Consider the following 64,037-nt stretch of genomic DNA (forward strand, 5'->3'; position numbering starts at 1 on the left):
TTAAGATTACAAACATCTACATGCCACATTGTCTCCCCTAAAAACAACCAAAACCGTTTGGCAAGATGTGCTATGTTACAACAAAACAAACATTTCGACAATTCCTACATTAGAAAATATATTGCGTCCTGTGCATTTAATCTGGATTCAAACCACCTCAAGAAACAAATGAGCCAAATAAATCTGTTTTTTTTTCAGCTACAAAAAAAAAAAAAAAGAAAAACATTGGGTAACTAAATACTTTTTAAAAATAAGACATTTTCAAGTCATAGCTTTCAACTCCAGCTGGGACTATATATGTTGTAAGCGCGATCAGGTGCTGACTTCCTCTGCCTTTAAAAAAAAGTGATAAAAAGGCCAAAAAAATAAATCTGTCCTGAAATAATGCACAGAAAATATGTAGAACATGGTTGTAGACTGGATGTGGGAAAACATGTCGGGTAGAAGAATGTGTTTTGCAAGACCTAATGATTGTCGAAAATAAATGCAAACTTGAGTACAATGTAAAGGGTACATGAAAGTCCAGAAAGACATACTTCATTTTAGCACGTCTTCATTCATGAGACAAGAAAAAAAAAAAAGAAAAGTGTGACAAAAGTAGATCGCTTGGTGAATGACTACAGGTACGAAGAATCATACTAACTACTGGGGAATGATGGGTATAAGTCCTCTGAGCATTTGAGCTTAGTGGCGCCCTCTTGTGTACTGTAGAGACAATCCTTCCGAGTCAATTTAAAAACACACTACAATGGGCTCACTTTGAGCCAGTGTTCATCCCCCTTTTTTTTTTTCTTTTTTTTTTTATACACCTCTGCCTGTTCAGAGTATGGAGCAGAGCAAGTCAGTGTAAGCTCTACACTTCGGTGGAGAAGAGGATGCTCTGTCGTTTACTGTCCGGGGTGGGGATGGTTTCCAGCTGCAGGAAATACAGCAAAACCTGGACCTGAAAGCACAGCAGATAATTAGGATTGTGAAAAAGTATTGCCCCTTCCAGTTTTCTCCTGCCTTTGCTTTTTTTTCTCTCCAACAAAGATTATGATCACCAAACAAGAAGTAAAAACAAGAAGCATTCAAAAAAAGAAATGTATTCATTTATAAGGGGGGGAAAAAAAACAATCCAAAGCAACTTGTAAAAAAAAATAAATTAATCGCCCTCTAGACGTAATAACTGGATGTTCCATCCTTTGGCGACAAAAACGGCCATCATGCATTCATGATAACTGGCATCCAGTCACTGTGGGGGAATTTTGGCCACCTCTCGTTTGCAGAATGGTTTTAATTTCAGCCATAACAAAGTTTTTTGTTTTTTAAACCACTCATCAGTAGACATACTGGTGTGCTTAGGATTAGTATCATGCAGCAAAATTAAAGTAGATCTAAGCTTAAGGACACTGACATTCTCCCTCAAGATTTTCTGGTAGAGGGCAGTATTTACAGCAAGTAGTCTAAGCCCCGAGGAAAGAAGCAGTCCTGGATGATCACTCTTCCATGGCGGTAGAGTTTGGCTGTCTTTATAATCTTTTTTTTTCTACATTGAATTGTTAGTTAAACAGCAGATGTAATGGGAAGCACACCTTTCAAAAAGTTTCGCTATTGTCTCGTCAGTCCACAGAATGCTTTCACTTGGTGATCATCAAGATGTTTTTTTTTTTAGGAAAACGAGAGACGTGCCTTTATGTTTTCACTTTCTTCAGATCAGGACACGATTTGCTGCTGTTTGAGATCGTTTAGCCTACTTCATGTTGTTCCACAGATTCTATGTAGGCAATTGTTTATTCTAACAACCTGTCAGTAATCAGGCCTGAGTGTGACTAGGGAAGCTGAACAAATTTCATCATTTAACAAGGGAGACTTTTATATTTTCCCCACAGGACCTAGCTGGTTGGTTAACTACTTTTTACTAAATCATAATAAAAAAGCTGCCCTTTATATTTTCTCAAGTCATCTGTGTCTGATATTTTATTTGCTTCAGAACTGAAATCTGTCAGCATGGCACAAGAAACGTAAAAAAAAAAAAAAACGGCAGAAATCTGTAGAGGGGCAAATTATTTTTCACAGCCCTGTTGTTCAAACTCGGCAATGGCTGCTTGTTTCTGAAAGCAAATTCAATGATAAAAAGGCAGAGAGAGCAGACAGAGTGGGTGCTGGGTTTAGCTCACTTGTGCCATAACTTCCAGAGACCAGCTGTCCCCCATGCTGATGGGCTGAGTGGGGTTGGCGGGGATCTTGCTGTCCTTCTCCGCCGGCCTGAGCAGAGTAGGGCCAAACACGGTCGCTAGATTGTGCAGAGACATCTTGTTGACACTTTCCTTATCTGCCACCCTGTGGAGAAGACAACAAACAAGTGCCATTGGTGCCAAGCATCTGAAACCGCGATACATTCTTGCCTATGGTGGTACTCAGAAAAAAAAAAGTGTTGTTCCCACCCTTTACAAGGTAAACACAAAACTATGCGACTGCCAAAAAGAAGACTTGTTCAAGCACATTGATGTTTGCTTCAAACAGAAATTACTCAAAGGAGAACACCAGCATGGTTTTGAGAACTCAAGGTTTTAACTGAAGCAGAAATCTTTAAACCAGGTCAATTGTAGGGGTGTCAAACTAAAATACACAGACACAAAATTAAAACAAAAACTTGCACAAGTTTGTTGGCAAGCCTTAATATTAATTGGAAAAAAGTTATCTTCTTTACAGATATTGGAAATAAACTTAAGTTTTGCTTAATTAAACATTAAATTTGGAACAAGCTAATCTTAACACTATAAGCATACGTGAAATCACTTGTCAAATAAAAGACATTTGGGGCACAAGAAGGGGAATTTTGGATTTTTAGTGCTAGCCGTACATGCAGAATCTCCTGGTGAACTAGCTCTAGGAGACATTTGTGATTATCTTCTGGGCCCAACATAATAACACAGCGTGACAAATGTGGCCCTCAGAACTGAGTTTACAACTTTAGTCGTGTACAAGGGTCTGCTACCTGCAGCTCTGGAAATGCAAGTGCCTCTTTAGACCCTCCACTGTGGCTCATAATAACTTTGGCCAACAATTATGCAGAACGGAGCAATCTTTAAACGTTTAAAGGTAATAAATAAAGTGCTAGCCTTACCAGTTTCTTACACTAATAGTGTATGGAATAATTTTTTGTAAAGTATTCTTTTCCTTTTTGGTTGCCAACTCAGTGCTTTAACGTTCAATTAGCTTTGGCATCCTTCAGCTACAGAGCTGCAAAATTGCTCAGAGAAATAAAAATGGCAGATTAGCGAGACTGGTAAGCTGGAAGTCCATGACTTTGTGTAGCAGTCCACAGCAAAAACAGTGACATAATTGTTGAAAAAAACTTTATAGAAAACTAAACAGCTTGAAAAATATAACCAAAAATGAATATAAAGTAGCTCCTGGACAGACTGCATTAGGTTTTTCTGCACTCCTAGACACAAATACACAGCAAAATGCATTTAAGGGCTAAAAAAGTGAACTTTGCATGATAGAACCACTTTTAATATCAGTAAATTAAAACAAAATCAATTGTTTCACTCTTATGAAGTGAACTGAGACTAATAAACCAGTGTTTTCAAATGCAATATTGTGTTTTACTGAAACACATCCATCTAAAATGCCGAAAAAGCCTCCTTAAAGTTAATACAAAATAAGGTTTTAAACATAATCACAGCAGAAAATAATTTAATACTATTAGAAATCTATGGACATAACTTGATTTTTATTAGTTTTATTTTTCTCTATGCAGTTTAACGTCGGAATATCATCAAGTTATGTGCCGTTTTATGTCATTTATACCTCTTGAGGTGATCCAAAAGGAAAAGGAACGTGACCAGGTTGGGTTCTGGCAGTGACAGCAGCAGGTTCAGCATACAGCTCTCTTTGGCAACACTATCAGTGAGGGCTGCACAGAAGCAAAGCCAGACAGTACAACAACTCATTCGATTGTCTCACATATTACGAAAGTCTTCCAAAGTGCAATTTTAAGACGAGCAGTGTGTGGCAACTGCCTTGAAACAACAGCTCCGCTTTAGATAGCGATCATGAAATGATTGAGAAGCTTTGTTATGTGGCTTACTGATGCCGCCTGCGAAATTAGGGTAGAGCTCATCAGTGAAGAGAGGCTCGGGCAGCTCTCTGAAATACAGCTTCAGGGTTCCAGCGATGGCATTTACGTCCATCTCGCTCATCATCACCGACACATCTTTGTTATCTGCAAGAGGAAGAAATGAGTAAAGGCTGGAGGAAAGGCATTTCAGCACCCAGCCTAGAATATAACTCAGGACTAAAACGGTAACAAGTAAATGTGAATACAATATTTGATTTATCATACTGTAAAGGGTTTGAGTACAGATTTAAAGCAAACTAATGGCACCCATTTGTGCTAAAGCCAATGCTACAGTAGAAAAATGCAAGGGCATTTAAACTTTTGCTAATCTACATAAGACATGGATAAATGCAGGACTTACTGGTGTCGAAGGCGGTCTTCAGGGCCTGAATATCTGTGGCCACCCCTGATACGCGGTATATTCCCACCTCCTCCATGCCTCTCCTCTCTATCTCTTCTAGGCACTGACGGACAATGTAGGGCACCTTGGAGCGTTCCCGTCTGGATCAGGACAAAAATTAGATTAGATTCAACTTTATTGTCATTACACAGGTACAAGGCAACGAAATGCCATTTAGGTCTAACCAGAAGTGCAATAGCAGCAAGTGCAGGATAAAAAATGGTTCCATAAGTACAGGACATGGGTTATTACTGAATAAATATAGAGATGGATACTATTATAAACAGAATTTTACTGATAGATTTGTCCTATGAGTATAATATATAGATAACTAGTATTGTGATAAAAAAAATAAACATTCTTGATTAAGAAAAATATGTGTACTAGTTTACTGGCTTGGTATTGTTTTTATAATACTATACAGTAACTCTTTATGCTTGAACCATATATTTAGTTTGTATTAAATAAGGTTAAGGCTTCTATACATATATTTTTAATTTCAAAATGCTGTACTTTTTCCCGATCCAAATATCTCTATTTATAGAGTGTTTTAATGTATAGAAATGTTTACTATCAATATTTGTGATGGATGTTTGAATGGACAATGGATTAATGGATAGATTGTTGAATTGATAGATGGAAGACTATGGAATAGGATTGGAAATAAAGTCAAGAAATAATAACATTTGTCCACACTCAATTCTAATTTGATCGTAGTTATAAAACAATGCTGTCAAACTCAGTTTATTATTCCAATTGGTAAAATGTTTTCTATTTCGGGAAATCCAGCCAATTACAGCCATTGTCACTGACTTTGCAGCAATCACTCCGTCCAATCTAGCATATACAGTGGATCGTCAATTGCATGGTGTCCTTAACTTTGAAGCTATTCCTCCTACTGAACAAGTATATAAGAGTGGAAAAAAAAAAAGATTTTCATACTTTTCCAGACTGTGAAGTGACATTGGACAATCTCTCATTTATTTTGTTATATGCATCAGTCAACTGACTGAATATGGATATTAACTTGCAATATTCAAAAACAGGCATCCGTTATTCCCTGAACACATTCTACAATGTTAAGTATTTTACCTTCCTTTTGAATTCACCATGAGAGCGCCATTTGTGATATACTAATACACCACCTTTTATTTTCTAATATCTTTAAAATGCAGATTTCTTGCTGAACACTATTGAAATAAAAATATAACTGACACTAATTCAGTTATGCTAGATTTAATGTGGCTTTTTTACTACGTGTTAGTGGTTGACATATTGTCCTATACAAGGGCAAACTGGCATCAATTTGTGGAGAAATAACAGTCCAAACGAAGGTGTTGGCCAGAAAACCGTAACCCAATCAGTGTGCAGTCAAATAAAAGGAGAAACGGTTAACCAGTAGGGTTACACAGTGAGAAATTGATAGTTAAAAACAACACTGGCAATTGGCTTGCACAGAAAAAGAGGAGGCCAAAAACACAGCCCTGTGGTTTACCAGGAAGAATGCTATAGTGTAGTACAAATGCTTGTCGCTTCACAGAACAATAACAGCTTAATGTCTTAACTCCACTTTTTAAATTATTTTTTTCCCAATGTAAACTCACTTGGTTACTGTTGAGATTTTAACGCCAAACACGCCCATGGGTTTCTCTGAGGGCATCCTCTTCAGGCTGAACTCTCTGCTGGTGAACTTCATAGACAGCTTAACTTCAATCTGACATGAGGGAAAAAAGGTAAAGAGTTCAAACAAGTTTATAAGGGAGAGGCTGCCATGAAGGTCGTAAAAAAAAATTATTTGTGAGAAATTTCCAGGATCTCAAGAAAGTATGGCACAGTTTGAATAAGTTAGATTTAAAAGAAAAGCCCAAACATAATCAAATTAAAGTAAATCAAAGTAAACAACCGGACACACTCACCCCGTTCATAGGAATGACTGTTCTCTGCCAGTCTTTGCCCTGAAGAGTCTGAGGGTCCAGCTATGAGGAATAATTAAAACAGGCAACATTTAATAACATTAACAGTTATGTTTATTTAGTAATAAATACATAACATATACACTAGAATACGTTTGGTATGGGACAAATATTAAAAGTCAAAATGCAGTTGATCCTTTTAAGATCATTTATTATAAAATTCCACTTAATTGTGCCCTCGGTTGTTAAGAATATTCCAAATACTATGCTTATATCCTTATTGTCTTTATATAAGAACAGTACTAATAATTTCTATAGGTTCACACACTCTTGTTCTTCTGTCCAGAACAGTGAGGAAACCATCAGTGCATAAGGCAATGGTTGCACATCAATTACAAAAATCTACCCTCTCCAGAAGACTAGTTTCAAAGCTGACGCTAATATGCTCCTTTTATCGTATTATCCAGGAAAAAAAAAGATTGCCAAATAAGATTTATTTGCAGGGACTAAACTCACAACCAGATACAAACAGATCTGAGCAGCCATCTGGGGACAGCACAAACTGGTGCAACAGACAGGATGAAAGCGGACGAAGAGAGACACAGAATACCGCTTGTTGATGTAGCCTAAACCCCTTCTGGTTGCACGCAAAGTCGCATCATGTTTCTCATAAATGAATCTGGTATGGCTGAGAGTGTCTTTTGGTTGAGCAATTTAATTATAAAGAATTACATTTCATATTAAAAGAGTGCTGCGTTTTCTGTTCGAAAAGGTTTGGGTTTCCGTTTCATCCAGTCAAAATGCACAACATTTTGTTCTGTAGCATTTAAGCAGGCCTGTGCTTTTTAATGACTACAATTTCCCCACACATTTTTGGCTTGCAAAACAAGAAATCTTTAAATTTATAACCTATAAACTGTAAAGAAAGACACATAATAGCGTATGGCTGGGATGGATGGATAATGAACAGATGGATAGAAACAACGTGTTGCATATTTATTTGCACTGTAGTGAACAAAGTGACGGGTTTTAATTTTATTTTTTTTTTCAGATTTTTTTTTTGTGGCAGACAAAGAAAACTGGGCATGCTCTGCAATCAAATAACTGCAGTTTTTACAGGTAAACAATTTGAACCACAAAAAGATGACAGCGACAAACAAAGCTCAATCTGTTTCGGTCAAATGAAAGGCACATCATTCACTCCTTTGTCGGATTTGTTAAAATCCTGCTAAGCATCCTTTCCATCTCTCTGGCTGCTGGTTTTCAATGACATCATCCCATCAAGAGGGGATCAGGTCTCGGAATTGCTGAAAGACACCACTAGGGGGAGCATTTGACCAAGCTTGTAAGTCGACAAGGAAGCAGACTCTTGTGCTGCAGTTTGACCAAATCAAACAGGATTCAGACAGCTCAGATTGAAACTGCCTGTTTCCTAACGAACAGAAACAATCCTGCTCTGCTCTGGGTGAGCCGTTGATTATTTATTTAATTTGCTGGCAGCACGAAAAGAGAATGATATTTGTATTTTTTTTTTCTTTCCATTTGCTAATTTACAGTGATGGCTCCAGGCTGGTGTTTGTTTTTTGCAACCTCAACACAGACACTTCAAATCTGTCTCCAATGTTCAGGATAACGTCAGCCGTCAGGATTTCTGACAACTAAACCTGCCAGCACAACAGTAGATAAGAGGTAGAAAACGTTCGTCTGTCAAAAAGAGATTCGCCCAAGAGCAAACGTTTGCTGAACTGACAGAAATCTATTGTTTGCTATTCAGGTTGGGCTACCAATCGCACTAAAAAAACCAACTAATAATCATATTTCTTCATGCAATGCTGTCAAATCAATGTGCATTTCATGCTTTGCGACAGTAGAGATGACATAACTGGCAATCGATACTGAGTCATGGTGCGTCTGCTGATAGTAATGGGGGGGGGGGGGGGGGGGGGGGGTGATGTCATGTCATACCAGGATCTGTCCTTTCCCAATGATGCGGTCTGTGCCGTCTCCGTCTTCTTTGTTCAGCTTGGTCCTGTTGTAGCTCTTCTCGTAGCAGAGCAACCTCAGGGTCTGAGAGCCCTCCAGCTCGATCTCAAACTCCTTTGGGGCCAAAGGACGGAACAAAAATAGATAGCGGAGACAATGAGACGACATTTACAAAGATGATTCCACGGCTTCACACGGCTGATCTACATTCATTGCCGTTATGTAAGGGGACGCTCTACACACACACGTTGCTGTGAGATACACACTTTGTCGGTTCATTTCGCTTTTGGACAGATGTTAGTCATCGCGTGCTGCAGATCCTCATTAGTTCGTATTATTTCCACTTTGTTCAGCTGAATTCTCTGAGAGTATGTCTTTTTTTTTTCTCTACACACTTTCTTCCCTCATTCAACTGCGGCATTATGAGTGCACTCATTACGGTGCACACACATGCTCTGCACAATCTCTCACTCCAAGGTCCTGTTTTAATCAATTCAGGAACGTATTCATTGCTAATTAAAATGGAGACATTTTGATTAACATTAAAAAGTAACTGCTACTGTAAAAATAATAGAGAGAGGAGTGATTTTGATAACATTTATAATGTGGGATTTTTTTTTTACTCATTGAATAACTGCACTCGAATAGATACAAAACACTGATTAATTTGCCTTTGTGTATTTTATTATGTGTTTGAGGACTGCAGATGCTCCCTCTCTTTAGGTTTCAATGGACACATTTTAACTACTCAGAAACAGACAGCTAACTGATTAAAAAAGCAGATGTCACACATTTGGCAAGCAGTATAAATCACTCAAGGAAGGGGAAAAAATACATTTTAAGTGGATATTGCTGCATAAAAGAAAAACAGATGGTATTTTAGTGTTGGTTATTTTTTTTCCCATTAAATTCTACTGTAGAAAAATGAGAATAGTACGGCTATTTTGTGGGGCTCATTTGTGCTGGAGTCTTTTACCTCGTTCCATTTGGGTTCGGTGGTGTACCGGTAGACTCTCGTCTTTGCTTTATTTAGAAAGAAGCCGAATGAGTCCACCTCCAATGTGCAATAGAGATCTGACAGAGAAAGAAATTGCATATGAAAACAACAACAGGGGAACTCTGCAAGTTCGGTGAACAAGGTCGCTTTGTTGTGACCACAAAATACAGCAAAAATAATTGGACTATTTGTTATCTTTTGTATGGTGACATTAAAGCTGTGATTTCTGAGTCATTAGTGTGGTCTTATATCCTGTTAACTGCATAAGGTTGAGTGACTCACTTAAACTCTGTTTGAGGCCAGAGGCAGAGTGGACGATTACATTCAGAAACCCGTAGAGACCGGAGGAGTCGTCCTCTGGTGGAAAAAAAAACAACAAAAAAAAACAGCAGAGAGAATGAAAAAGGACATCAGCAGGGGCAGATTAGAAAAGCATTAACGTCTCTGTTTGTTCTGGAGCTGATTCAGGCGGAAGTGAAGGGGAAAATGCAACACTGGATTGTGGAGAACATGACGTTTAAAGCTGTCTTTGTAATACTTTCATCGTTGATGCATTAACGACTACTTTCAGGTACAAACGGGAGATGCCTACCTTCTTTATTCAGACTAAGTGGAATGTTGTGGACGGTTTGGAGTTTGAGACAGGAGCTGGTCAACATTTGCAGCTCCATGGACGTCAGTGAGGGCGTTTTAACACCTAGAGGAACCAGAGCACATTTTTAGCCGGCCTTGGCTGAAAAGTCAGCATTCACTAAAAGCGTTTAATCAAACGTTCATTGCTCATTGTGGTGTGGGAAGCAGGAATGTTTTCTTTTAATTGGATCAGACAGGAGATGCCTGGAAGGACATCTCTCCAACACTCACATTTCTGCTGCTGCTCCCTGATTATCTCCCTCCACTCTGAACGTTCGTAGTCAGAGGAAATCAGGAAGCTGTAGCTCTGAAAACAAACACACCGATAAATGCTTAATGTTTACAGGGTCGGAATACAAAAGACGACAAAGAGGGCTGGAAAAAAGCGTGCGCTGACTTTTTTGCCCCTTTTGTCTCACTTAAATGGTTCAGATCAAATAAAACGTTAACAGCAACAAAGAATAGCTGTAGTAAAGAAGCAGTTTTCACATGTGGCCATGTCATATGAATGCATAACAGTGCATGTGTATGTGAGGCATGCATTTGTAAGATCTTGAGTGGATGCGTTTGTTTTATTACAATGCTTTTATTAGCGCTGAGTGGTTTCTGTACATTTCTGATTGCATTTATTGTAATTTTCATTTAAAGCTATAGTTGGTAATTCAGTTCAGAAAATCTTTTTATTATACTGGGTAAAATCGTCCTTCCATCCTGAAAGTAGTCCATACATTATGTATGCAGAAAGAGGAGGTTAAAAAAAATAAAGAAATCAATCACTGTGGGAGCTGCAGGCCTGTACAAACTCTGACCAATCACTACCCTTGGTCAAAGTTTTGTTCCTGCTCTCACCCTCCTCTGTCCCTCGAGTTCCAGGGGTATCACTTTATCTATTGGTTGTCCCAGATGCTAATCATTGTGACGCGCTCACGTAACGCCAGTGCACATTCCTTGTTAGTTTCCACTTACTGGCAGCGCATGCACACTTCTGGTGTTTAGGTATCCGGTTAGCTTAGCGGCTAGCTCCGTTGTTAGCCATTTATTGTAGCAACTTTTGTAGAAATCGTACAAACCTCCAGAAAAAAAAAAATCGCCAACCCTAGCTTTAACTGCTTTAAAAGCCCTTTAAGGGTCAGGTGTTACAAATTAACCATGGCGATAAGCAAGACTACACAGGTATCAGATAATTTTTTTTTATAATGAGCTGTGTTTGTTGTACCTAGCCCTACAAAATTAACATAATGGTCACATGCATTAAGTTAAAAAAAAATCCTATTCAAACAACCTTGCTCTGCGGGACTGTCTTAACTGATTATCTACAGCTGAATAAAATTTCACTTGCCACACTCAGGTTTTATAACTGTAGAACCATGAAATCGCTATATTAGGACCTGTCTGACAACATGAAGTAGGTTCAAAGATCTCAAAAATTAATATGTCAAGCCTCGGCCCGAAGACATTAAAAGACACAGACATCTACAGGCCAGTATCTACAAATGTAGAAAACACGCGCCAGTGGAGAACCTTTTCAGTACAGGCTGAACTACCAGAGCACATGGGCTGGACTCATCCAGGAGGTCATAAAAGAATAACAGAAACCCATCTAAAGAACTGCAGACCTCGCTCGCCTCAGTTAACGTCAGTGTTCACGATTCAACCATGATAAAGAGACATGGCAAAAATGGCCCCGAAGGGAGACTTCTCAGGGAAAAAACAGTCCTGAATAAAAAATAAAAAAACACACAGAAAACTTAAAAAAAAAAATTTCTTTCATCTGATGTAAAACTAGGAGCATTTAAAAACAGGCTTATAACGCTGCCAGTTAGATGTGCCATTATTGAAGTGGCCACAATTGAAGGAACCAAAAATTCTCTCTCTACCAGGAAATCTTGGAAGGAGAATCTCCGAGACTAAAGCTCAAGCACATTTGGGATATGTGGCAGGGCAACGATTTAAAGCAAAGCAGTAAGTCCACCTCTGAATTGCTCAACAAAATGAAGGTTTTTGAGTGGCCTAGTCAGAGTCCAAACTAAGATCCAATTGAGATCCTGTGGCATGACCAAGGGTGTTTGTTACAACTAGCTATTAGGTTCAGAAATGATTATTCCTTCAAATATTGTATAGCTTTGTTCTTTATTAAATAAAATCACTCAAACTATTAATAATAGTTTATATTATTGAATGGCCTGAGTGACTCAGGCAGAAAAGGGTTAAATAAGAAATATTGAGAGATGAAGCATGCAGAGAACAATGTAGGAGAGAAAGAAAAAAACTAAATATTGTTATAATGGTCATTTGATCACCTTTCCGTTCTTGTTGAATAATCTGAGGGGCATGCTGGGAGACGTTAGCAGCAGCAAAGACTCCTGTTCAGACAGTTTCTTCCGAAGTCGGTCGATGACTTTGGAACCCTTGTTGGCTCTCTAAAAATGTAAAAAGAGAGAGTAAAATTACTTAATAGAAAATCAGGTTTTAGTAGGAAAAAAACCCCCAACAACAACTCTCTATCATCTGTATCTGGGAATGTTGCCATCCTTTCGTACCTTCTCCCTCTGAATCTCACTGCGGAGGTGTGAGATCTTGACCTTGACGGCGTCCAGTTCTTCATCTGGGACTTGGGGAATGGTGAGGGGCTCCGTCTCTTCTGGGCCTTGGAAGGTCAGCTCCGTCAGGGGGATGTACCACTTGCAGTCGTACTGCTGGTTTTTACTGCATTGGGAACAGAGAGGGAAAGATGAGATAGTGCCAGTAAACACAGACAAAAAGGGACAAATAAAGCAGGATCATTAATTCAGATAACTACTAGGGAAATGCTTTGGTTGTGTTTTGGAGTCCAAATTGCACTTATTGGCCATCTGTATATGAATCCCCACTTGGCTCCGTCTTCATGTGCTGCAGATGGATTTTTTGCAACATCGTCTACAAAATAACTGCCATTGGATGCTAATGCCTGTTTTAACGTATCCTATACATTCTCTACGGAATATGCTGCTTTTACTCATTAGTTTGCACTGTTTTCTTCTCATTACCCAGCTTGATGTTTCAGTCTTAAAACATTTTTGACTTTGGAAAGTATTTTTTTTTGGCAGTTTAAATAGTTCTTTCTATCTCTGAACCCCATGAGATAGCCCTTGCTTGTAAACAGACTTTCCTCTGACTTGTGACAAGTTTTTATGTTTTTTCCCCCCTTTTGTAGCCTTTGACAGTGACAAACATCCAGCTGAGTGTTTTCTACTTAGCTGGATCTTGTAACAGAGAGAATCCAGCGAGCAGGCATTGCTGTCATCTGCCACTTTGCTCTTTCTTTTTTGTAAATATACTAAACTGTTGCGCTAGACTCATCCTTTCTGATCCTTTTTTTCAGCTGCAATGAAAACTATTTTGAGATGGTTTCCCAGCAGCAACTTCCAAATGCAAATACTATGCTTCAAATCCAGACTCTTGAAATGTTAAAATGTGAAAGAGTAACCTGTATTGGTCCATAAAAAAACCCCTCCTGAGTCAGCTTTCCAACTCCAGCAGTTATTCTATATCCTCTGTGTCAATATGACGGCGTATAGTTGTAAAATCTTTCTAATCTTTGCAAAGAAAAATACTTTTTTTTCTTTTTTTTTACCCTCCAATCTGTTTCTTCAGCTTGGCGCAGAGCAGCAGGTCAGTAAAGAGGAAGACGTGCCGCAGCTTCCTGGTTCCCTCCACCAGCTCCACCATGAAACTGTCCTTCAGCAGCTGCCGGTTCTACGGCAACGAGAGAGAAAGCAGCGTTTAGGTCAGCAGGGAAACAACACTATCCAATACTATGGCGGCACAGGAGACCGAGACATTTTCTAAGGGATTTATGGGGGAAAAAAGTCAAGTAGAGCCTCAAAAAAGTATTTATACACCTCTAAATGTTTTAAGTCATAACCAAAAAACGTCAATGTGTATTACTGGGCTTTTAAGTGATAAGCCATCAGAGTCACATATAACATGGTTATACATTTTATTACAAATAAAAATAAGCATTTATATTCATCCCTTCAAGTTAATAGTTTGTAGAATACCCTTTTGTTATCATTACCGCTGAAAGCGCTTCTTGGCCTGGTTTGCAAATCTAAAGACTGGATATTTTGTCTTTGCACAATAGTTAAGCTCAGTCAAATCGGATGGAGAGTGTCTCTAAACCTCAATTTTCAAGTCTTGTCACAGACTCGCAATTGGATTTAGGTCTGAACTTTGACTCGGCAACTCTAAGACATGAATAAACCATTGTGGATCTGTCTGCATGTTTGGGGTTGTTGTCCCGCTGGACTGTGGTCCTCCTCCCAGGTTTTAAGTCTTTTGTAGCCACCAACAGCGTTTCCTTTTGACTGCCGTGTACAATATTTAGTTCCTTCCATCTTTATATTAACTTTGACCAGCTTGTATGTCTCTGTTGAAGAAACGCATTCCAGCATCTTTTTTTTTTTCCAACATGGGTACGTTGTGCTCGGGGTGATCTGCTGTGTTAGTTTTCTGCCAAACATTCTCATTCATGGAGGCCAAAAAGGTTTGGTCTCATCTGAGCAGAGCACCTTCTGCCATGTGCTAGCTGTGTTCCCAATATGGCTTCAGGCAAAACTGCAATCAGGACTCAGAGTTTCTCTCAACAATAGATTCAATCTAATTTTTTTTTTTTTCATTGAGACTTAATTTGTGGAGTTGAAGACTAACCGTTGTGCTGTGGACACATTCTCACATCTGGACCACTTGGCTGCATCTTTGGTTAATGCTTTGTTTTGTCCCGTTTCCAGCTGCGCCATATTCTTTTTACTTTTGAATATTAATGTAATTAACGCCTTTTGTGATCTACACACAAGTGCACTGGTATTTACTAGTTAAGTGGCTTCTGAAGGCAGTCGATTATACTGGATATTTTAAGGATATGCACAGAAAGGGGACACGCCACACATTTCAGATTTCTTGATAAAAAAAAAATGTATAATATCTTCTGCTTTGTCATTTCTGCTGTATGTTCTTCCGTCACCTAAAATCCCAGTACAAACCACTGACGTTTGGTCGGAATGCGACACAATGTGGAAATAAATAAAAAAAACACTCTCCGATCAAACCAGCAGGGACAGAGAAACAAGAACAGTTACAGAGGGGAGAGGAAACAACTGAGGAAGGTCTCAGCTATAAACTAGAGCCTTTAACCTGGAAAGGATTTAGGATGAATTTGCATGAACGTGTTTATAAAAACAATCTTGATCTGGTGAATTCCTCATCTCAAGCATCTATTCTCAGACCGGCGGGAAATGCTGAGAAGTTTCTTACAAAGAGAAAGAATGATATTTGTCACTGACGTCAGACTACATAATGAGAAGTGCAATAGTGCCGTTTACCAAAGGGGGGCAGTAAAGTCATTTTCTAAGAAATAAAACAAAAAAAGACAAGGAAGGCAGGCAAATATAAAACCGCAGTTTGGTTCTAAATGGCTCAATTTTATTTGCTCTTAACCTCAGTTGTACTTGTGGGATGAAGAGTAAAAACAGTTAGTGGAGACGGTTTGTTCTCTTCCCTGCAGGACTTCAATCCTTTTAGGGGCTTCACGTTTCTCTCATTTGAATCTGAGAACTTATCTTGCCGGTGGCTCTTTATTAATAAGAAAATACTTTGTGCTTTTTCTAAGATATGAAAGAAAATAAAAATAAAAAATGACATGAACACAGCAAATGGATTTCCTTGTTAGCAAAAAGCAAGACAGGAGCCATGGTGGTGGATTTTCTGAAACTAAAAGGAAACTTTAAAGACTTTTAGGTTCCAAGAAAAGCAGAAAACATTTAACCAAAAAATGTGTATACTAGTTTGAATAGCTCAAGTTTTTGTATTTTATTTAATTACTGCTTAACCTGTTCCCGCTCGCATCAGACCCGTAGCAAACTTCCCCCGCAGCAAAGCCATGAAGCATGACATCATGTTAGTTCAGAACCAACCACATCCTTGTCATCGTGTTTGTGACCTCCCCTCTCTTTTTCCCCTTTGTTTTTCTTTGTCCCTCCTCCCACCTCCGCCGTATCACTCACCGACAGAGAACACTGGAGTATGGCTGAGGCTAATGAAAGAAAGAGAAAGTTTACGTGCTTGCAAAAGGCGTTCGGATTGCGCGTTCGAGGGTTCATTCAGTTGTGAGTCAGATCCGAGGAGCTTGTGAATGATCTAGAAGGAGGGGGCTGAGGAAGAAGATAGGGAGCAAAATATATGGAGCACAAAGAGAAGTTATGACTCAGAGAGGCCCTGTAACGATGTCAGAAAGAACAGGGAGGAGGAGGAGGCAACAGAGGAGACCCCAGAGGAACAAATATCACAGATGCTTCCTACTGTACTTAAATAATATCCCATGTAACATGGCAGCGACACTTCTCCATCTCTACAGAACTTATCGCAATCTTGACCGCAAAATAGGTAATCTAATTCCACTTATTGAACGCCACAAGACACAGTTATATAATAAAGACAGCAATAAAATGTGATGCATTACCTGCCTTCATAATGTGTCTAGTTGCAACCAACATTTTTACTAGCAAGGGGATGTTATTAGAGAGCACAGCATCACAAACTAATCGACGCACCTTGAGATTTGTACTAAAAATAAGAGTTCCTACACATATTTCGAGTAGAAGTTCCAGACTTTTCCAGACTTAATTGTTTCCAGCACTTCCAGGACTTTGTGTTCACTATAAGATACAAAACACTATAGTTCTCTATGTGTTTATGGTAAACATTACTACAGTGGGCGCACTTTAAATATGAAATCAATGAAAACATATGGCAAGGAGGGAGGATTAAGGATGGCAATAAAGGAGGAGAAAACAAAGGAAAAATGAAAGAAGAGAAGGATGGACACCATAAAGGAGAGCTAGAAGGGAAGGAGAAGGACACAATGCAGGTAGGAAAGACCACAAAGTACTGAGAATGAAAGGGGCGACACAAGGAAGGAAAAATGACACAAGGAGGGAAAGAATGAAGGAAACAAAGAAGGAAGGACAGTACAAAAGAAAGAAGAATGGACATAAGGAAGAAGGGAAGTATGTAAGGAAGGAGTATACAGTGAAGTAAGAAAAGCCATAAGGAAGGAAAGAAAGGACTAGAGAAAGACATAAGCAGTGAAGGAACGACAAAAAGCAGTAAGGAGAGTAAGGAGGGTACGTCACAAAGGAGGAAAGCCTGAAAAAACACTTGAAAAATGTTACAACGAAGGAAGGAAAGAATGGACTCTCGAGGAAGGACGGCACAAGCATGAAAGGGAGGCACAACACAATAAAGGAAGGAAGGAAGGAAGGAAGGAAGGAAGGAAGGAAGGAAGGAAGGAAGGAAGGAAGGAAGGAAGTAAAGAAAGAAAAGAAGGAATGACTTATGGAAAGAAATAAAGGAAGATGAATAATGGGAGGACAAAAAGAATAAAGAAAAAAAATCAGAGAAAAAATTAAGGGCACAAGAAATGAAGAAAAAAATAGGAAAGAATATTTAGACATAGGGTTTAGAATAAAAGTTGAAAGTAATAATATTTTCCCATAATCTTACTTATTTTTATAGATTATTATTCAGTCCGGGAAAACTCTTGAGATCAAATTCCTTACTCTCCCAGACTGTGGACGACTTCTGCCAGTAAACTGAAACTTAGTCACCACTAGGTCTTCCAATCCGCAAAGTCGTCATTACTGCACCATCGCTGTATCGTTTGTTTACTTATGAATCTACAGCATCGTGCTTTCATTAAAAACTAAAATGTAAATGTACCAAATATATCTAGACTGTTTGTTGTTTCAACTCAAGGCTGCGGTTTTCGGCATAACAATAAAATAATTTAAAATTGTAACTTAAAGACCTCTTACTGAAAGTCAGAACCCCAGCGGGAGGGAGGAGGCGAGGAAGGAAAGAAGATGGGAAGGAAGGAAGGCATGAAATAGGGACAAAGGGACACAATGATAAGAATAAAAGGAGGAAGAAAGGACACAACAAGGGAAAGAAAAGGACAAAAGGAAGGCCAGAAAGAATGTAGATAGAACACAAAAATGGATTGACAAAAGAGAAAGGAAAAGAGCAAGAGCATGAAAGACGAAGAGAGGGATGGGCGGATGGAGTAAATAATTAGACAAATATTTCAGAAACAGGATGCATGAAAGAAATGAAACAAGTAAAAAGATAAGGAGTTATTAATATAGGAGGGAGAAAAGATGGAATGAATGACACAAGGAAGGATGGATGATAGAAGGAAGGACACAAAGAATGAAAAAAACTCTGGGAGGAAAGGAAGGAAGGACAGGATTAGGATAGGGTAGGGATTATATAAGAATAGAGAACAAAGTCTGACAAAAGCTTTTTCCATACTTGTCCAGACCTGGAAAATATTGAAATTAAGCTCCATACTTTTCTAGACTGCATTGAAACCCTGATTGTTTGAAAAAAAAAAAAAAAAAAAAAAAGGCTACAATGAAAAAAATATTTGGAAACCTTAAATACCTGGAGTAAAAGGCATTGGCATATTGACTTATTCCAGTTCAAGATTTTTTATGGTCACCGCGTGTTACTGTGGTGAAATTCCTTTCACGACACACTATGGCTGAGAGTACACACAACAAACAACAGACAATAAACGCGTACAGCTTTTTTTCCCCACATTAGAGCGTGCAAAAGATAAAAAAGATGAAAGATAAAAAAGGTTTGCCTCAGCGTCCAAGGGCTTTGACATCAGTCCCTTCACAAGTGATATGAGCCATGTTACAGAGATTAGTGCGTGGTTATGACGAGGAGCCAGGAGCTAATTCTTAAACAACTGAAATTACAGCAAAGCATCAGGCTGGAATCATATCCAGAGAACAGGTTGGCAGTCGAACTATAAATAGTCGCTAGGACACAACAACTATCATTACTGTGAGCAGTGATGGGAAAACTAAAAGTGGAAAAACTGCACTGGCTCTGAAGCCTGCAACACTAAAAATTGTTGGGTTTATAAATGATAAAAGAAGCATTTGGATGAGTATAAATTAGAGTTAGGACCCCTGAATGTAGCAGCTTTCTTTAAACGCAGTGTCATTTAGAAGTTTTCACACCCTGTAAACATTTCCACATTTTGTCACGTCACAAACAAATGCTTTAATGCAGGGGTGTCAACCATACGGCCCGCGGTGGCTAAATGCATTATCATTATTCAACAATGATTTTTCTTTTTCTTTTTTTTTCTTTTTTACCCCAGTGTCCTGTCTGGCAATGTGGCAATAAGAATTGTTGTCTTAATGCCAAAAAGAGCTCATCATATCTGACTTTCACAAGTGGAGCAGTACAGCTTTTGCCATAGTGCTCCGCTTGATTTATGAATGTGAATAGTTTTATTATGATTCATGCGGGGGATATCTCAAATGATATGGACACTACAATGGGAAAGTAGGAGAGGAAAGGAAGAACAAGACGAAAAAAGAAAAGGTGACAGAAAGAGGAGATAAAAGAAAGAGAATGATAAAACAATTATTGAAAAAAACATGTACTTTGTTTAATTGAAAATCTGCAGTTCCTGTATTGTCCACGAGGGGTGCTGTGTTTTAATCAGCAGATGGTAGCGCTGAGCTTCAGATGTGGAAAATTGATTTTAAATAATTTCTTAATTTTTATCTGTTTGATGTATTTTGTCATGCAGGACAGTGTTTTTAAGTTCCAAAAAATGTGAATAAATGTTTTTCAACATTGTACAATCACTGTGATCAGTTCTTATGCATAATGCACTTAAGTAAATGTTTAATGGAGTAAAAGTACTGTTGAAATTGCACATACTTTTCTTAAAAACGCTGAGGTTATTCATAATATATTGTGTAAAAGTAAAATTCATTTAATATAAAAATCAACAACAAGTTTTATTAGTTCTATTTAATCTTGCAATGAGTTTACTCACGTGGCCCTCTTGAGATCAGATTAAGCTGTATGAAAACCAAAATGAGTTTGACACCCCTGCTTTAATGCATTTTTGGGGCAGATTTTCTGCAATAGACTGACAGGCCAAGCAAGGAAAGAATTAACTAGTCACCGACTCTACACATATGGCGGTTATGGCTAAAAATCCTGTCTTGAGCTTTACTCTGGGTCATCACAGTAAAAAGGGCCAGGATACATCTTAACCTTTCAGATATTAATGTGCAAAAGAATTGAAGGCCGTGCATTATTTTCTTTCCGCTTCGCAGTCACGTGCGACTTTCTGTTGATCTTTAACATCTCAATCAAATAATCTGAATGCTGTGGTTGTGACAGGACAAAACAGCAAAAGCTTTAAGGTGCACGAAGACTTTAGCGAGGTACTGTGGCTGTTTTCCTCAGCTACAGAGAAAAAGAATCTCTAAGATTAAACACCCAGGGAAATACATCTTCACCTGTCTTTTACCAGCATCTGACCATCACATGAAAAAAAAAAAAAAAAAAAAAACACTCAGGCGCAGATTAAATATTGACCAACCCTTGGAGGAGCCTCGCCAAGAGCATGATGCTCAAGTAAAGGGACGGTTTATTTTTAGAACATGTGCTTTAAAGGACACTTTTACACTTGTGTGAATGTGTGCGTGCCAGATTGGGGACATGTTCTTTGGGAGAATTGTGTAAATGAGAGTGTGCATTTCTAGTTCAACACTCAAACGTTTTTTTTTTTGTTTTTTTTTTCATCTGAAAGGCAAACAAAGCAGAGCGAGGACATGAGTGGCGTCATTTGCATTCTAATTAAGTGCTTCCTGTTTGTTACCACAAACCCCCCCCTCTCCATGGCGCAGGGCCAGGGCCTCTGGGGCCCACCTGTACAGATCGGATCCAGCATACCTTCACTGACCCCCGCTGGAAATGACTCAGTGTCTGCGCATCGGAGGGCAACAATGACCCTTTAGTGCTCCTCCAATTGTTTGGATTTCAGCCCACATTACGAATAAAGCTCTGCGCTTTCTGCCATGCTGTCTGGCTCGTTTACCGGCAACAAATCAGACAAATTCGTCTTGAAACTGCTATAAATAAAGGCTCGATCTCACAACAGAACTGTAAACTAAACCTAAGCCCTAAATTAAATGGAAATTAATATATTGAGTAATTATTCAAAAACAAAATCTAGGTCTAATTTCAAATCAACAGTTTTTTTTGTTTTTGTTTTTTTGCATGACCAGTAGCTTCTACTTAGTAAATTAATGAGGGAAAAAAAAGGCAACAACTCCAGCTTACTGTTTACTTTGTCAATTGTGAGGTTTAATATAATGAACCCCATTGATTTCAGAGAGCTCCTTTCATGTAGCCATGATAAATTTTTGATGACTGCTGTTGGGGCTCGAACTGACTGATATGGAAACTGAGGCCTGCAGGGATAATAAAAGAAATGTGTGCATGTGCGCTCCTATAACATATGGAACAGAGAGAAGGGAAGTGTGTGTGTGTGTGTGTGTGAATGGAAACGGCGCAGTAATGACCCCCCTGCGAGCGGTGGGAGGAGCCCCCTCGTCTCACCTCCTCCCATACACCATTAATAAATAATTAATCAGAAATCTGCCAGTCAGAGCGGACTGGTGGCATATTATAAGGCGCTGTGTATGGCAAAGGCTATCAATCAAGGGCATCCATTCATGTGCATCAACTCATCTCCAGGGATGGGGAGAAACTGGTGGGGGGAGCGGGTGGTTGCAGGGGTCTGTGTGCGCTGGTCCGAAAGGGGGGGGTCGGGGAGGGAGGCGTGATGGATCCAGAGCAAACAGACAGAATCAGTCTCTTGGAGGCAACCCTGCCATGACCATATAAGGACATGGGCTCTGCTTTAGGCTGCAGATTGGTGGCTCCTGTGCGCTTCATCTGGCGGTGACTTCAAAGTCATTTGGTGGCTGAGTTTGTGACGTCACCCTTCCCAAGATAGGCAGGTGCGAGTTAAGCTGACGTAGGCTTTTTTTTTTTTTTTTTGGGGGGGTGGGGGAAATAATGGGATGTGGAAGAAAATATCAAGAAATCTTTCACCAATAGGATAGAGGCAAAAAAATTATTACTTAAATCGAAGAAAGAAAATCTCCAGGTAAAAGTGCAAAAGAATATATATATATATATATATATATATATATATATATATGTCGGGAAAATTTTTATTAAATGGTTATATGTTGCCATATCGACAGTGTTTTTGCAAAAAAAAAACACCTCTTTTGCGTTACAACCACAAAGTTTAATGCTTTTATTGGGCTTTTATGTGACAGACATGAGGCAGTCTAAAATTTAAGGAAGTGCATAACTTACGTGAACAATATACAGGATTTTCAGATTTCTTCACAAATAAAAATCAGAGTAGTGAGACGCGCATTTATGTTTGCTTCCCTTGAGTTAATACTTTGCTCAACACCAATTTTGGAGCAATCTTCCGGGTACGTCCAGCTTTGTATTTTTTCTTTTTTTTTGTTTTGTTAATTCTTCTTTGCAAAGTGGCTCCTGTTCATTCAAACTGGATGAAGAGCATTTGTGAAATCAATGTTCAAGTCTTACCTAAGATTCCCAGTTGGGTTTAGGTCTGGAGTTTGACTGGGCCATTCTAAGACATGAAAATACTTTAAACCATTCCATTGTAGCTCTGCATGTACGTTTGGGGTTTTTGTCCTGCTGGAAGATGAATATTCACCCCAGTGCAAAGTCTTTCGCAGCTTCTAACAGGTTTTTCTCTCAGGATCACCCCTCAGTTTCATTTAGGGGTGTCAGAGGTAAAAGCTGGGTGAAGAAGAATGCTCGCCACCTGTTTTCAGATTTTCATTTGCAGAAAATTTCAAAAACACATGTATCTTTTTCTTCCACTTTACAACGACGTGCTACTTTCTGTTGGTCTGTCACAAAGCAATCCCGATGAAACACACTGAAGTTTGTGGTTGTAACACGACAAAATGTTAAAAAAATATGTTTAAGGGGTATGATGACTTTTGTAAGGAGAGGCTTAAAAATATTCAACGTAATGTTTTCTTTTAAGACACAATTGCTTACAGGGAATATAAATCTCATACAAACCTATCAAGAGTACCTGCAGAATGTAACAATTGAGCTAATTGACAAAGCAGCAAATAGCATCGCAGAAATATGAAGGCTAAAGGTTAATGAATTTGGAGATTTCATATATTACAGTAAGACATATGAATCGATTTAGAGAAGGCGCAGAAATCTGTACATCCTATCCTGAGTGGCTGGGAGCATCATGTCTGCAGGCACTACCAGACTGAAACAGACACAATCCTGTGTCCACCCAGAACCCGCCCCCCCATACGTTCAAGTGAAACCTCTGCAGTGCAAGGGGAAACAACTTTTAGTGTGACTAATTTCTACTGAGTATGAGCAGAAAACATCAAAGTAGTTTAGTTCTTTGCGGAGACACCATAAATCTTAAACAATATACACAGACTTTGAGGGAAAAGGTCCTTCAATAGCCACAAATTGTACATGTGAAGTCAAAGAGGATGAGTAAGAGTCCTGTAGTCCTGACTCCTCATCTACCAAAAGTATTTGGAGAATTTGGAGCAGCAAAGAAGGTAGAGCAGCCTCGGTTTAATCGGCAGGGTCTTGATTTGTGCCCCAACTTCCTCAGAACATGACACAAAGTATCCCTTGGCAAGATGGTCAACGTCATAATGCCCTCCAGGCTTGTTGCTTTGGATTTTTTTTAAAAAAAAAGCAGTACTAGTTTACTGCTTTAAATTCTGAGCACTCACCTCTCCCTTCTTCCCAGCTAGAGACTGGCGCCTCGGCGTCGTCTCCTCGTTGATGCTGGACAGAAAGTTCTGGGAGATCCGCAGGGCGTCCTGCAGGAGCGGGTGGTCCGGGTGGCTGGTGGGTGTGTGTTTGAGCAAGTCCTTGCAGTAAACGAAGGAGTGTTGCATCAGAAAACCAAAAATATCTCAGAGAAAATTATTTAAATACATAGAGAGCTGTGACTTCATCGAGGCACGTTTCAGGGCCTTTTACTTACATGTAACACCAATGTGCTGCGCGTCACTCGGTCCACTGGTTTATACAGCAAAGCTGCAAGCAAAGTGAAACAGAAGCCAGACTATATAAAGTCTATATAAAGAGACGGATTTATAATTTAGGTAACATTAATAAAACACAACACGACTGACCCTCCAGTGAGTTCTTGGCTGTATCCTTACAGTCTTTAGGGCTCCTCACCTTCAGGTTCTGTTTGGAGAGAAAAGCACCAATCCAAAATGAAGTTGGCACTAAAAAACACTGAGCAGTAAAATTATGGTGAGGTTATATCATACAGTTAGAATGCCTCGAGCACTGAAGGTCATTCACTTCCTGATTAATTATGCCATCCTCAGCAGCTTTTTTACCCCACCATGATCCTCAAATGGCTCAGAGTTATGCATCATTACTTAGACCATTAACAACTCATCCATGATGAATTTCCTGTCCAGTATATAGATGCCCGTTTCAGAGATGACTGGCAGGGCCTCATAAAACACAGATGAAGACTTACATATTGGAAAGATCCAGATGGGTTGGAAAAAAAGGGAAAGTAATGAATCAAGAGCACCAAAGATAGGTCACCAGACTGCTCATACATACACACACACACACACATATATACATATATATATATATATATATATATATATATATATATATATATATATATATATATATATATATGGTCTATAGTTCACCCCATGTTTCCATGTTGGTATATGATTTCTAGCTCATATCATGTCATAGAAGCCTCCAAGATTGGATTAAAAAATATTTACTATTTGGTCATATTCCTAAATATCAGGCCACAAATTAATAAGAATGAATCTGAAGCCATGCCAATGACAGCAATGTGTCATGCTTACATGGTAGGGAAGTTAAAATTTAGTAGGGCTCCTCAAGCTGTGACGTTTTAAGGAATTCAACCTCTGGAGGACTGGCTCAAGCTGAACTTTAAACTAGCCTTACAAGAAATCCATACATGCATACAGTTAAAGTGGGAAAAAATACAATTTACACGCTGGGGGTAGATTAATATTATCAAAATGATTGTGGTCCCTCAATGAAATTATGTTTTGATGATGCTACCAACCATTATAACGACTATAGATCTATGGACATTTTAGATGATGTATTGTCAAAGTATTACTTTAGCTTTCTCAAGCTAGGTAGGCTGGTGGTGGACCAGCATAATAAGGCTGACCTGAGAAACTTTAGTTGGGGGGAAATATATCAGATAGGAAACACAGGGGTGTCCATGACGTCATTGCTAAGTAAGTTAAGTTGGACATATTAATAAGACAGATATAAACCATGCAATACTGATTTACGGCACTTCAAACCTAATGAGTTTTCCAGCATTCGTTTTATAAATATTAACATGGCATCCCTTTGGGATTCCCCAATAAATATCTAACCCTAAACAACTGGTAGTGGTGTCAGGGTCTAAAATGAAAAGCCCTAATATTGACAAACAATAGGATGTACATTGAAACACATGCTAAAGAGCTTCTGATTGTATTCGATTAAAAACACCCACCATAATAACACGACAATTTAAATGGGTGGAATTTCCTAAAGCTGCATAAGTGAATGATTGAATGATGGCAGTGAGTTTTAAACGCACAGTTCATCAAGGAAAGCCTCAGAGAAGTTGTTTTCAAGAGACAAAAAAAAAAAAAAAAGATCAGTTCTGTTACACCTTGGATGACTCCTTAACTAAACTCTTCCTTTCTTATCTGGTCGTATGGAGACAACGAGGCTCTTCCCTCACAGTCATACCTCAGAGATTTCAGCAAACTGTGAGTTGGCCTGGCAGCACTTTTCCGCTGTCTCTACAGCAAGCTCATAGTTGTCCAAGAATGCCCGATACACTCCCAGCTGGCTGGCCTGAAGAAGACAGAAAATGTTTGCATTTTCAAAGAACATTTTAAAAATAAAGGAGGAAAAAAAAACAGGAAAGAAAAGGTATGGTGCATTTTTAAAACATATTTCAGAGGGCCAAACTGCAATAGCAACAGACATAATCAGTGTAATTTCATGTCTGAGATGCACGGTTTAGTCAAGTCAGTAGAGTCTAAAAGACTATTCAAGACATGGGGGGGGGGGGGGGGAAAGATAATCGAACAAAACAACCAGCAAAGAAGACAGACAGATCAAAACAACCCCATTTAACTATGGTGGTCCTTGACGCTGGCTGCTATAGCAACTAGCGAGACCTGTTCAGTGCTGAGTGGAATAATTAATGACTGCTGTAACAGAGGCTATGATAGCACATTTAGGAAGCTGGATGATGGAATTAAATTCTGGCAAACGCTGCCCGCCAGTGCCGAGATTCATCTCAGCGGAGAAAAAAAAAGGCAGATCACTTTATCTGAACAAAGGCTGAGAGAGGAGAATGTATAGCGGAGCTGAGGTGGATCCTGTGTGCGACCCCCCCCCCCCCACCACCTTTTAAAATGCTTATTACATACGTATCTCTTATGTGATTATGCTAAACAGGAATTTTTAAATGTTAAACTCCTCTCATGTGGAAACATTTGTGACCTTAAAGGCTCTTTCTGGGAATATCATTTAAAGCCTTATTCATGTTTTGCCTAATTATAAGAAATAGGAGCTCAGGTTCTTAAACAGATTGCAGCAAGAAGTATTTTTCACAAGCTTTTGTCAAAACATAAATCCAAAAGTAGGTTTACTAAAATAGACAGACAATAAAAGACAGAGAATCTAAAAATGCCTCACAGTATGAGCTAGCATTTCCCATTGTCAACAAAATGTATTGCATTGTGAGGAAGTGATGCATATCCATGCTTTTGTCTTAAAGAGACCAGATTTAAAAGCTGTAATTACTTTCTTCTATCTAAAATAATCTTTATGTCCAGCTACTGAATGAAAACGGCTTCTAAAAGTTTGTAAAACACTGAGTTCAGTTACTCTGAGTGCACAAGCATTTTTACTGTATAGAAATAGTTTGAAATCTCTAAGCAAAGGCTGTGCACAGTTCAAGTTAAACGTTCACATGCAATTACTAAGAATAAATGTAAAGTTATGCACCAAATTGTTGTTTTTAAAATCCTAATATGATTAATATTGTAAAAAAAAAACAACAGTTGAAATAAATAAACAATGGCCCAAAATTCATGCCCATAAGGAGTACATGTAAATTTGAACTGCGACTGTACAACTTTCAGGCTATAGGCCACACAGAGAAAACAAAACTGGAAGCTGTATTTCATACCCAAGTTAAATTAATCATTCCCAAAACATTTAAAACGCCGTTCAGCAAAAATGTTGTCATACCATAAAGCAGCAAGAAGCAGGAAGGTGCTGCTTTCCTAATCCTTCCCCAGGCAACACAATATGCTCTGCAGCAGGGGCAATTCAGAGCGTGACAGTTAGGCTGCAGAGCGAACGGGGAGCCCGAAAAATCCCGCAACCACATCGCCATATGACAGCGTGAAGCGTTATGGAATGCAGCCATATAGCGTTGGGGGCAGAAAATGGTTTTGAGAGATGGGGAAAAAAGGTTTAGGTGTTTGGATTTCTCAGAGCAGGATTTACAATTTGTTAGAGTATGTGTGTAATCCACAGCAGACAACATAAAACAAACTGGCAAATGACAAGCTACAGGCAAATATATTCCTTTACCACTGCCTGGTGTTAGAGGATGTATCTTACGCTAATAGATGTAGCTGTGGGCCAAGGTTGAAATAAAGCTGTTCTCCGTTTCTCAGTGGAATAAAGACAATTACGTTAAATTTAACAACTGCAGCGGTTAAATGCCGGCAACTCTGACACTAAAGCAATGTGAGATATTAAATTATTTAGCTTTTCCACCATTCTTTACATTGAAAACTGTAATTTCTATGAAGTGAGTTTAAATGCAGGGTTGTGAATGCTGAAAAGCTGAAATTGCAACCCATCCCCCTCGACTCAGTATGGGATTCTCTCTTTTGACAAAGATGGCTTCCTTCACCCCTCTTTCAAACCATCTGCCTTCGCTGTTTAAAATCTGAACGTCAAATCTGTCACCGAAAGGACATCGTTTGCTCTTTGGATCAGGCCCAGAGTGGCTGGCTATGCGTTTATGCAGTTGTTTGGTTTCTCTTATGTGGAAGGTAGAGTAATCCTTGTTGTACTGGACAGAAGATACCATGCCGCTCAGCTTTGGTTCGGGTGTTCTGTCCTTGGGATGAACCAGTCTTTGTCTGAGAGTTTTGTTAGGTTTGAAAATCACTGGTATGGACTATTTTGAAACGATTCTCCTGAGTGTCTCAGAAACTTCTGACACATTTGGAATGACACTGTTTCTGTCTCTACATCTTCTCCCCTGTGTTTGAAGCTGTGCCGTTTTCTCTGCCACTTTTGTTTATCTACTCTACAAAGGCCCAGTTTGGATAACCACATGATTGAAGGGATTTCCTGATGTGCTTGTGTTCTTTCTGCTTGTCCTCTGCCTTGGTCGGAATATTGTCCACCCGACAACTCAAGGTTTTGAAAACAGACACTTTAAATTCCACTGGGTTATATGAATCAAAATCCAGCTATTGGTCTGTGTGTAGGTTTCTGGTAAACCTCGGTGTTGAGACTCCCCTCCTCTTCAACGAGCACAGCAGAGTCTAGAAAGGCCAACTTGTTGTTCTTAGCATCCTCTCTGGTGAACTTGATGTTGCTGTGTGCTATAATTAGGTAGGTGTGTGCATCTCTTCAACCTCTTCCTTGCAGGGTGTGACTGGCAGGCGCGGCTCTGCAGCGGCAGCAGATCAGGACCAATCAGGAGGAGCTTAACGAGGAGCAGATCTCCTGAGGCAGATGACAGATTGTTTTTGCACCCAGGTAGGTCATCAGGTCAACCTTCCATTACTTTGCTCTTGTTCTCATCGATCCTTTACTAATCCAAGTTTGTCCTCCCTTTTTGCCGGAACTAGCCACATGTTTCGGTTCCTGTGTTCCTGGCTTTGTAGTTCTTTTGGATTCAGGACAAATCCTCTCAAGATCCCTTGCAAAATGACCTCATTGCTCCTCCGGCCATCTTCCTGATATCAGCTGACTGGATTCCCTGGTACCTACCTCATGCTCACCTACCTGTCCATCCCCTATCACTCTCCGGTACAGCAAATGCAATTCCTAGACAAAATTAAACAAAGAGATAACATTGCCACACCCTCCGCCTGCCACCACCTAACAAACTGTGGATATGCTCACCTCTTCCTGGACTTTCCTCAACTCTATTAAGAGTAAGGATTCATTATTCTCTGACCCATTGTTCTTACAATAATGCTTACCTCTTATTCTCAGTGCCAAACCATGATTCCCCAGTTTATGCAGGGAATCCCCATGTAAACAGATGCTTGGCACTAAACGTCTCAGGGCAGACAGTTTTGTTTCTTATGGTACTAAACAAGCAAAAGTCAAAAGTTACAGATTGGTTATTTAGTAAAGTGACTAGCGCCAGTTTAGTAACAGCTGAGACAGAGATCCAGAGATCAACGGGTATTGCTGAAACCAAAATCCAACATTTGGGGATGTTATCTCACATTAAGCAATTTCTTCATTGTCTCTAGGCCTTTCTGAAAAAGTTAGCAGAACTAAACAATGATCAGTTTCAGTTTTGACTTTTGGGACATGTCTTAATGTTCATGGCAAGAGCTGTGCATTAGAAATGTTGGAATTACCGGTATTAATCAATTTCATGATACTGTCAAGCTAATAACCAACTAATTTGACACTGAAAGCTAGTCACAGCCCCAGTTGAAAAGAGCAAATTTTCATGTTCTTTCAGCCATCTTTAAAGAAACAAATTCAAAGTTAGTTCCTATGTCTGAGGCTTGTGTTTAGGAGGATCAGGATCACAACTGTGAATTTGCCCCATTTTCAGTCTTCAAATGCTTCTCTCTGACACTTCGCTCTCGTAGCCTGTCAGCGATGCTTTTCCTTTTTCTCTTTTCACTCCCTCTCTCATCTTCCTCGTTCTGATGTCTCATGACAATCTGCAAAGGCTTTACTAAGCCTTTGCAGATTTCAGAGTCATGGTGAGACAGCTCTATCAGAGTTCCAGCCGCCTAAAAATCTACTTGGCTTGTCAGCTTCCATCCTTTCACAGATGTCGCTACCCCCCACTAAAATTCATGCATCACCTCCTTTACTCCCTTTTAATTTCTTATCCCTTGTCCTCAGAGCAGCAGAGCTCCAACTACTGTTACACTGTTACTATTTACTGTTTTATATACTTAACTTTTATATACTTATATTATTTACTTGATTTTTTTTTTTTTTGCAGTAGGGAAGAGCAATTATGGTATTGATTATCTTGATATGCATTTATACCTAATACAGCCATTATGTTATATGTATAATTGTTGCTTTATTGTTTTTAAATGAAATCAGTTAGATCATGTTATTCATATTGGTTTAAATACTGTGCCATTTTTTCCCATGGATCACCCGGCTTTTGAAACATATTCCATTTAAAAACTACATACATTTCCTGGCAGTTTTCCAAACACCAGGGACATTTCAGTAGAAAATATTTACCTTGATGTTTTCTTTTCACGCCTGTCAGATTTTCCTATCTGGATGCCTAAAATCACAAGTCAAGGACCAGCACAAAGCTGAAGATGGCTTCTAATTTGGCAGTGTGGTAAAGGACAAATGTACTGTTTTATTGCAGCATCTCGACTAACTTAAACTAGAACTTTCTTGAAGAATTTGAATTGGCCCTGCTGCTTGATGCATGCTTCTCAGACTAGAGCCAGTGGTACTGTGGCTGAGTGAGTCACGATGTGCACAAGGTTTGACCTTAAACGTTTGAAAAGCTTAAAATAACACAGAACAGATTTTGTGTTTCTCTGTGTCAGTTGATGAAAATGAACAAATAGGTACTATTGTGTCATGCAGGCTTTTGATGGAAGCCCTTCTGTCTTTCATGACATCTTGTGTGGGTCAAAGGTCACCTCTATATGAATGTCTGTGCTAATCTGATCAGCTGTTTCTAAAAAATAGACAGATGTCAATGGAAAGCCACCATCCCTCTGGATTACTGACAACTACTGTTTTTCTTGGGAACCCTAAAGAGAGAGTTGCCTTGGGTGGCGGTAAGAAGAATTTGTTTAACAAAAAAAATAAAAATCTATTAATTTAACTTTAACGACTACCCCAAAATTATTTAATTGTCCACTGTTGGTTTAAAATACAAATAGTAACTACAGAATGTTGATGCTTTTATTTTGAAAGGATTATGTAGACCCACTTCCATCACTGGTTGATTTCTAGCATTACTGTATCTCCTAATTATGCAATAAATTGCTTGAATATGAAGGCTTTTATTTTGAAGAGTATGTTTAGGTCTTAGTTTGAAAGTCCTACATATTTCTCTTTTCAATATTCATTAGGTCCATAAATCATGTGGAGCCTATTTTTTCCCAGGCCAAAAACACTGTGTACTATTTCATCAGCTAACAAGTTAGTTTTCATTTTGAAAATTTCGGTAAGCCTTATTCAAAAGGCCAACATAGTCCCATTTCCAACACTGATCCAAGCATTTGTGTTAAGCCCAATGCTGTAATTTTGTACAGTGGGAAATATAAAGCTTTTGTATGTTTAGGTCTTATTTTGAAAGCACAGTATAGCCCGATTGTGCAAGGATCTGCTATTTGAAATATGATGGCTTTTGTTCAAACCTTGAGTTCGACCTAGAGTCTTTCTGCAGGGAGTTTGGAGAGTTATTCCTGATCGTGTGCTCCGCCCGTGTGCCACAAAAACAATCAGAGATTCGATATTCTTTGACTTCTGTGTGATTGTGAAAGAAAAACATCACACCAGGCATTTTGTAAAGGCAGACATAAATCATACAATGATAACTACGGTGGGAAATTTCTGGCCATGAAAGTTAAAATGAAAAAAAAAGGTACAAAAACAGTTTCAGAAAGTTCCTTCCATAGAAACGTCTAAAAAATTGTGCATTTTGATGATTGATTTCTCCTATGGGCCTTTTGGACGTGGTCTTTGGCTAATTACGATGCCATGTCAGTTCAAAACGCCAATTGAAGCAATAGCACACATCTCGAGTTGATGCCATTTTGATATACTCTACACATTGTATGGGTGCACCCTATGGTTTGGGTTGCATTAATGTCGACAGGATAATTATAAAGAGTCCAGTTTAGAGGTGGAGAATAATAGCTGCCTCCAATGCATTGCACGGGGGAGTGAACTGCTTTGTGAAGCTCCAGTCATTCCTATGCTATGGCAGGCCCCAATTAAATCTGTGATCATTACTCTTTTTTTGGCTTCCAAAAATGAAAAACAAAAAAAAACCAAAAAAAAAAAACAGTGGTTTCCGTGTACTGCATCTAAACCAGACCTATAGATTCAAAACTAAGGTTCCAGGTTTCTGGAACCCATATAGGAAGTGAAATTACCATATATTTTTATTCTTGGGTGTGTATTTAGCTCTGGGTTCTCAATACGCATCTGGAAAAACCAAAACATCGATGGGTAAAATCTTAACCTTCATTTAAGAGGTGGCAAATTTAAGTGTTTGATCTCATTAAAGTGTCTACTGATCTAAAACACAGTGTTTTGAGGAATTTAAAATGTTACACTTTAGAAAATAGGAGTCTGGAAACAGAAACATTTTTCCATTATCAGTTTTCTATTTTCCATACTTACTAAAACCTGAATGATGAATATAAACTTTTAACCTTTTGAAACTAGGCACCCTTTATCATAACATAATATCATACTGCCCCAAAGACTGGTATTAACTTATCTTATTGGACCATTACTCATGGAGAATTGACTCCATGTTGCCTGTGTTTCTTAGACTGTTCACAGATAAAATGTGCACCATTCCCAACCATTTCTCACAGCCAACAGCAACTGTGCTGATAGCGTAATTCTTTACAATCAACATAAGAATCAATATGCGCCTATATTAAAAATAAATTTAGATTTACATATTCTAGACTGAAACGCATACACTGCAAGTGAAATGGGGGGGGGGGGATTTAATAAGCGCTGGCTTTTTCTGTCTCCCTTTCAAACTACAAATGAAGGTTTTATTTCATGTTTGAAAATTATTCAAATTTTTATTATTACATTTATTTCTGCCGACATTTGTTGCTTACAGGTTAGAAATAGAAGTTACATTCATCCACATAACCAAAAAGACCAAATAAATATGCAAAATAAAATGTATTTATTTGATCATTTTTATTGTTTTTTTTTCATGCATCTTTATCAGATAATAATACAAATTCAATTCTACTTTCTGATCTAAAGCCCAAAGGCAGCCTTCAGAGACACATTAATAAGATTGTGAGCAAGAGAGAGTGCGTGTGTGTATGTGTGTGTGTGTGTGTGTGTGTGTGTGTGTGTGTGTGTGGTAAACGCAGCTCCTATTTATAGCAGCTTCTTGAAGACACAAAGCACACAGCGTCGTGATGGCCTCAGCTGCCTGAGGCAGAAAGGGGGCATTGTGAGGCAGGCCTGCGCTCCCCTCTGTGTGCATGTGCACGTCAGACCATAAACCGGTCGAAAAGGGGGAGAGACAGACAAGGCGCACGAGGGAGAGATCAGTGGGAGAGGAGCTGTATTTCTCAGAGTATTAACAAATGATTCATTGTGAGTTAATTGACCCGCTGTGAAAATGATTAAGTAGAACCAGTGTACTGTACATTTGGCCCGCGACATCTTTGGAAGAAACTGCTGTGGGACAGAAAGAGAGCGAGCAGCTGTTTTGGGTGGAATAAGGGGAAGGAAAGGCCGTCCAGATTCAATTTGTGCAAATTCGTGATGAAAACGTGGCAGATCGCTAGAAAAACCCAATCTGCCATTGTTGTCGGTTCATGAAATCTAACTGACAGGTTCTGCTTCTGTTTGATAATCCGTTATAAGGAATATTGCGGCTCTACTGGTTTGTTTTTGGAGGGCCTCCAGAGAACATAAATGTCACTGCAGAACCCCGAATGTCCTTTTCCACTGCTGTCAACCTTTCGGGCTGCCCAATGTTGTCACTTTGATTAGGGGTAACGTCACGCAGCTACACCCAGGGACCCAGCTGCTGTCATGGCTGCACACAGACTACAACCACAAACAGACCAAGCCTTTGATTTTTTCCTTTGATAGGAGGTTAGACTGTACTGAGCCAAGAAAAGAAAAAAGAAAAACTCACTAGTTTCTGGAAGAGGTCCCCAACTCTCTGGTGGTGGCTCCACTGCTGGACGCGGGGCAAAAGTCCGTCGTAGAACTCCTTGTGGATCTCGTAGAGCTCAGGCACTTTGAAGAAGATGGTTTCTATCTGGGCCACTGTGAGAACAGGCTGCGACGTTGTGGCAGCAGCCTTTAATGGTTTCATTGGCTGAGAGCAACAAACAGATTTTTAGTTTAGCTGGTTTAAGAAAGGAAAGCACAGATTAATAAACCAGTTAGGTCAAAAGGACATTTTCTATCTGTTGTCCCTGGATGGATGCAAAATATTCCCCTTAAACACACAATAGTCAGCAGGTTTCAGAGACATGGGGGTGGGGAGGGGGGGGAGTTACACTCAGTGAAGAGCATCTTTCTCAATTAAACATATTTAGTTTCTGTACTGCAGAATTATTTAAAACTCTTACAGCACATGTGAGGTAAATATGCACATGCCTGACAAAAGTTAATACCTTTTGAGTGTGAATGCTTTGAAGAGCTCAGAATACACAAACCACTGCTCAATCCATCATTTCAAAATGGAAAGAGCATAACAAAACTTCAAATCTAGAATGATAACTATTTAGTTCAACTTTCTGGCCGAGCAAGGAGAACATTAATCAGAGAAGCAGCCAAGAAGCCCGTGGTACCTCTGGAGGAGCTGCAGAGGTCCACAGCTCTGGTGGGAGTACTTGATGACATGAAAACTATTAGTTGTGCACTTCAAAAATCTGACCTTTTTAGAAGACTGGCTTGAAGACCACTCTTGTTGAAAGAAAGACATAAAAAGGTCCATTTGCAGTTTGCTGCTAGCCAATCTATGGTGATGAACATAAATTAACTTTATGTAACAACATGTAAAACATTTTGTGTGGCAGAAAACATCATGCTGTGTGGAGGCTTTTCTTCAGTTGATTGGAAGCTAAAACCAGTATAATTTTGGATGAAAACCTGTTGCAAAAGACTTGAGACTGAGGCAGAGGTTCTAGGTAGAGCAAGACAAGGAGGCAAGACATACAGCCAGAAGACTACTTTAGATCAAAGCATCTCCATGTATTAGAAAGACCTAATTAAAGTTCAGATCTCATCGATTGAGTTATTTTGCCAGAACAACGGGCAAACATGTTGAAACAAATAAAACCTGTATCAATTCCTTCCACTTCAGAATTACACGCTGCTTTGTGCTGGTCGTTCACTTATACTCCCAATGAATCACATTAAAGTTTGTGGTTGTAAGGAGAAAAGATATTTAAAAGGTTCAAATAATGAAATAAATTCTCTTCTTATAGCCCCACTACGTATTATTTATAAAACCTTGAAAAATGTATCTCTTCAGCAACTTAATGCCCTCCAGCCGGCCAAAACTCATGAGTAAAGACGTCCTATCCGTAGTTTGCAGAAACCTGCTCTCTCTTCCTCCTACAATGGATGCTGATGAGTGGATTAAAGCAGAAATGTTGGAAGACAAAGAGCTGAAACTGAAACCGTCGAGTTAAAAGGTGCTAACAAAAGGAAAGCGAAAACTGACTTCCATCTCTGGTTTCAGACAGCGTTACCTGACGTTTACTTAATGACAGGACGGTATTGCGCAATGATGCTTGTCTCACCAGGAGCAGTGCCTCTAGGTGGCTGAGGTATGCTTCTTCTGTGGCCAAGATCCCGGACAGGACCCACTTCCTCATCTCCAAACCCTTTTCAAGGTCACACTCCGTCTGTGAAGAACATAAACATATCTGAAGTTTAAAAAATTGTCTAACAACTCTATGTCATGCAAAATAAACAATTGTGTCAATGTTTGCATTCTTTTGTACTTTTTTCTAAGAAGAAAAGGCAAATTAATTTCGCCTGACAAAATCTTGTTTATTCCTATAAGATGATTAAAAGATGGTGAATAAGACATTAAGGGTTTATAGTTACAGGCTGACCATAAAAGAGTTGCAGGAATGCTCAATGAAACAAAGACATCCTGCTAAAAAAAAAAAAAAAAGAAAAGAAACATCCCTGGCTGCTTCACCATTCCCCTCAGCTGAGTCAAAGCTCACCGAGGAACACAGACATGAGAGAAAACAGAACAACACAGAAACTCCTCGGGCTGTCTTGTTTAACCACAAACTCTGAAATAACTCAAACAGACAGGGTCTCCCATGGCAGGAAAAAAAAAAAAAGGTTGTGGTTTAAATATGTGCATGCAGGAGAAACACAAACACTGGCTCCAGTCTGGAGGTCCAGGGATTTCATCTCTGGAAGCTATGAAGAAGTGAAGAAATTAGAAAATTGGGGAAACAATAAAAACAGTTGGCAGAAAATAACAAAAGTAGTGATAACAAAACTTTAAAAAGACAAACCAAACCATGCATCTAAACAAGGAGCAGAAGGAATTTATCCAGCATGACAAAGATGAAACTAGTTTATGTATTTAACCAAGTACATATCAAAACTGCCAAATGCATATTATCAAATGTATTTGCACATTTGTCTTTGCATATATTGTATCTGATCTTGAGCGACATCCCATTCTTAATTCATAAAGTTTAGAGTCAGCCCACTCTTTGAGGCTATAAATAGCTTCAAATCTTCTGTCTGGGAAGAGTTTCCAAAGGGTGTAAGAATATATTTGGGGGTATTTATGACCATTATTCCAGAAGCACATTTGCAAGGTCAGACATCGATGTTGGATGAGAAGGCGCCTCCAGTCTAATTGACCCCAAAGGTTTTCAGTCGGGTTACAATCGGGCTGTGTGCAGGTCATTCAAGTTCTTCCACATAAAACGCACTCATTTACGTCTTTATGGCCCTTGTTTTGTGCATGGGTGCACCGTCATTTTGGAATGGGTCCCCCCCCCAAACTGTTCTCAAAAAGTTGGAAGCACAAGTCTTTTTATTTTTAAATGTCTTTATATGCTAAAGCGTTGAGAGGTGCTTTAACAGAAATTAACAGGTTGAGTCAATCTACCTAAAATATATATATATATATATATATATATATATATATATATATATATATATATATATATATATATATATATATATATATATTAGATAGCAAGACTGAGAACAACTGCTTGAGTCAAGTGATGATGTGCTTTACACTATTGCATCCAATGCTTTGCATTGCTCCTGGTGATATTAGGGCCAAAATGCAGCTGCTCGACCACATAAACCCATTCTATAAAGCTCTAATGCTATAAAGCATTTTCAGGCTGCCGGAGACAAGGGCCAAACGAGGGATGACAGCATTTCTCATCCTTATAGCAGTAATAACTTGAAAAATAAGTTCATCTGTCTATTACTTTCAATTGGAATATCATACAATAGCACTAGTCATTATTGTTTTACAAAGAAGGGTAACAATATGTTGCATCTTGTTATCTACACTGCTTTTGCACACACATACCGGGAGAGTGTCAATGTCTGTGGGCGTATATGCATTTATTACAATGATGGGGCAAATGGGTTTCAAACCAGTTTCCATGGCCACTGCATAAGTAGATGCTGATGCAGATTTCAGAGAACGGATGGGGCCCAGAAAATTACAAAACCCTCCAGGGTTATAATAGACTGCATTACATAGGTGTATGTTAACCAGCAGTGAAAATGCAAGGCTGAATATACTTTTTGACTGCAAAAAGTCTGAAGTTGCATCTCTGTAATAACTGATTTTGGATAATACAGGTGGGTTTCTATCCTTCTCGGGTCAATGTATTACATGAGATTTGACTTTGAGTGGTTGCCTCTCCAGCAACAATAGCTGTGTTATGTGCTGCAGAGAGATCAGTAGACTCAATAGTTTTTGGAGGTTTGTGGTATCAGCTAATAAATTTGTGTTACTCCACTGGACTATTACTTATTTCCTTATCTCAGAAACTTCTTTTACTTTCCCTTTGTTGAATTGCCAGGCCTGATAACACACTACGTATATTTCCATCTTGAAGAAAAATTAAAAAAAAATAAAATTAAATAAGAACACAATTGTTTATATGGCTGTAAATTCCTTTATTTTCCAGTGAAGTATTTTAAATTACATCTATTTAGGTGTTGCTGAATACAAAATTGTTCTGGTTGTATTGCATTTCGGCAAGTTAGAAAAACATTTAAAGAAAACATATATTCAATGAACATTGAGTTCGGTCCATATAGAAACAGAGCTCTGTCACAACCCTCATATTCTTCTCTGGATTTGCATGCATAGCACCTCATCACCACTTTTTCCTCACAATGACGGCCACCTCTGTTTCCCCAGAAGGGTTACATCAATTTTAATTTGGCTTGTCATGCTAGAGATGCACTGATCAATTGGCCAATAATCAAATTTTCTTTTCTTCTCATCAGCTATCAGCAGATTTTCCCTAATTGCAACTATGCTACTATGTCTGATCTAAAAACTAAGCAAAGGTAATATAGTGACTTGGACAATAGGTTGGACAGTAAGATGGGAGAGAAAGATTTATACAGGTTGGCAACATAGAGAGAACGAGCTGGGAAAGATGTTCAGCAGGTCAGGGTAATTAAGGATGGAAATGTCAATGTAATGACAGATGCAATAGGTGTGACAGAAAGATAGAAGGAGTACTTTGAAGGGCAGACGAATGAGTAGAATGAGAGAGCAAAGTGCAGAAGAAGTGTCCGTTGTCGGTCAGCATGTAGCAAAAAGACAACAAGGAAGGGTTTGAAAAGGATCAACAGTGGAAATGCAGTCTGATGAGACATACCTATTGGGGCGTGGAAGTGTCTAGGAGAGACAGCAGTAGAGTTTGACGAGGCTGTTCAGATCTCTGATCTTAGAGTGTGAGGCGATTTGTGAGGAATGGAGGAGATATTTACCGGTATCAGTTTTCAAGAACAACGGGGATGTGCAGAGTTGCGGCAACCACAGAGGAGTAAATGTGATGAGTCACACGATGAAGTTACGGGAAACGGTAGTGGAGGCTAGGCTGAGGTCAGAAGTGGGCATCTGTGGGCAGCAGAACTGTTTTATGCCAAGAAAAAGTACTACAGAGCCACTATTTGCTTTGAGGATGTTGAAAGAGAAATACAGAGAAGGTCAGAGGGAGCTGCATTGTGTTTTTTTTGTAGATCAAGAGAAATCATATGACAAGGTGTTGAGAGAAGAGCTGTATGAGGAAGTCTGAAGTAGCGGAGAAGTACGCTAAAGTGGTACAGGACATGTATGAGAGCTGTAAGACAGTGGTGAAGTGTTGTTAGATATTAGATGACGCTACAGGTTGCTGGTGCTATTGAAAGCAGTTATTGGGAAAATAACAGATAATTTATAAGCATTGTAGATACATATGGACAATGGACGGATAAACAAACAATCAGTTATCTGGGCAGCCCATAAAATTGGATAACCCTGACTGCATGCTATTCCACAGTCTGACAGATAATTCCCAGTGGTGACACATTTCCTACTGACATGCAAGGGGTGTGCCACTCTTGCATGGGCGAGTCCCTGGTGATCTATAAGAAGCTGATGTAACCATCATTTGGGGCTCTATCGCATTCCCTTTTCCCGCGTCAATATTATAAGAGCCTCAGTTGAATATCTGTAAACCCTTTTCAGATAAGTTCAAAATGGAAGTGGGAATGCATCAAGGATTGGATCTGAGCCCCTTCTTGTTTGCTGTGGTTATGGACAGAATGATATATGTCAAGAATCTCCATGACTATGATGTTTGCAGATGACACTGTGATCTGAGAGCAGGGAGAAGATGGAGAAAAACCTCAAGAGATGGAGGTTTCCCCTGGAAAGGACATAAATGAAGGTTAACTGTAGCAAGACAGAATACATGTGTGTGAATGAGAGGGACTCAAGCAGAGCCATGACGTTACATGGAGCAGAGATAAAGAAGTTAGAGGATTTTAAGTAATTAGGATCAACAATCCAGAGCAATGGCGAGTGAGGAAAAGAGGTGAAGAAACATCTCCAGGCAGGTTGGAAAGGGTGGAGAAGAGTTCCAGTGAAACTGAAAAGAAAGGTGTAGAAGATGTACACTGAGATCAGCAATGTTGCCTGGTTGAGACACAAGTGTATGACTTTCCACTTACACATATTTATTTTGAAGAGATTGCCTCTGTTTTGCTCTTTTCAACAGTGTAACCCATGGGACAGCTCATGCTGTTTTTGGTCTGAAAGCTGTTAGAAATGCCTCCTTCCTTTTGCTTTGCGGTCTTTGGGAAATAATTACAGGAAGTAGTTTCTGTTGTTAATTGCCATCTTTGTCATTGCAACTTTTGTACATTTGAATGAAATTTGTCCTCTGCATTTAACCCAGCCCTTAGGGAGCAGTGGGCTGCCACAGTGCGGTGCTCTGGAAACATTTAAGGCAAGGCAAGGCAAGGCAAGGCAAGGCAAGGCAAATTTATTTATATAGCACAATTCAGTACATAGACAATGCAAAGTGCTTTACATGATTAAAATATAGCAAAATAAAACAGAATAAAAGCAAGTAGGAATAAAATGTAGATAGAAAAAAAAGAACAAAAAAGTGGTGATTCAGTTAACTAGAACAGTTGAAGGCAATCTCAAACAAATGTGTTTTTAATCTTGATTTAAAGGAACTCAGGCTTTCCGCACCTTTACAATTTTCTGGAAGTTTGTTCCAGATAAGTGGAGCATAGGAACTAAATGCTGCTTCTCCTTGTTTAGTTCTGGTTCTAGGTATGCAGAGTAGGCTGGAGCCAGAAGACCTGAGTGGTCTGGAGGGTTGATACACTGATAACAAGTCTGTAATGTATTTAGGTGCTAAGCCATTTAGGGATTTATAGACTAACAGAAGGATTTTAAAGTCTTTTCTCTGAGATACAGGGAGCCAGTGTAAGGACTTTAGAACTGGGGTTATGTGCTCTACTTTCTTAGTCTTAGTGAGGACGCGGGCAGCAGCGTTCTGGATCAGCTGCAGCTGTCTGATCCACTTTTTAGGCAGACCTGTGAAAACACCGTTGCAGTAATCAATTCGACTAAAAATAAATACATGGATTAGTTTTTCCAGATCCTGCTGAGACATTAGTCCTTTGATCCTAGAAATGTTCTTGGTCAAGGTCTTGGTCAAGGTACCAGAGTAGCAGTCTTTGGGATTTAAACCGGGGAACTTGTACCCTTCCCAGGACACAAGTGCCTTGCTCTTCGAACCACTAGGCCAGGTATATCGTCAAGAAGATGTTTTAACAGATATCTTAACATGGCTGCAGCTTATTACTGACTCTGTTCATTTATAATCAGAATTTCCTCAACAACAATCATAAATTTGGAAAAAATTTAACATATCACAATGTCCTCAGAACATAAAAAAGGAATGCATTTTTAAGAAGCTAATAACTGATTCAAATATTTATTCAAAAATCAAAACAGACTAATATTGTTCTTCTAACAATAAGCTTGTATTAAATTGCAATGAAGCTATATATAGCACACACTGCAGTCTTATCCACAGTCTCGTCCTCTTTACGTAACAGTGCCTCATCTTTAAAAGTTCATGCTTCAAGGGTACAGTGTGATCTCTTTCTGTCTTATTTATTTCTATTATTCTGTTATACCTTCTTTTCTCTGTTTATGATGGCAGCCTGGGGAAGGGTTGTGACTTGTACTGCATTATGTATAACACTGGTTATAGTTTCGAGCTGTGTTTCCATTGCTCATGTAAATCAAGAAAAAATAGTGATTATATTCTGAGTTCTCTGAGTTGTGAGTTTTATTTTAAGTGTTTTAACAACAACACAAAATTACTCTACACTTATTATTACACTACCAGCTGATAGCTATGCCCTAAGAAAAGAAAAAAAAAATAAGTAGCTGTGACAAGCCTCCTTGCTTGTAAAGTAACATTAGGGTCCATATTAAACATGGAGAACAGGGTTACACAGCTTCAGTGCCTGAAAAAAGGAGAAGTTAAGCATTTATTCATCCTTTCAGACCACTGAAGATTTCTTGAGAAGGTGCCCAGATATTCAACGCCTTATTTTTTGCCTTGACAACTAATGAGCCCATCTTTGGGTACACCTTAAAGGGACCTGGCTGCGTGATTGAAGCAACACACCTAAACAAGACTCCTTGATATCTGATTCGGTTCTTGCTCGTTTCCGGACGATTGAGGGTCGCAGAGGAAAAATTTGGATAGACAAAAAAATAAAATAAAAGCATCTCAACAACAAGTTTGCTGAAATTTCACTGATTTGTCATTCTTTGCAGGAGGCTTTCTGCTGAATTCTGCCCATAATAATAATAATAAAAAAACTGCTTAAGAAGAAAACAGCAAATTGTAATCTCACTAATTCTTTAATTTTAGAATTTGTTTAAAAACAATTTCTGTCATCCTTAATCTTCCAAAATTCCCAACGTGATATCCCTCTAATCTTCAGCTCGGCTTGGCTGTGTCCCAGTAACTCAGTATTGCACTTCCAGATTCTGTAGAAAGGGTGGATTTCATGTCAGCTAAGCAAAAATGAGAATGACCTCGCCAATAATATTATATGAGAAGCAACAACAGTGAAGTTTCAGATGCTTTATGGCGTTGCAGCTCTGATAGTCAAACCTAAAAGCTAAAGGAAAAGTCAGCTTTATAGGTTGAGGAAGACCGCTATCTTTGATTTACACTTCTGCGGCAATAGTAGCAATTTAACTGTCTTCAGGAACAGTTATCCACTATTCTCCTCTTCCTTGTACTTTTTAATGTGGGAAAAGAGTCACAGTAGGACTGAAAAAGGAGCCATTGATGAAAATCCAATCATTCCTGATGGTGACTCATCGCAGTGACATCATAAATCCACCGACTCACGCTGAGCCAACCGCAGCCTGTCTGGGCTCTGATACATAAATTACAGGAAGAGACAGGGATGATGTCTGTGGAGGAGTTTTCAAAGGGCAAATAAAGGACGATAGATACTCTGGCAGCTAATGAAAGTCTGTTTGACTGTGCTGGGAATTTGTTATGGGAGAGTTGTTTTAGTGTTACATCATATATTTAACTGACTTTCAGAGTAACTGCTACAGCTCTAAAACTGCTGTGAAAGAAACAGGGAAACATTGCCCTGAATCACCGGCAAATAATATATGAGATTAGATAAGACAGAAATCCATTAAATGAAAGGCTTTAACCAAAGACAAACTCCTTGTGCAGCAGCAATGTATTATTAGAAATAGTATTACTTCTGTAAGGCGTCCTCTATAATAGATTAAGATGATCCTTGGGTCTCCAGAACCTTCAAAAACTTTGAAAAACCTCATTTTAATGTAAAGGTAATTAGTATGCCATTGCTGTCACAGTATTTGCCAACTGTTTTGTTTTCAGCTGCTATTGTAGCACAATGCTACTGCCCCGGATATCACATCTAAACTAGGATGTTTTCTTGACTTCACAGTCTGTAGATATTCCCTGTAAAAATGGGAGTTTTCTGTATCTCCTAACTCAGTTTCAGTATAACTGTGGAGGAGGAAACGACGTCAGTGTTTTTTATTATATGAGAAGGTGAAGGTGAAGGAGTTTTCCGTGAAGGGAACAGCACACCAGGAAACATGCCATGTGGTGAAATAGTTTTGCCTTTATGAAGCTCTCTGTGTACATGTCTCTGCAACAATCATACAAAATTAAATTCACAAAATTTGATGCCATCGTTTACGGATCACTGAGCTGTTTACACCAAGGCTTTGAAGTCTGAAGTTGATTTTATGAGTCGCACTGCAACTATTGTAAAAATACGTTATAACCTTAAAAAGCTCCCCTGTCCTCTTCCTCACTAAATATAATCTCAGGGCTTTTCTTTGATGGTGAGACAAATACATTTGTACTTTGAAAAAAAAAAAAAAAACACAACTTCACTTTCCTTCTCAGAACCATTTGTATATGTGCAATTTGGAGATGTGTATGGCCAAAGCAATGGCAGAAGGGATGTGCATAGCGGCCTCACTTTCAGTAGTTTTAGACCAGGGGTCCCCAACCTTTTTGTGTCATACAAAGGGCTACCAGTACTGACCTTTGAACTCAAAGAGTCCTCAGGGGCCACTGGGTGCCCCTAAAGTCCCTTAAATGAAAGTTGCGCCAACTCAGCGAGTGGCGCCATTTTGGGTCTAAACTTGCCACAGGCAGGCACTTTAACACTGTTATGTTATACGCGTTTCGCACCTTCTAATACCCTTCAGGCAGGTGTTCTGAATAAAACACAACTGAGTGTTGATGATCACCTACTAGGCATCCAGAAAAGCTGATATTACATTTTAATAAGACTTGAGAGAGACATTTTTAAGTGAACTGTATACTTCTCTTTTACTGTCTTGAAGTCCAGAATTGGTCCCATAGGACAAAAATCAGACACACATTATGCTATAGCACAATGAAATAAAGCAAGAAGTCCAGAAGAAAATTTCACATAAAAAAATCGGACGGTCGGTAAAAATCAAGCATGTTTGAAATTCAGTCGGCTGTCGAGAGGTTTTCGTGAGCGCATCCTGCTGTTCAAGCAGAGCTACGAGGGAGCGCCCTCCCCTCCTCTCCGTCCCCGCCAGCGGAGGGAGGGAAGCGGGCGTCCCCAAAGCGACCTCCGCCCGGCCCGGGACCCGCGGGGCCCGGACGTCGGCTCGCGGGGCGGGGGGAGGGCAAGCGCTCCGGTCTGCGCGACGCGCTGGCCGCCTGTTTCGGCACGCCTCCGCTCGCGGGGCGGGCCGGGCGACCTGCCGTGCCGTGCGGCCACTGGTGCGGTGCGTGAGCTGGGCTCGACCCCCTGCTCTGGGTCCCTGTCACCCACCATCGCTCGCCTGCCTCTGCCACCACAGCGAGCGGTCCCAGAGGGGACACGCAGTCCGGTCGCGTCAGAGCGTCGCGCCGCACAGATCGTGAGCGGTGAACTTTTTAAACCCCGCGGTTCCATCGTACAGTTTGAGATGTATATTAGTACCACCACTGAAAAACTCGTACAGGGTACGCCCGGCTTAGCGGTTGGGGACTGGCGGGGAGAGACAAGCTTTGCACGTTTTTTTTTTTTTTTTGTTTTTTTTTATATTGGCGAGGCGGCCGCCAAACTTAGCGCTGCGGGAAACCCTGACTTCAGAAAAAAAAAGCCCACATACCTCACACAAGCGAGAGTTTGTTGTAGGTCTCCAAGTTTTGTTCGTCTCTTGGTCCAAGCGACTGACTCGTTGATCCACAATAAACGCCGCTCTTCATCGCTTGGAAAACGGAACATCCGCGTCCCTTTATCAGTGCTGTTGCTGCAGCCGTGGGCACAACACCCTGGCATGGTGGCTTATTTTCGAAATAAAGAAATACTCGAAATAATCAGAAAAAATAAAATAAAAATAAAAGAAATCGGTCGCTCGCAGTGTTGTAAACGCGCTGAGCTTAGCTGAGTTTAGACCCAAAATGGCCGCATGAGATCACGTGACCCGAAAAAAATGGAACGCCCATGACGCAACTTTCATTTAAGGGACTTTAGGTGCCCCTAGGCACCATGTTGGTGACCCCTGGTTTAGACTATATTACTTGGGAGTCCTGTGGTTGTAGCTTTGGCATAGGGCCAGCAGGACCAGTTCTGCTTTAAATTAACAGATTCATGCAGGTGGGTTCGTGCTAAAAGTCATGGGTAAGCACCAGCTATTGCTATCATCTTGGACCCTGATATTCACCCACTGCAAAAATTAACTGTCATGTAGAGTAAAAGTTTAAGTGCATAATATTGCATACTGCGCATGTGTGACGCAGCCTTGAGTTCCATGCACGCAGCGTGATGTACGTCAGTCAAGCAGTCAGTAGCAGTCTGTACGAGTCATGTCATCAGTTGGTCGTGTCTATGTTCAATAAACCTTTCGTTAGCAATATACTGTCGTCCAGCAAGCGTTACTTGAAGACGTAAACGCCACATTAACCATCACAACATTTTTAGGTAGAGGGGACAATTCTTCCGAGGTAAGAAACGGCCATGTCAGTTTTTGAAAAACTGCACATGCACAAGACCATCTTACCTGCTCTTTTCGGGAGAGAAACCTCCCGATTACACTCTGGTCTTATTTCTTTCTTCTGAGGCCTTCCTCTTCACCTCATAAATGTGTTAAACAGTTTGCGTCTTGCCACTGTCAGCCACTTTCAAAGTATACGGTGAGAGCAGTGGAGCTACAATGATCAGCTAACACCAAAGCTAACTGGATACACAAACTCTAGAAGCGTGCAGCCAGCAGGAGCAAACTAGCAAGGAACTTGCACGCACATTGGCGTTACATGAGCGCGTCACAATGGGACAACCAGAGCGTGCAAGTGGGACAACCAGTACATAAGATGATCCACCTGGAAGTCAAAGCTGGAAAAAAAACATCGTCCACTATACCTTTAAGGAAATTTTGAGCATGCTTAGAACAGTCGAAATTGGATGCGTCCTCACACATGACCGGCAGCTCATTGACAAAACGAGCTGCTCTCAGACGCACCTCAGAACAGGGGTAAATAAACGAGGAATTCAGACCAAAGCATTGCAGTTCCACTTTATATAGACCACAACTGCAGGATTAAAATGTGAAATGGTGTAACTGAAAAGCATGATATGTCCCCTTTAAATTAGTCCGACTCCTAAGTTTGCAGGTCAAACATTGAAATAAGTCTATGGGCACACCATTTATTGCCAGATGTAGCCATATATCACAGTGAAAGATGCACGCTTCCCAGTAAAAACTGAAAGGTCATTGAACTAATACAGCTTCATGTATTTCTTCTAAGGGGAATGGTGCATAGAATTGTGCATAGCATTGTACATAGAAACCATTTTAGCCTATTAGTTATAACGAGAGCATCCTTCCATTTGAAACGATCCAATATGTGTATTTACAGAGTATTGCACACAGAAAATGTTGTGCTTCAGCTTGGGGTTTTATCGTACCAGGAAAGGCAGTTGTCTGGTGTTTTTGAACAAGCGTATCCTCTTCACTGTAATCTGTACAGCGTGCCAGATGTTATACATCAATGGATTTATTTCCACGGATGTAGAAAGGCAGAAAAAGGAGAGATGGGAGACGGACGATAGTTATAAAGTGATGGGAATGAGGGATAATTCTGCCAAACACTCTCCAGAAGCAGCCAATCTCTAAAAGGTTAATTTGTTTCTTCCGTGGGTCCCAGTGTCTGGGGTTATAGGGTGGGGAAAATGTGCGTTATGAATACATTTTAATTTAAAAACGGGTAATCTTAGAAAAGCTCCAGTTAATGAAAAGATTGGAAGATTGTCGTAGGAGAAGAGTAGCCCTTTCCAGCCATATTTGTGTATTCTTATCTCAAAGCTTTGGTTTGCTTTCACCAGGAAAGTCGAAAGAGTGTTGGCGGCAGCTGTAACCGATGAGAAGACAAGATGGCGCACTGACCGACTTGGAGGACTCCAGCGATCCTGAGGAGAGCGTGTCCCGGCTGCTGCGGCTCTTGGAGCTGAGATGCGGCGAGGACGACGGCGAGTCGTCGATGTACGGCAGGATGTCATGGTGCCGCCGCTGCTCTTCTGCTCGGTCTGCATCGTAACCATATGTTGGAGGAGTTCCGGTGAAATGACCATCTGTGAAGGACGAAAGCCAACCAGCAATTTAGGATCTGTTAAAGGTTTTTGAAATTAATGCATTACTACTTTTGAAATGCAAACGCAGACATATGGACCTCTTAAACAAGTCAGGCGTGGTTTGTCTGCAGTTCAAAAGATACTCGTATGTTATAGTTGCTGAGCTGTTGTTTGCACAGCCATGTGGTTTTCAGCTAGACAGGATTCCTATCTTTAATTTCAAAATGTGTTATCTTCCCTGATTCAAACTTCCAGAGTTCTCGGTTCATTTTAAGCTCATTCTTCAAGTATAAATAGTAAAGTTTACTTCAATCTAGAGTAGATGTTTCCACAGTAACTGGACTTCAAATTAGAAACCCTGTAAGCAAACAGATGAATGGATTAGTGGATGGATTTATAGTCGGATAAACAAACGGAAGGGAACTAAATTCAAATTGCAGACTTTCCCAACGGAACCAAGAAAAAAATTGCTTACTAAGACTTAAGAACAGTCACTTCAACGCCGTTAACAAAAAGGCAACGCAACACCAAAACGAGTAAAAATCCCTCACTTTTATTCCAGACATCAAAACATCCTTGACCTACTAATCAAAATGTATGCTCATCATAGGAGGTTTTCTGCGTGGCGGTGCGTTGAGACAAAGACGGGGAGTCGTGCAATACATTTACTGATTGGCTTCATGCTCTCAGAAGGTTGCCAAATCTGGTAGAGTTAATTTCCAACTCTAATTAGAGCAGCTCAGGAAACTGGGGCACATAAAATTAATTTCTTCTGCATCTTAGTTCATACACCCTGAACCTCTGAAAAGAAACACCTAAGAAAGAAAAAAATACTTTAAGGGTTAAATAATTAGAATACTAGGCGCAGCATTTAAAGAGTTACAAATCGGCAAATGTACTGTATCTTTAACCTTAATGATGGTCGTCATTAATATCTATAACAATAAACGATTACATGGAGCGATTGGAGAGACAGAGCAAGAAGCAAAAGATCAGTGAGCTAGAATAAAATAAAAACCTGGTGTTACGTTTAATGAAGCTAAGAGTTTTGTCGAGGCTAAAGTTGTGGTTTCTAAAAACTGTTTTTCCAGGACAAGAAAGTACAGTCAGCAGTTGACAGCAGTTAAGTTTCACTGATCTTTCCAGTGTAAGAACAGATTAAACAGCAACACACAGGAAAACAGCCCTGATTTGGAGGGTAGCACTTTTAATAATGCCCAGTGTGGGGCTTCATGACGGGGCCGTGCTTAGCATTTTAAATTACTACCGTTTCCCCTGAGTTTGAAAGGATTTTATTTTTATTTCAGAGTGTAACCGCTGTAAAAGATGTAGAGGTTATGGCTGCTGAAGACTGCCGTTACAATCCTGATTAAACCGCCCTTTCATATGTCCTCTGTCACAGTCTCTGTGGAGGTACAAGCCCCGTTTTGCATGGAGTTTGGACTAACTTTTTATAAACCTAAAGAGTAAAGCAACAGTAAAAGAATCATTGGTTATAGTTTTATTGCCAAAATGGTCATGGCTAGTTATTTTTGCAAGGGGACCCTATTTTCCTTTTCTCTTACACACCCTCCAAAGCACTCCTGCCAAACTAAAGGCCGTTTTATTAGAGCGGCGAGTTGAGCTTAAGTCTATGTCAGAGGACAATTTATAAAAAAAAAAAAAACAGCACCAGAAGCTGAAACCAAACCAATAAAAAAGTTTACAAGAGATAAAGAGGGTTTTAGGGTAATTACGTTTCAGGGCATAACGCTTCTGGGTAACGTAATGAAATAACATCTGTTGTAACACTAAATAATTTCAACAATTTTTCTTTTGTCGCAACGACACTCTCTTAGCGGTTTACAATTAAAGAACTGAAGTAAACAACACATAAGGATGCCGTTTTGTGTCTCCCGTGCCGGGACGTTACGCCCACCCACGATCTGCACACAGCTCACACCCCGCTGTTTGTTGATCGCTGCTCCCTCTTTGACCGAAGACTTACTGCCAGAGGGGAGGACCAACACAGAAGCTCCGTGTGGGGCTCGCAGCCGCTTCCCACAACGCCGAACCTTTCAGCAAACCAGAGTTACCAGTGTGACGCTTGCAGATTCATTGGTGGTGTAAAAATGCCGGGTGTGGTTTTTTTTAAAAATACCCAGTTGGGAATGAGTGAGTGCCCTCCCTGCCATGTTTTTCTTTCGGGGCTTTTCTAGCTCTGCCTCGGCGCATTAATAGCAGGGGGCATAAAAAACAGGGAGCCCAACGAGAAATCACTCTTCCAGCTGTTTCTTCAGAACGCTGAACATATTTAGGACGTTTTACTGTTTAAATCATACCTTGATTGGGGGAAAATGCCATGTCTGGAAATAGAGTATGCCTTTTAAGTGTATTATAGCGTCCATATAAAGCGCTAAGGCCTTAAATGTTGAAGAAGACAACACAAAAGTACCCACAAGTTAAAATGGGTGCATTTATCCTACACAAAAGTGAACAAACAAGATGGAAATAGTTTATCCATTACTATGTTCAGACTGTGTTTAGGTCAAGACTGACCTTAAAGACTTGATAAATGATCACTTTTGCCACTTTTTTGAATGCCTGTTACATTGACCTCTTTCTTTGGGTGACCTCTAAGTAACCCTCTCCCCTCCTCTAATGTTTCATGAATTATATGTCAACTAAGAAGAAATTAAACACAAAATATGACTAAACACCTGCTTCTTGGACGCAGGGGAACCGGATACAGATGAAAGCAGGTGACTTATTGATTTCTGCAGGGAGCAACTGAAAACAAAAGTGTCCACACACACACACACACACACACACACACACACACACACACACACACACACACACACACACACATACACGTGGACACTTTCCTGTAAAACGCTTGCATGGAAACAGTGTTTGGGAGGGGAACAGGAAGGAGACTTTGGTGCAGTAGGTGGAGAACTACGGTCACACTGACAATCAGGTCATCTGACAGCTTTGCCAAAGCTGTTGAATCATTTCGTTTTGTAAAAGTTTTCACTGTAATTTAATGTTCCTGTATTAAAAAAATACATTGTAATCTTTTTACCGTGATTTACTTAACTTTCCCGTTTACTTTGAATTTACACCGAAACCTTTCTATTTCACGTCAGTCCGACAATTAGTAAAAAGGCTCGCTTGTCATAATTTTTCCTAATTCAGTACAGAATATGTTACATTTGTAGACTGCATTTTATGACATACAAAAATTGCAACATTTTCCAGGTGTATTTATTTAAATTGTGCTCTACAATTTGGTAGGGAAGAATTACAACAAATGTTTCAACAAATCCACCTATAAGTAAATAGAAAAGAGACCCTCCATCTCCCCAAACATACAAAAACACTCACACACACACACACACACACACACACACACACACACACACACACACACACACACACACACACACACACACACACACACACACAACAACACTGGCAGGAGGTGTCCCCGTAACATTAGCTGCATTGCTTGCTACCTGGCTCTGAATACCTGGCTCTGAATTCTTCTGTGATTCCCGTCCTGCTGCACTTGTTCCAGTCTCATCCTCAGATTTATTTTTTATCAACTCATAAAATCACTCAAGGTTTTGCTTTCATATCCTATTATTATATTTTCATTCCTGAGCACGAGACCTCTGAAAACCTGCCATTCTGATATTTTACTTGAGCAGCTAAATGAACTTTAAAACAAGTTGCAGTCAAGACCTTAAGTCTTAATGGAAATACCATTTGTGTTGGGGTTGCCAATATAAACATAAGACATACTACATCAATAGAAATATGGATATAAAGGTTTTATTAACTCAAATATTGAGTCTTTTTACATAAATAGTATCATTTTGAATAATCATACATGACTATAATCTAATGGTCAGGGTCCTAGTTCTGGTCCCCAGAATCATCATTAACAATGATGATTACTTATTTTCAAAATGTAAAATATGTAAACTGGTATGTAGAAAAGATAAGAAATAACTTTATTGTCCCAAAAAGGGGGAAATTCGGGATCAGTCTCAAAAACACAGAGTTTTCACTATTTTAGTATGAAGAACAAGCTAGGTAATTATTTAAAATGTAAGCAAAAGATACACTGATGGAGGCATAGTCATCAAATCAGACTTTGAAAGAAAGGTATACCCAGGGGGGAAAATGCACCCGTGGTGATATTCTCATTCAGACACTTGTTTCGCTTTATTTAGGTCAGCGGTTCTCAATCCTCAGGGCCCACTGTTCTGAATATTTGAGGTGTTACCCTGTTGCCACAGCTCATTGCTGGTATAGCAGCATAATCATCTGAATCAGGGGGGCTGATCCAGAGATGCTTGAAGGGCCAGGATTGAGAACCACTGATTTGGGTTAAGTCTTTCCGACTTACATTAGGCGTTCCCTTAGCTACAGTCTCGTTGCAGATGTATGTACTTACTTTGAACTAAAGACGAAATTTGGCCGTGAATGGGGAAAAGGTGTAAACTGTAAGTATTTGGTCATTAGTAGGCATAACAAGGATAGATTTTAAAATGGAAAAAGCAATTTATAGCCAAACAACGATATAAAATATAAGTTTATTTCCTATGGTTCTCTAAGAAAGGCCTATGGAAAAAAAAAAACAATAAGTGAGCAGTAGTAAAAACAAATGGTTCTGAGAAGCCACTTTGCTTGTTTTTCTTGTTATTTTATTATCTTTATGCATCGCCCTCCTCAGATCACAACCTGCTTTACTCTCAGCTTTTACTCTGCAACCTGTTTTTTTTTGTCTCAGCCACATTTGCTGCATATCGACTTACTGCTACAGTGGCAGAGGAAGCAAGCATTGATTTGCATTATCCATTTTCACATATACAAAGATTTTAAAAGCTTTGCCTGAGTTTAAGAAGGTCCGTGACCAGCAGCCAAACCGAACGCATTACGTTGATGGGAGAGAAAAAAAAAAAAAAGGTGAATGTGTAAAGGAAAAATGATCAGAAGAGAGCCGAGAGACAATGCAGAGCCTCGATATTAAAGAGAGAGGGGAGGTGATTCTCACAGGAGGGATAAGATATCCTCGATAGCGAGCTCCTTTTCCATCCCCCCCCATCAGCGTGCCAGTCATAAATCTGCTCCTGCTGCCAACGCCTTTATTGAACCTGCAGAAGAGGCCCGTCATCCTAACATTACCATTATAAGCTCTTCCTCAAACACACAAATACGTACGCACACTTACCTCAGAGCTCCACGCAGCCCCATAAGAAGCTGGTTTTACTCTACAACACTCAGAGCCCCTCTTTCCTAATCCAGCCCTTTGATGAGGGAGGAGAACATAATCACGAGACGTGTTTTAACAACCCCCACCCAAAAATCTGATTCACATTCATCATGCTTAAAGGGTACAGTGGATTCAGAGGAGGTCTAGTCTGGATGCTGGAGATAAATAACATGGATCCCTGCTGACTAAACAAACTGTAATTCTCATTACTGCTTATACATTTTGTATAAATGTGTTCTTTTAAAATCAGCGTTTGGAGGAGGTTATGGAGCAGGTTGTGTTCCCATGTGTTCCCCCCCCCTTATCCTTTAAATTTCCAATTTAGAGATAATTTAGCACAAAAGAAAGGGGGTTGGGACACAAAGGAGAGAAGAAAGCTGGCGAAATGAAGGAACAGCTTCAGCTTTGCTGGAGGGAACGGATCTACCGCCCAAGCGAACTTCCATTTTTTTTTTATTCCTCCTGTAAACCTCCTGTGATTGCAGAGCAATGTGACAGCAGTTAATTTGATAAATGTCGCGATGCTGTCAACAAACGGCAGACAAAAAAAGTCATAAACTGCACTACACCTGCATTGACAAATAGGTGGCCTCTGGAGAGAAAAAAATCTGAATGTGTGGAAGGGATTGATTCCCAGGCCAAATGTCTCCCATGACATGCAGATTTCAAGGTTTATTGTAAGATATAAAAATGCAAAGTGTATTTTTGTTTGCACGGATCCATCTCTGTGGGGACAGAGTGTGGAAGAGTACCTTGTAAATATTTATACACCAGTTTGTCCTTCAGCAGGATACCACACATCCATGCATGAAGACCCTTAAATCCTTGTCTCCCCCCCCCCATCAAAGTAAGTTACTTTACCAATGCTCTTTTTCAACTAACTGGATAAGCACTTGATGTTTGAGGTTTCCATGCAAGTTTTATTAGCATACTGGGGATGCGAAACGATTATGGGCAATCTATTTGGATGAGATCTGAAAATCTTTGCTAAAACGACCTAGAAGCAAAACCTGCTGATTTTAGGCATAAAGGTAGATTTATATATAAGCTATTTTTATAAAGATGACGCTCCTTTGAAAGTACCCCCCGGAATACAGTGAGCATTCATTCAAATAGAGGGAGGAAAGATGGGAAAACTGAACTATTCTTCTGATTAAACAACATTCTAATAGTTTTGAACTCGTACCACAGAAATATTCTGTCTTTCGCTAAGGTAATCATTTTGTGTGTGGTAACTGTGACTGCAGTGTCATCGGGTTTGATGAAAACCACACAGCATATCTGCACAAACTGTCAAGCATGGTGGCGGGAGGGCAATAAATCAGGCTGGTTTTGCAGCTGGAGGACCTGGACCCTTTAGAGTTGCCATCACTTCCTTTGTTCACCAAAACATGTATTAAAGTCACAAGTGAGATAATCTGTCATAAAAAACTAAATAATCTAAAGCACATAAATATAGAACTATATACCGATCTCCAGACGTAAGAAACATCAACAATATCAATGTGGCCCCTCCAGTACCTGTTGCTACGCATTGATTTTCAGCTAGCTAAACGAAGGCGACTATGATCCTTTGTTCTTTCCTTTAAAAGAATCTCAAATTTAGCTGCCTGAAAATGTTTCCTGAATTAAAGAACATCGACAGTCAATGCTTGAAAAACTAAAGGAAGAGAGTGAATCACTCTTGTTAAAGTAACACCGTTTCTAAACTATAGCTAGCATGTCTGTAAAGCAGCTTGCAGCAAGGTTTACCTCAAATTGTAAAACCTGTCAATGTAGATTGTTAATTAAAGGAACAGTGGCAAACAAAGGTATTGAATCTGCACAACAGGCAATTAAAAACTACAAAATCTAGCTGGTTATATATATATATATATATATATATATATATATATATATATATATATATATATATATATATATATATATATATATATAACGCGGCCGAGCGGGGGTGGGGGGGGGGGGGGTTGTAATGCAAACGCGGTCACACGCAGCGTTACGTACCAATATAGGTAATTTAAAAAACAGGACATTTCCTCACTTTATAAAAAAAAAACCGGGACGCCCGGGGCAGGACGTGAAATACGGACATGTCCCGGGAAATACGGACGTTTGGTCACCCTATATATATATATATATATATATATAAAATTGTGCTTAAGCCAATGTGTGCAAAAAAAATTGGTTGCAGATGATATTACAAGTAATATCAATATACTAGCAGGCATATCTGTTGCTTTTCTGTTTTAAATAAAGTAAATCATGTTGTAGACTGTTGTGAAATAGAGGTAATTTCACTCAAGGCCATGATACTGTGAGAATTACGGCTATAAATATTTAATTTGAAAAGAGTTTATTCAGTCTTTTGCTGAATTATTTTGTGTTTTGTATTTTCACTGATTGTTTTTATCTTGTAACTGCATTCAATATTAATGTGTCGTTAGAAGTGTGGGAAATTTTACTGGATCTGCCAGAAAGAGAGATGGTTGAAATTTCGAGAAACCCAATTCTTGAAACAACTATGAGTTACAAAACAAAAACAGAAAATTTGATTTAGGAATGATTCAAATAGAAACTCACAATGGAACTTAAAGAGACAAAATAGGACTCAAGTTAGGAGTTAAAGTTAAAACAGTTATTCAAAACAGTAATGACTTAAACCTAACAGTGATAAAAAAAACAGAAAGAAAAAAGAAAACAAACCTAGTTTGAAAAACAAAAATCTTTTATCTGCCTAAGCATAGGTTTAAAGATGAAAAGGTATTGATAAAATAAAATACCCCTCATGGTCATTTCTGCTCCTGCAGCCGAACCTAGCACTGATCCATAAGGCCCGTTTACACTACACTTTTTTAACCGAGCCGAGACCAGTCCGAGCTCGGTAACCGAGATAACTCTTGTGTGTAAATGGTCAGCAGACTGAACCAGACCGCGCTAACGATAACCGGACCGCGCTAACTGCAGACCAGTTCATCAGTAGGTCTCGGACTGGTTTTTTTTATCCCAGTTCCCTGAGAACGAGGAGCGCATGAGCAGACCGCGTCATCCCCTTACAGTCAGCTGACTGTCCGCGGGTTTTCCGGCGTGTCTGGCTGCACGTCCCGATTCACACTCCATTCAGACAAATTTCAGACATTCATAATAATACTAGAAAAATTTGCATTTCCTGCGAAAATGCACTGTGAATGCAGATAGCTGAATGATTAAGCAAAAGATGCAGAAGATCTTTGAAGAAGAGAAAAAATAGCTGAAAAGCATTGAAGAAGTTGAAAAAGTTGAAGATGTTGAAAAAGTTGAAGAATTTGAAAGAGTTGAAGAATTTAAACATGAAAGAACAATAGCTGAATGATTAGAAGAAGAAAAAACTGAGGGAAAGGCACCAAACATTTCCTAACTCATTCTAAACACTGAATCGTTTAACAAAGCAGAAGTAGAATTTCAAACTTTAATATACTGTAGCCATATGTGGGCCTGCATTTCTAGTGAGTATAAGGGGTTTCGCCCCCATTGAAAAGCATTGGATGTTTGACACCTCCTAACTTGGAGATGCTTTACGTGACGAGGCCCAAACTTATTTTGGAGCATTCTGTATAAAGGAGGTACAGACTCTGTAAAGCAGAAGTTTGTCCGAGCTTCCTAGAGCTACTTCCAATTAGCAACATGCTAACCATTAGCCACTAACATGGTTGTGCTCAGGATCACCGGGTGATTGTACTCTGTCAGTTTGGTCCAAATCCTGTACTGGGAAGTGCCTCAAATAGGGGTGCCAATACTTAATGTCGCCAAACGTCACCAAAGATCATGGGTCAGATTGGCCTCCTTTAGCAACTCAGCCTCACCACATCTGGGCCCAGAACTCAACATTTGACCAAAATGGTGTGTATCACCATTTCCCACAGGTGGGTGGTGCTGTATTGGCCAATTGGGTCGTGTCTGGGCATCATGCCAGGTCCTGTTGGAAGCAAAGGCCCAATAGGAAAGTATGTGAAATCCAAAATTGGACAGAAAAATGACACATAGCTGAAAGTCACTTGAAAATTTTAAAATGTCAAGAGGAAATGTGTGTGCGAATTTCAGATTCCTACATTAATCACAGCAACTGCGGTGAGCGTCGAAAGTTGCCATTCTATCTCAATTGATACTCTCCCTCTGGCCCTCAGAGTTCCGTCGTCATGGAAACTCACTGACACACCTGCAGCGGGCAGTCTACCCGAAGTGCAGACACTTTGCTCACAATAAGTCCCATTGGATTATAATGGAGAACTTTGCCCCGAACAACGCTTCATATCTCCTGATCCCTAAATGGTAGAGACGTAATTTTTTCTGCGTTTAGTTCGTAACGGATAGGAGAAGAAGAAAAGCTATCGGTTTTTGCTGGAAAAAGTTTAATAAAGGCGTAAAAAATTATGATCTAAAGGGGTTTTTTAAGGAATTTGCAAAATCCTCTAAAAACAGTCCCGAACAAATCGCTCTAGCTGAAAAAGTATAAGAGATATCAAAACAATTATTTCACTGTGAGTATCAGCAGGCTTTTGAGGACTATGTTGCTCATTTTTATGTTTTTACAAAAATCGGTGTAGGCACAGCGACGATGTAAAAAAGTGGATGATTTAGGGTGATGGAGGTCCAAAGCGTCTTCAGGATTTTGCAAATTCGCTGCTCCCGAACAAATTGTTCCTGCGGAAAAACCGTAACAGTTATCCACAAAATTCCTTTTTTGTGAGTGCCAGAAGGGTTGGGACATTCATGTGTGAAAGTCTCATGCCTGTACATCAAACGGTTTAGGAGTAGCGACGATGTGAAAACGTGTGATGTTTTGGATTTTCAGACGTCATTTTTCAAAACCGCTCCATAGGAAATGAATGGGGGAGGGTTTCGGGTTTGTGTCGCTCTGAGGTGATTTGCGAAAAATCTATAAATGCTACACCAATGAGGGTTACATTTCCTGATTCCAGACAAAAATTCCTACGTTTTGATGTATAATTTATGTGGATAGGTTGAAAGTTGAGCGAGTGAGAAGAAGTTGTTCGGAGATGAAGAATTTGTTGAATTTCTAGAGTGCGCACTCTATAACTGCCCTCCTTGACGACCATAGCAACGCATGTTATTTGCTGAATTTCTTGAAAAGCCAAATTATTTTAAGGAGGTACTATATGAAAATGGTAAAATATATGAAAAAGCTGAAATAGACCATAATAGCTGAAAGATATCACTACATTTTAAAAGTTGAATGGCGTTTCTAGCTGAAAGTAGGCTGAAGCAGTAAGCTGTCAAAAAGCAGCTGAAATGAGTGGAATTTTAGTGAATTACATTCATTTCCTATGGGAAAAAAAAAGCTGAAAATTTGCAGAAAAAGCTGAATATTTTAAAAAGTTGAAGAGTTAAAAGTACAAAAAGACATAGCCATCCATTCCAGAAGAAGCTGAATAGTTTAAAAGTTGAATGGTTGAAATCGGAGAAAAATTGTAGGAGGAGAAGCGAAGCAAAGTTTAAAACAGTAAAAACGCATTTGGAAGAATAAACAGGAACTAGAAAAATTTGCATTTCCTGCGAAAATGCACTGTGAATGCAGATAGCTGAATGATTAAGCAAAAGATGCAGAAGATCTTTGAAGAAGAGAAAAAATAGCTGAAAAGCATTGAAGAAGTTGAAAAAGTTGAAGAAGTTGAAAAAGTTGAAGAATTTGAAAGAGTTGAAGAATTTGAACATGAAAGAACAATAGCTGAATTATTAGAAGAAGAAAAAACTGAGGGAAAGGCACCAAACATTTCCTAACTCATTCTAAACACTGAATCGTTTAACAAAGCATAAGTAGAATTTCAAACTTGAATATACTGTTGCCATATGTGGGCCTGCATTTCTAGGGAGTATAAGGGTTTTCGCCCCCATTGAAAAGCATTGGATGTTTGACACCTCCTAACTTGGAGATGCTTTACGTGACGAGGCCCAAACTTATTGTGGAGCATTCTGTATAAAGGAGGTACAGACTCTGTAAAGCAGAAGTTTGTCCGAGCTTCCTAGAGCTACTTCCAATTAGCAACATGCTAACCATTAGCCGCTAACATGGTTGTGCTCAGGATCACCGGGTGATTGTACTCTGTCAGTTTGGTCCAAATCCTGTACTGGGAAGTGCCTCAAATAGGGGTGCCAATACTTAATGTCACCAAACGTGACCAAAATTCATGGGTCAGATTGGCCTCCTTTAGCAACTCAGCCTCACCACATCTGGGCCCAGAACTCAACATTTGACCAAAATGGTCAGTAGCGCCATTTCCCACAGGTGGGTGGTGCTGTATTGGCCAATTGGGTCGTGTCTGGGCATCATGCCAGGTCCTGTTGGAAGCAAAGGCCCAATAGGAAAGCATGTGAAATCCAAAATTAGACAGAAAAATGACACATAGCTGAAAGTCACTTGAAAATTTTAAAATGTCAAGAGGAAGTGACTGTGCGAATTTCAGATTCCTACATTAATCACAGCAATTGCGGTGAGCGTCGAAAGTTGCCATTCTATGTCAATTGATCCTCTCCCTCTGGCCCTCAGAGTTCCGTCGTCATGGAAACTCACTGACACACCTGCAGCGGCCAGTGTACCAAAGTGCAGAGACTTTGCTCACAATAAGTCCCATTGGATTATAATGGAGAACTTTGCCCCGAACAACGCTCCATATCTCCTGATCCCTAAATGGTAGAGACTTAATTTTTTCTGTGTTTAGTTCGTAACGGATAGGGGAAGAAGAAAAGCTATCATTTTTTGCAAGAAAAAGTTTAATAAAGGCGTGAAAAATTGTGATCTAAAGGAAATTTTTAAGAAATTTCCAAAATCCTCTAAAAACGGTCCCGAACAAATCGCTCTAGCTGAAAAAGTATAACAGATATCAAATTAATTCTTTCACTGTGAGTATCAGCAGGCTTTTGAGGACTATGTTGCTCATTTTTATGTTTGTACAAAAATCGGTGTAGGCACAGCAACGATGTAAAAAAGTGGATCATGTGGAAAAATGCAGCTCTAAAGCATTTTCAGGATTTTGCACATTCGCTACTCCCGAACAAATTGTTCCTGCGGAAAAACCGTAACAGTTATCCACAAAATTCCTTTTTTGTGAGTGCCAGAAGGGTTGGGACATTCATATGTGAAAGTCTCATGCCTGTACATCAAACGGTTTAGGAGTAGCGACGATGTAAAAACGTGTGATGTTTTGGATTTTCAGACGTCATTTTTCAAAACCGCTCCATAGGAAATGAATGGGGGAGGTTTCGGGTTTGTGTCGCTCTGAGGTGATTTGTGAAAAATCTATAAATGCTACACCAATGAGGGTTACATTTCCTGAATCCAGACAAAAATTCCTACGTTTTGATGTATAACTTATGTGGATAGGTTGAAAATTGAGCGAGTGAGAAGAAGTTGTTTGGAGAAGAAGAATTTGTTGAATTTCTAGAGTGCGCACTCTATAACTGCCTCCTTGACGACCATAGCAACGCATGTTATTTGCTGAATTTCTTGAAAAGCCAAAATTATTTTAAGGAGGTACTATATGAAAATGGTAAAAGATATGAAAAAGCTGAAATAGACCATAATAGCTGAAAGATATCACTACATTTTAAAAGTTGAATGGCGTTTCTAGCTGAAAGTAGGCTGAAGCAGTAAGCTGTCAAAAAGCAGCTGAAATGAGCGGAATTTTAGTGAATTACATTCATTTCCTATGGGAGAAAAAAAGCTGAAAATTTGCAGAAAAAGCTGAATATTTTAAAAAGTTGAAGAGTTAAAAGTACAAAAAGACATAGCCATCCATTCCAGAAGAAGCTGAATAGTTTAAAAGTTGAATGGTTGAAATCGGAGAAAAATTGTAGGAGGAGAAGCGAACCAAACTTTAAACAGTAAAAACGCATTTGGAAGAATAACCTATAACTAGAAAAATTTGCATTTCCTGCGAAAATGCACTGTGAATGCAGATAGCTGAATGATTAAGCAAAAGATGCAGAAGATCTTTGAAGAAGAGAAAAAATAGCTGAAAAGCATTGAAGAAGTTGAAAAAGTTGAAGAAGTTGAAAAAGTTGAAGAATTTGAAAGAGTTGAAGAATTTGAACATGAAAGAACAATAGCTGAATTATTAGAAGAAGAAAAAACTGAGGGAAAGGCACCAAACATTTCCTAACTCATTCTAAACACTGAATCGTTTAACAAAGCATAAGTAGAATTTCAAACTTGAATATACTGTTGCCATATGTGGGCCTGCATTTCTAGGGAGTATAAGGGGTTTCGCCCCCATTGAAAAGCATTGGATGTTTGACACCTCCTAACTTGGAGATGCTTTACATGACGAGGCCCAAACTTATTGTGGAGCATTCTGTATAAAGGAGGTACAGACTCTGTAAAGCAGAAGTTTGTCCGAGCTTCCTAGAGCTACTTCCGATTAGCAACATGCTAACCGTTAGCCGCTAACATGGTTGTGTTCAGTATCACCGGGGGATTGTACTCTGTCAGTTTGGTCCAAATCCTGTACTGGGAAGTGCCTCAAATAGGGTTGCCAATACTTAATGTCACCAAACATGACCAAAGTTCATGGGTCAGATTGGCCTCCTTTAGCAACTCAGCCTTACCACATCTGGGCCCAGAACTCAACATTTGACCAAAATGGTCAGTAGCGCCATTTTCCACATGTGGGTGGTGCTGTATTGGCCAATTGGGTCGTGTCTGGGCATCATGCCAGGTCCTGTTGGAAGCAAAGGCCCATTAGGAAAGCATGTGAAATCCAAAATGGGACAGAAAAATGACACATACCTGAACGTCACTTGAAAATTTTAAAATGTCAAGAGGAAGTGACTGTGCGAATTTCAGATTCCTACATTAATCACAGCAACTGCGGTGAGCGTCGAAAGTTGCCATTCTATCTCAATTGATCCTCTCCCTCTGGCCCTCAGAGTTCCGTAGTCATGGAAACTCACTGACACACCTGCAGCGGCCAGTCTACCAATGTGCAGAGACTTTGCTCACAATAAGTCCCATTGGATTATAATGGAGAACTTTGCCCCGAACAACGCTTCATATCTCCTGATCCCTAAATGGTAGAGACGTAATTTTTTCTGTGTTTAGTTCGTAACGGATAGGGGAAGAAGAAAAGCTATCGTTTTTTGCTCGAAAAAGTTTAATAAAGGTGTAAAAAATTATGCTCTAAAGGGGTTTTTTAAGGAATTTGCAAAATCCTCTAAAAACAGTCCCGAACAAATCGCTGTAGCTGAAAAAGTATAAGAGATATCAAAACAATTATTTCACTGTGAGTATCAGCAGGCTTTTGAGGACTATGTTTCTCATTTTTATGTTTGTACAAAAATCGGTGTAGGCACAGCGACGATGTAAAAAAGTGGATCATGTGGAACAATGCAGCTCTAAAGCATTTTCAGGATTTTGCACATTCGCTACTCCCGAACAAATTGTTCCTACGGAAAAAACTGTAACAGTTATCCACAAAATTCCTTTTTTGTGAGTGCCAGAAGGGTTGGGACATTCATATGTGAAAGTCTCATGCCTGTACATCAAAGGGTTTAGGAGTAGCGACGATGCGAAAACGTGTGATATTTTGGATTTTCAGACGTCATTTTTCAAAACCGCTCCATAGGAAATGAATGAGGGAGGTTTCGGGTTTGTGTCGCTCTGAGGTGATTTGCGAAAAATCTATAAATGCTACACCAATGAGGGTTACATTTCCTGATTCCAGACAAAAATTCCTACGTTTTGATGTATAATTTATGTGGATAGGTTGAAAATTGAGCGAGTGAGAAGACGTTGTTCGGAGATGAAGAATTTGTTGAATTTCTAGAGTGCGCACTCTATAACTGCCTCCTTGACTACCATAGCAACGCATGTTATTTGCTGAATTTCTTGAAAAGCCAAAACTATTTAAGGAGGTACTATATGAAAATGGTAAAAGATATGAAAAAAGCTGAAATAGACCATAATAGCTGAAAGATATCACTACATTTTAAAAGTTGAATGGCGTTTCTAGCTGAAAGTAGGGCTGAAGCAGTAAGCTGTCCAAAAGGCAGCTGAAATGAGCGGAATTTAGTGAATTACATTCATTTCCTATGGGAGAAAAAAAAAAGCTGAAAATGTGCAGAAAAAGCTGAATATTTTAAAAAGTTGAAGAGTTAAAAGTACAAAAAGACATAGCCATCCATTCCAGAAGAAGCTGAATTGTTTAAAAGTTGAATGGTTGAAATCGGAGAAAAACTGTAGGAGGAGAAGCGAAGCAAAGTTTAAACAGTAAAAAGGCGGAAGAGGATCTCAATAACTGTGAATGCCTACTGCATTCACAGTAATAATAATAACTAGAAAAATTTGCATTTCCTGCGAAAATGCACTGTGAATGCAGATAGCTGAATGATTGAGCAGAAGATGCAGAAGATCTTTGAAGAAGAGAAAAAATAGCTGAAAAGCATTGAAGAAGTTGAAAAAGTTGAAGTTTAAAAAGTTGAAGAATTTGAAAGAGTTGAAGAATTTGAACATGAAAGAACAATAGCTGAACTATTAGAAGAAGAAAAAACTGAGGGAAAGGCACCAAACATTTCCTAACTCATTCTAAACACTGAATCGTTTAACAAAGCATAAGTAGAATTTCAAACTTGAATATACTGTTGCCATATGTGGGCCTGCATTTCTAGGGAGTATAAGGGGTTTCGCCCCCATTGAAAAGCATTGGATGTTTGACACCTCCTAACTTGGAGATGCTTTACGTGACGAGGCCCAAACTTATTGTGGAGCATTCTGTATAAAGGAGGTACATACTCTGTAAAGCAGAAGTTTGTCCGAGCTTCCTAGAGCTACTTCCAATTAGCAACATGCTAACCATTAGCGCTAACATGGTTGTGCTCAGGATCACCGAGTGATTGTACTCTGTCAGTTTGGGTCCAAAGCCTGTACTGGGAAGTGCCTCAAATAGGGGTGCCAATACTTAATGTCGCAAACGTCACAAAGTTCATGGGTCAGATTGGCCTCCTTTAGCAACTCAGCCTCACCACATCTGAGCCCAGAACTCAATATTTGACCAAAATGGTCAGTAGCCGCCATTTCCCACAGGTGG

At 39.5% G+C, this 64,037-nt stretch overlaps 1 protein-coding gene across 1 annotated transcript; it reads right to left on the reverse strand.

Annotated features, from left to right (window-relative positions):
- Nucleotides 1–853: 853 nt before the first annotated feature.
- On the reverse strand, nucleotides 854–47,693 carry LOC118563868 (breakpoint cluster region protein-like). Its single transcript, XM_036139815.1, has 22 exons — nucleotides 47,509–47,693; nucleotides 35,786–35,890; nucleotides 34,165–34,350; nucleotides 25,773–25,880; nucleotides 24,140–24,197; nucleotides 23,989–24,041; nucleotides 23,732–23,872; nucleotides 13,648–13,769; nucleotides 12,575–12,740; nucleotides 12,335–12,454; nucleotides 10,266–10,341; nucleotides 9,994–10,098; nucleotides 9,684–9,758; nucleotides 9,381–9,478; nucleotides 8,387–8,518; nucleotides 6,425–6,484; nucleotides 6,113–6,222; nucleotides 4,470–4,609; nucleotides 4,079–4,213; nucleotides 3,799–3,904; nucleotides 2,160–2,322; nucleotides 854–943 (listed from the first exon to the last, which is right to left on the reverse strand). Exons 2-22 carry the CDS (start codon nucleotides 35,858–35,860, stop codon nucleotides 854–856), a joined length of 2,319 nt encoding a protein of 772 aa, XP_035995708.1. The 5' UTR covers nucleotides 35,861–35,890; nucleotides 47,509–47,693.
- Between the last annotated feature and the right edge of the window lie 16,344 nt (nucleotides 47,694–64,037).

Source organism: Fundulus heteroclitus, chromosome 8 (assembly GCF_011125445.2).
Source record: "Fundulus heteroclitus isolate FHET01 chromosome 8, MU-UCD_Fhet_4.1, whole genome shotgun sequence".
Lineage (NCBI taxonomy): Eukaryota > Metazoa > Chordata > Actinopteri > Cyprinodontiformes > Fundulidae > Fundulus > Fundulus heteroclitus.

Excerpts from the sequence above, each read along its gene's own strand:
- LOC118563868 (XM_036139815.1), bottom strand. The coding sequence starts at position 35,860 with ATGAGGAAGTGGGTCCTGTCCGGGATCTTGGCCACAGAAGAAGCATAC. Across the intron at positions 10,099-10,265 it reads CAGGGAGCAGCAGCAGAAAT|GTGTTAAAACGCCCTCACTG; the intron begins GTGAGTGTTGGA and ends TGGTTCCTCTAG. Across the intron at positions 8,519-9,380 it reads CCGAACCCAAATGGAACGAG|GAGTTTGAGATCGAGCTGGA; the intron begins GTAAAAGACTCC and ends TTGGCCCCAAAG.